Source organism: Musca vetustissima, unplaced genomic scaffold, assembly GCF_032173495.1.
Source record: "Musca vetustissima isolate MV318-11 ecotype Yass unplaced genomic scaffold, APGP_CSIRO_Mvet_v1 utg597, whole genome shotgun sequence".
Classification (NCBI taxonomy): Eukaryota; Metazoa; Arthropoda; class Insecta; order Diptera; family Muscidae; genus Musca; species Musca vetustissima.
The window spans coordinates 87,116-148,063 of NW_026879685.1; the positions used below are offsets into that span (position 1 = coordinate 87,116).

Sequence of the window (60,948 nt, forward strand, 5' to 3'; positions counted from 1 at the left end):
TCCTTTCCACACTGGAATCATTTACCAGCAGCAGTAGCTACTGTGGCATATACACACACACGCGCGTATTTTATTGGGAACCCAACAATGAACGAACAAACGAACAAACGAACGAACGAAAAAAAAATCCAAGTGTGCCAATATTCCCGTTATGGTGGGGCCATAAACCTCAATGGTGACAAGGAATGAAAAATTAAAATATAACTAACTAGACACGAATCTATTTTGTGGAGCTTTCAGGCAAAAATTGTTTCCACGTTTTTTTTTTACTTTTTCTTCAATATTTGTATGCAGACCAAGCAAATTTTATTTTAAATATTCTACAGTTTTTTTCAATCTTTTTTCACACCTTTATTGTATATCACTTTTTTATGGTAAACTGTAAACTTTTTTCTTTTTTTGTTTCATCTACAACTTCACTAAATATACAAATGAATTATTTTACACAAATATATTTCATTCATTTTTTTCTTAACTGGTCACAATTACTTGCTTTTCTTTTTTAATTTTCATCTATGTGTGTTTCTTTTTTTTTCTAATTAGAAAAAAATTATTTTAGTTGAATGCGAAAAAACCCCAAAAGTGGGTCATCTTCGGTCGTTCGGTTCGGTCTACTTGTATTTTTCATCTACACTAGCCAGCACACACAGCAATCGATTTTTGCTGTATATGCCTTACATTTTGTGAAGCAGACAGCGTTCTGGTCGTTCTTTCGCTCTTCCTCGCACTCTCTCTCTCTCACGCTGTCAGGCTCTTAGTGTGTCACTGTTAATGTAACTTTTATTGCTAACGGTACAATTTGGCAACTGAAAAGAGAGCGACGTTGTTACTCTTAAATGTGTCAATGGAACAGTTCCGTTGGGTATTTCACATCCGTTTTGTTTCACACACATGTGTGAAAAGTGTTGCCTACCTTAAGGCGTTCAATTGTAAAGTAATTATATGTCAATTTTGTTTGCTAATGGCAAACAGTGGGAAATGATATGTGTGGCTCTGATATGTATAGTTATTTATGAATATTTTTAGAAGAAATTCAATCACAGTTAAAGGGGTGTGTTTTTTAGATATTTTATGAAACTTTTAAGGTATAAGTTAAAAGTTTTCAAGAACTATCACAGCTACACGCATGATTTTCTTAGGCTTGTATTTTTCAAATATTGTTTCCAAGACTATATACATATTTATACAACAAAATTCGTTCAACGACATTATTATTATTTATTTATGTATTATTATTATTATTTTTATTTTTTTTTTTTTTTTTGAAGCTTAATCGAAGTTATAACTTTGGAATTTTTTTACTATATGTTTAAGAAAATTTTAAACCACGATTTAATGAAGTAAATGTGGGAATTTGTGAGTAACATATGTAAAGTCTCTTGGAATCATAAGTGCAAAGAACTGGTAGCGCTATTTGCGTGGATTTTAAGTCTTTTTTTAATGACTATAGGAACTACAAGCATATATTTTAAAGCCTATTTTTGAAAATTATAGGAGTTGTAAACATGGATTTTTTTAAATAATATTTATTTTACGGACTTGAGGACAGAGCTATGAGCGCGATTCTTATAAATAATATATTTTTAACAATCTTGGTCCCTCTTTCATCTCAATTGTTGACACTGACCTCCCCGCGGTGTCACCTGGGCACAGTGGGAAAAAATGCAGATCTAGCGCGTAGAAAATCAAAGTAGATGTTTTATTGTATGTTTATCGATATTTTGGATAAGAATAGATTTAGATGGACAATTTTAATTAATTTATGAAAAAATATTCAGTGCATGAGTTTAAAATCAACGTTTGGAGCAGCTTACTTAAATCCCTAATTTTCATACTCACACCCAGTACTCTTGAACCTTAGGATGGACATTTTGAACTTGTTTTTTTCTTATCTGCTATGCTCTGATCTATTTCAAGTCATATTTGATGAATTATATAAAAAAAAAATTCACAAATTTTTAATTTTATTTGAACAAAACCTTAAAAAAGCTTCCTACACAAAATTGGCATTTTTTCAAAAAATTGCCATAAATCCGAGAGTCGCAGGAAGTCGCAGGAAAAAATTTAGTATGATGTTCTAGACAGACACACAAGAAAAATAAAACAAAAATCAAAGCTGAACTCGACCCCCCTATTTTAATTGAAGGAATTAAAAAAAACGGACCTTACATATATTTAGCCCAAAACACCTAAATTAAAATAACTTATGGGTTATATAACTATACAATTTAATTAAATACCAATACTATATATCAAAAATGGACAAAATTTTATAATAATATATTCACAGATTGAACACGACCATCGCAATTTTATAGCTAAAAAATGCCATTTTTAACATTGGAAAAATATTCTATTTTAAATGTACCGTTATTCCGTTCTAGCTTATTAATTCGTATTATTTTATACGGACTTAAGTACTCTCAACACTCTACTTTAAAACTGCATTAATGTTATAAGGTTTCCTTCAACTTCATTTTTTGATTTTCTGCGCGCTAGATCGGTATTATTTCCCACTGTGCTGGGGTAGCTACTTCCATCATCCGTTGAAATAGTGAGAAAAAATACATGAATTTGGCTGCGGATTTATGGTTAATAGGAGCATAAAAGACCTCGTCTCCAGATACACTCCAGTAGATGAGCGACTTGCTATAATCCGCATAAAAGTGAAGTTCTTCTACATCAGTCTTATTTGCGCCCAAACTCCGGCGGAAGACAAAGATGGACAGACCAAAGACATTTTTACGAGCGCCTAGAAACTGCATATGGCCGCTGCCCTGGCCATGACATTAAAATTCTGCTAGGAGATTTTAATGCAAAAATCAGAAGAGAAAATATTTTTGGTATATTGGTCGAAATGAGGTTGATTGACTTCGCCGCAGCAAAAAACATGGTAGTTAGCAGCACCAGGTTCAAGCATCTCGATATACACAAGGACACCTGGATTTCTCCTGATCAATCAACGAGAAATCAAATTGATCATGTTGTGATAGACGAAAGGCATTCATCCAGTGTATTAGACGCACTCGTCTTAATGTAGCAGCAAAGGTGCGATCTAACGTAACACGGAAACTCGACGTCGAAAAGCTGCAAACACAACAGGTAGCAAAAGCCTACTCAACTCAAATTACCAGCCTGCTTGACGAAAGCACTTCTGTCCCGATAATAGTGTAGAAGCACAATGGCATAGAATTGCCCACTCCCTACAAACTGCAGCAAAAGCAACACTTGGGTACCAAAACCCACCATCAAGAAATCCTTGGTACGATCAGTAGTGTCGTAATGCTACCGATTGAAAAACGCAGCGTATAGGGCAACCCTGCAGACAGTAGCAACACGCAGTGCGATGGAGAATTATCGGAAGAAAAGGAGAGAGCAGAAACGTATTTTCAAAAAAAAAAAAAAAAAATACGAGAGAACAAGAAAAACGTGAATGTGAGCAAATCGAGATGTACAGGTGTCAGAATGAAGTCCGGAAATTTTTCCAACGAGTAAAACAAGGAAACCTGGTGACAGATACAGACAGCGTGTTGAGGATCTGAAAGGAGAATTTTGAAAAGCTTGGTATCAAATAGTGGCGGTGAAGAAGATACCCCAGAACCAATAGGAGATGACGGTATAGAATATATAACATCTAGCCAAGATGAGGTCAGAGTAGCAATCAATCGTCTGAAGAACAATAAAGGAGCAGGAGCCGATGGGTTACCAGCCGAAGACTGGTGGGCAGATGCTAGTCAGGAGCACCAGCTGATTAGTACAATTTGGCTAGAGGAATGCATGCTCAATGATATCCGGTGTCCCGTGCACAAAAAAGGAGACAAGACGATATGTGCCACCTACAGAGGAATTTGTCTTCTTCCCATCGCATATAAAATGTTATCCAGTGTGCTGTATGAACGACTGAAGCCAATGGTCAAGTCGGGAAGGACCTATCGGAGCCCTTCAATACCGAACGGGGATTTAGACAAGGTGACAGTTTGTCTTGTGATCTTTTTAACATCCTGCTGGAAAAGGTCATAGGAGACGCAAAGGTGAACAGAAATGACACTCTGTATTCCAAACAGCATATAATGGGTCGAACATTGCGAGTGGTAACAGCCACAAAACAAAAACATTTGTCTTTATTCGAAAATCTGTCAAATTCTATCTTGTAATATTTCTCATGGTTGACAACATTGCACGTCAAATTTAAGTTGAAGCCATGGCACAATAAAGTCGATTTTGCTCAGCTCATGACTTGATTAACTGTCAAAATGCGTAATTTATACTTGAATACGATATGCAATGTTATCAACCATGTGAAATACGCACTTTGACAGTTAATCAAGAAATCAGCTGCTCTAAATGGACTACATATTCATTGTGTCATGGTTGAAACTATGCACTTTGACAGTTAATCGAATAGTCAGCTGCACTAAATGGAGTACCTAGTTTTATTTGTGGGAATCAAGATCTATTAATAAGGTCATCCAGCTAGCGAAAGTTAGCTGTTTTTCTCTAAGTCTAATGTCAACATTTTGGACTTTCTTTACGTTTTCGTAATGGAAGTCAATTCAGATTTTGAGAGCAAACTTGAGAGGCAGCTGATATCCAGCTGGCCTCCCTGGATGACCTTACTTATAGGCCTTCGTGGGAATTAAAAAGAATGCATTGATTGACTTGGCTCCGCAAATCGATTCGGAAATTATCAAGGGAACTGTCCTAATAATTTTGATAGTAACTTCTTGATCAAAAGAATTCCGACGACGCGTATAGCAAAATTAAGCAAAAAATCTCTGATCAATCAGGACCTTCTAGGGAGTCAAAGATAGAATGATGAAAAAGGAGTATCTAAGTCGGCTAGAAGGAGGGCCCGTAAGAAGACTGGCCATAACACAAGCTTTTCCACTTCCAAAATCCCAAAGACAGCACAACACATATATCAATAACCACCCAAAAAGGCGAACACGAAGCAGAAAGTTCTCGTGACAGCATCTGCTTCTATGGCGATTGCAACTCTGAGGAACAAACATTCAAAGGTTCCAGATATCGCAACCGAAGTTGAGCAACACTGCTGCTTAAACAGGGGCTCTCGAGCGAAGAAGAATTATATCGGTCCACGGTTTGGGGCATCCCCCATATAACGGTACTTACAAATTTTCTGTATTTTAAAGATTTCTGAAACTTTTTTTATCGAATTAGTCAGAATTTAGTATTTTGGGTTCTAATTGGGTACAAAATCTCCTTATGTAAAATTATAAATATAGATCTACTTTTTCGGTTGGCCCCATATAACGGTACCCCCAAAATTTCGGTATTGTGGAGCATAGGCACATTTTTCACTCGAAATTGTTATAATTTGGTATGTTGGATTCCCATTTGGAACGAAATCTCCCTACTAAAATTTATTAATATTGGTTTACTTTTCGGGGTAGCCCCCATATAACGGTACCCCCAAATATCTGGATCTTGTGGATTTTGAGCAAATTTTTCAATCGAATTGGCTGTAATTTGGTATGTTCTAATTGGGTACCAATTCTTCCCATCGAAAATTCTCAATATTGATTCAATTTTTTTGATAGCCCCATATTACTGTACCCAAATAGTTTCGGTAATTTGGGGTTCTTGGTAGTGTTTAATATTTTTTTTCAAAGCACCACCTTATCATAATTCTACACATTAATAATTTCAGAGTTTCAGCTCTATTCCTGCATCTAGTAATAATAAGGCACTAAATTTAGTAACATTTCTTATTTTTCGTACACACAAATATAATAGAGATCAACTTTTGAGTATGATTCAAATATCAAGATTCAAAATACCAATAGCAGCTTTTTTATTACATTTCGTACAAATTTAGTTGGATTTTCGGCAAAAACGTTGTTGGTACGCTCTATTAGGGACACACAATCCCAATTATCAGATAAACGGAAATATAAAATAAAACACACACGAACATATTGGTTATAAATAGATATTTATTTGTCTTTATCAATTTTGTTATGCACTTTTCTTTTAGTTAGTCGTTAACATAAAAACAAAATAATGAAATACATATTTTATGTATAATTCTACATGTAAATGTATATAATAATAATTGAGTTAATAGTTTTTGTTTTATTTTGTTTAATACAGTTTATTCATTCTTTCTATAGGGATTTTTTCATGTCTTAGTCAATGTAATGGGAAATTTCTATTCAATTTGGAATTGGGATTTTTATTAATTTAATTTAGTTTTAAAAAAAGAAATAAAATTTAGATTCAATTAATAGATCAAACAACAAAAAAACAAAAATAATTCATATTTATGTACATTTGTTTGTGGTTTGGATTTATGTTTTTCTTGTGTTGCAACATTTCAAAAAATATTAAATTTTGATAGTTTGTCGTTTCAAAAAAAAATGCCTAAAACTACATAAACAATTTTCATCAATAAACACAAAGATATCGCTTTCTAAACTGTTTTCTATATAAATAAAAAAATATTTTGTGTTATTTTGTTGGCTTTATTGCAAAAATAAAATGTGTTTTCTTCGCTGGTTTAAAAATATATATTTGCCATAAATTCTGCTTCTAATGCTGCAGCAGTTGCCTCTCAAAATGTTTTCTGCAATTTAAACTAAGTCCTTGTTCTTTTCGGTATTTATATTACTTTTGTTGTTTTTTTTTTTTGGTTTTAGGAGAAGAGTATGTGTGTTAGTTTGGAAAATATGTTCATTTTAATAATTTTAATAATACAGTTTGCTTTTCATTCTTCGTTTTTTTTTCAATAATAAAATAGTTAATTTATAATAAAAAAATTAATAATTATATAAAAAAATGCCACTAAGTTTAGCACAAAATTGTTCTACTCGCATTTACTTTTAACCGTTAGCATTATTTGATTTGTTTGTCGTATTAAATACAGGGCACTTATGAATACTGCATTGGGTCTGAAATAGAAAAGAAGAGAAAAATGTTTGCATTATAGATTGTTTACAACAAATTCAATAGGTTTGATAAATTTGTCTGATTCGATTATTATCCATTAGAATAGTAATTTAAAAAGTGCCATTAAAAATTAAGTTTATAACCTTCATAGTCCTTAGTGTTTTGAAAGTCCTTCAGCGTTAAATGTTCTAAGAGTCATATACAAATTGGATTAAACGCACTCGGTACAAACAATATTTGGCCTGTTCCATTACTTTTTTAATAGTAAAGCTAGTTAAAGGGAAAAACTTCACTTAATGCCGACATTATGGGACCGATGACTATATATGTCGATAGTCAGGCGGCCCTTAAGGCGCACTATAAACTCAAAACCAGTTCATGATTGCAAGTCCGCTCTGAATGATATACGACAGATAGTTAGCTTATGTTGGGTTCCAGGACATCGTGGCAGTTAAAAAGGATGATCAAAATGGACATTAGTCTCCGAGTGGACGGTTGTTACTACCAACCGTACATCCCTAATGCCATGTTCTGACAGGCATTCGAACAACGTAGTTCGCTCTCAGAATTACGTACATGAATTGACCCGTTCATACAACACTATTCTTAATTCATGTCATCAGTGTTTTTATTTCAAACTTTTTGTTTCTTGTTTTACACCAAAATTCTAACATATTTGCATGAAACGCATATGGATCTAAATAGAAAAAATAATTCTCTTTCTCCTGACTATAATATCAACCCCTATCTCTTTACTTTTAATTCATGTTTTTGTTTGGGTTTCCCCACTTTTGTTTTTCGTTTTGTACGCTAATTAGAACCAAGGGGATAAAAATGCATATTGCATTATGTAGACAACAAAATGTGCATCCTTCTGCATATATAAAAACTAGAATTTTTGTTACTTTTCATTCATCATTTTCAATTTTACTGACAAAGTTTGAAAAATTGAAAATTTTTTTCATGCTGTCAAAATTAATTTATTTTCGATAAATTCTCTCAATTGTTAGAGATGGGACAAAATTCTTGGTGATTCGGAGAGTGATTCGAATTGAACAACGTACAAAAGTCGGTGTTCGCTCAGACAATTTTGTATGGGGAACTAAGTAATTACTTCATAATTAAGGGTCGAACAACGAATGAGAGAGCGAACAACGCTCGTCTGTACATGGCATAACGTAACCTAATGTGTGTGTTAAATTTCAAATTTCTGGATCTATCTTAGATATATGGACATTATATTCCGAAGAATATTTCAAGGTGTTGCAAATGGTATGACAAATTTAATAGACAGTCACCAATATGGTGGAGGGTATAATTATGCAGTCGTTTCTTGTTGTTGTAACAACAAAAACAATGTTTACACCCCACCAGAACAAATACTTAAAATAACACGCAAGTACCCATGCTTCAAATCCTTATAACATCACCATCAGCTTGGTCTTCTTGTCATTTACTGCCAGTCCCACTTTGGCAGATTCCTTCTCAATTCGTTCAAATGTGCCTGTTACCGCTCGCAAGTAACAGATTTTTGAGGTACAGTGTCATTTCTTTTCACTTTTGCGTCTCGGATGACCTTTCCCAGCAGGATTTTAAACACTTCACACGAGGAACTGTCACCTTTTCCGAATCCTCGTTCGGTATTGAAGGGCTCCGAGAGGTCCTTTCCGACTTTAACTGCTGACATTGTGCCAGTTAAAGTTATCCTGCACAGCCGTATTAATTTCGCAGAAGTGCAAAACGCAGACATGGCTTTAAATACCTCTGTGCGGATTGGGCTGTCGAATGCGGCTTTGTAATTGACGAAAAGGTGGAATGTGTCGATGTATTTTTTGTGTGTCTTTTCCAGGATTTGTCGCAGTGTGAAAATCTGGTCTATAGGGGATTTGCATTTGCCGCATTGGATACTGAGATTTCAATCGTTGGGAATGCATTCCTCTATCCAAATTGTACTAATCAGTTGGTGCATACCCCTGATCAGCGTCAGACCACCGTATTGAATAGTTCGGTAGGTAATCCAACGGCGCCTCCTGCTTTAATATTCTTCAGCCGACTAAATGCTATTGTGACCTCATCTTGGCTAGGTGGTATACAATCTATACTGTTATATCTTATTGGTTCTGGGGAATCTTCTTCACCAGAACCATTACTACCCTCCTGATAGTACCATAGGTTTCTTGATGGTGATCTTTGGTACCCAATTGTTGCTTTTGCTGCAGTTTGCTTCTGTATTATTATCGGGACAAGGAGTGCTTTCGGCTAGCAGGTGGGTAAGTTGTGCGGTGTAGGCTTCTGCGAACAAGGTAATGGTCCGAATCAATATTCGCTCCTCGGATCGATCTGAAGCATGGGTACTTGCGCAAACAGATGAGGCAGCTCTTGGAGTGTTTAGAGAGAAAAAATCTCCGAAAGGTGTATGGGCCGATCTGCGAATGAAACTCATGGTTCATTACCATCCATTCTCGGACATCGACATAGTCAGACTATCGAGCTGCAGCTTTGACTATGCCATTTGGTGATAATGGATGAAAATACCCCAGTAAAAAAGGCATATAAAAGCGAGCCAACTGAGGGTTCACGCAAAAGGGGAAGGCCATGAATCCAATTGAAAGATCAAGTGGAAGACAACATTTCGAAATATGGTCATATTGGAAGAGCTGCGCACAAGACCGACGCGCCTGGGAAGCTTTTTAAGCTCGACTTATGGAACAAATGTTCTATTTTTAACTTGAACACTTTAGTACAAATTTCATGAATGTGTCTTTCAACAAATACTCTTAAATAATACATCCATGGCTTTGATAAACCAACAAAATATAAATTGAATCCACCGTTGGCATTACAATCAACGATAGTAATAACTAAAAATAAAAATACTAATTAAATATCAATCAAATATGTTCCATGACTCACAATAAGTATTTGAAGTATTTTATCTATTTTTTATGTTCGTTTGCTTATCTCCCTCGAGTATTTCCCAAATCATCAACACGTGATAAGATTATACCCTCTACTATGCATATTTAATGTCATTACACATTTTAGAAACACAAACATACAATTAAAATAAATAAAAAAACAAAACAATTTTACTTACTGTCCTTCTTTAAAATATTCTTTGAGTGTTGTACTGAACTTTTTCGAATATTTTACAAATTCCTTTTTTCGCTGTTCGACAGCTTGTTTGCCAGTAACACCGGGTATAAAATTTCCTATTTCATTAACAACATCCAATAGTTTTTTAATGGCGCTGGCGATTTCTCTGAAAAATTAGAAAAAAATTGAAGATATTTTAATATGAAAGAAATTAAATATAAAATTGTCTATTTATTCTGAAAAAAGAACAAATTAATTTGACATTTCGGCACGAGAAATAGTAGATTAATAACTTAATACCATGGATAATTTTTAGCTATTTTATAAAAATAAATTTAAAGTCTCCCCTTTGTGAGAGATTGTTTTGGGGACAATAGATGACACATTGAATAATGGAGGCAAATAAAACGATATAGAGTTGAAGCGTGTCTTCATTGTCCAATGAAGTTATTTTCGATATATCGGACATTCGCTATATAACAACGCACGTAACCTATCTCTTGAAGAGGTCATCACACTTGACCAACATACATATAACAACCACCTTGCGAATTGGTGTTTAATTCTTAAATATTGTTGTTCAATATTAATGCAATAACTTCTTCCAATAATTTATCTCAAAAAATTTGCGTATTTTCATTAAATACTAAAATAACAATTCTTATTAGAAAATCCTGTATCAAAAAAAATCTCCCGCGTTCTCATCAGTTTCTTAAAGGAACAAATTGCAATTATTGGCATTTTGCCTTAGTGATATTATTGGAAAAATGTATCATAAATTGTAGTCTTTGGCCAGAGGCTTTAAGATTTGACAACGAAATCAAACGGTCCTTTTAAAATAAAATGATCTACAAAATAGTAGGTCTTTCGGGACATTTGAAGGCGTATATTGATATGGATGCTCTTCTACTAGACATATGCCTAAATTGCTGACTGAAACCCGATACACACGGGTAAATTAAGTCCATTTGTTTCCAATTATGGCAGTCATAATTTATAAGTTAAGCAATGCATTTTGTAACCCATCCTCAAGTTTCCCGTTTCGTAACATACCTCCATGGCACTACCGCAAATGTGCTATATAATATTCCCACTTACTTTATAGTCTCTAAGAATGTTTTTCGATCCTGAATTTCATCGGGTATACGACTCAGGATCACTTTAAGTGCCACTGATTTGCGATTTAATTCCTGGAATGGTTCCTCTGTACGCGTCAAACGATATTCGTTCACTGAAAAAAAAACCCAATTACCATAATTGGAAAACATTGCTGGAGTTAATTTCAAAACATTATACTTACAATCTGTTTCTGGTAGATTACCCTGCAGCCGTAGTACACATTCATTTAGATTTACATTCAGTTCAGCCCTACGGACTATGGACATTATAAAATCATAACAAAATCCGGGATTATTTTGTTCTGTTTTCAGAATCGATGATCGCAATGACTGGGCTGCTCCCACATCACGTCGTTCCAACTGCAACGGAACAAAACAAAAACACACATACACATTCATACATATATACGCCGTACACAAATTATGCAAATTAGATCGATTGAATATTTGGGAAACCCTACTGTTGGCACGGTTGTCAATCTGTTTTGTGGCTGCACTTTCATTGACTCGACGACGACAATCCAACTCACCTGTGCCAATATAGGTCTCAATATTACGGGCAAAACAAGTGCTGGTGTTGGCATTTCACCCATATTGTTGTTGTTGCTATTGGTGTTATGGTTGAGATATGATTTATTTGGTATTTGCATAGAATTTTCGAACAAAAATTAAAAAGGGAAATTGAATTGATTTCAAACACGGAAGAACGATCAAAGAAAAAAATATTTTCACACAGAAATAAAAAACCATACAAAAACACGTATCAGTTCAAGGTGAGTAAGACGTGTATAAGAAGAAGCATATGTTTGACAGTGTTCACATATCAAGGTGAGTGACACAATGAGGTGTGTTTAGTTGGCATTGGATTAAACAGGGTGATTCCAAATTGAAGAGTATTTCATTTTCATGAAAACCGGATATGAATTTACTTGTAAAACAAGAAACAAAAATTACTAGAATATTTAATGGAATTTCCCATTTTTATAAAATTTCAAGAAATAAAACAACTTGTAAAATATTCAGCATATTCAGAGTTGTCTTCTTTTTATGTTTCTCAACTAATTATAGCATATTATAGGAGTCTCAATGAAGCTCCCGATATTTATGATATATCTTAATTCCGATTATAGTAAAACTACGGGAAGCAGAGCTGAATACTACCGGTCACGTCCAAAGATCCACATTATACTGTTACAGTAAAATCGAGGCAGCAAAACTTTTATAACAGGACGTTGCAAATTGTAGAAAGCCCAATAACATTCATTGGGAGGCTGCAAATCTTAATATGCAGTCCCGGACAGGCAGCGGGTTTTTTACGGGGTAAGTCTCGGAGGAAATGGCAAAGTACCTCTGATTCCAAGGCAAGATTGATGCCGCTAAATAACCTGTTATTAGGTCACCGCCATCCTAAATTGACCTTCCTAATGATGGGGTTTTAGGCGACCTCATGCCCAGGGTTTGTAGTCGGGGTAACGACTGCACGTACGAACGGGGCCTTGGACCCTACACAAGTTGCCCAGACTTCGTTGCCAAGTCCCTGCCACGGTATAAGCCTATACCATGGTCGACCTTATATTCTATGGAATACTCAGTAAACCCTCCTCCGACTTATAAAAACAAAAATGAACGCTATAATTAGCTTGATATTGGTGTGGCTGCCTTGGCACATTCAGTCATGAATCTAAAATCGCAGTTTCAAGAACAATTTATTCTTCCAAAATCACATCGACCACTTCAAGTGTATTAACTCACTCCCAACCCCATTATATTTGGTGACATAAACGAGCCTGGAGAGACATACAGACTTTCTCCCCGCCTCCTTTCACCAAGAAAGTATCCTGACCTATCACTGAGTATCCCGACGATATCACTGTAACGGCAATTCGAATGACTCCTCTAAATAAAGGATAATAATTAAAGGCGATTGAAGACGATATAAACCTCGGGGGAGATTGAAGCTCCAATTCCGATTCCGATCAGTGGATGCTAGATCAACGCAAGCAACCACCAAGTCTGTAAATGTAAAAGAAATCTTCTATAAAAAGATATGCTATAGATCAACCGGTTCATCGAGGCGGATAGGAATTCGATAACCGACAAGGATTCCTTCAGATTCAGAGGAACTTCAAAATTAAACAGAAGTTCTCACGGAGGGACTCCTTAATCGAAAGAATTCCGATGTCGAGTGTGAAGGTGGCTCTAGTTAATCGTACAACGGAGAAGACAACTATGATTGATTTCTTATCAATAAGGACCTTATAGAGGGTCTCTGAATTATGACAACATATTCAAGGGCGGTATGCAGGATTGGGGCCGTATTGAGGGGATTTTGAGTCTCACAATTAACCTATGTCAAAAAATTCAAAATAAATTGAAATATATTAAAATTTAATAGAAATGAAAATTATGTTTTTAACACGTTCGTCTGGAAGTTACTTTGTTATGGATGAAACAAACATTTGATGGTATTCCCTACTGGATTTTGGGAAGAAATCATTACCTTTCATTCATTTTTCGCGTTTTTAGTTTTGTGTTGAAAAAATGTCAAATAAACACAAACACTTGTTGCGTATATTTATTTTATTTTTGGCAGAAGAAGCCACACGTGCATAGTTGATTTTTTGTTATTCACCTCAAGCTGCCATACCTTGTATTATTGTACCATGGTGTCACCTTTTTTATTTTACCGACAAATATCAGTAACATTAAAAAAACCTATTTTTCATGTAAAAATTAAAATCTATTTCAACTTCCTGATATCTGTCACTAGACCTTAATGACTACTTTATTTTGGTCGTTAAATTACCGAAAATTTTCGTTAATTAACGAAATTATAAGCAAGTGATTTTTTTTGTCGATAAATGACAATCGACGTTAACTTTGTCGTTAAGCAGTTATAGCACTACAGATTCTTGAATAGAGCAATTTGCATAGATTCTGAAGATTTTATAAGGCATAAAATAATTAATCGGGTTGAAATGTCGATTTTTTTTTTCTTGACAAAACTCGATGCTATAATAAAGTCGATTAATAGATTAGTTAAAATTCGACTTACATATCACTATATAATTTGTGCAAATTTGGGATGGCAAAAAATAGCAACAAGTACTAAAATGCTGCTTGTGAAAATAGTACCTTTATTATTGTTTAAATATTTTTATTACATATATAGATGTTTTTACCGTTTATTTATATATAAGTAGTTTATATATTATTGTATTAAAAATAAAAACTGATATTAAATTAAAAAAGAACTTTAAAAAGTACGAATCTTCGTAATTTTCCATCCCTGTTGCAAATGCCAGAAAGAGTACATGGTGGCAATCGTTGATTTTTGTTGGTTTTATACCTTCTTCTTTTTGTAAACACAAATTGTCAGAATTGAAATGAATTTACTGGGGTCTGTGAACGGTTAGCTTGTGCAAATAAATAAAAAAAAAACAACAACAGCGGCAGTACGACGCGAAACAGGAAAGCTCAGTTTTTATGAGATTTGTTTGCAATTTAAACAAAACAAGATTGCAAAAAATAGTTTGTTTTTATTTTGCCGAAGCTTTCAATGTTAATGATCGTTGTCATCGAAAAGGCATAGTCGGACAGACAGGCAGAAGGAAGGAAGAAGGCCAAAGAAGACTTTTTCTTGTTCTTAAATTTAATTAGCTTAGCGGAGAAAAACAACAAAATAAATGTTTAACACCACGATTGCGGATTGAAAAAAAAACCAAAAACTGAAAACTTCAATACTAAAATGTTAAAGGTATTGCTTGCATGAATTTGCATTTGCAGCTTTTGTTATATGTGCTAACTTTTTGTTGTTGTTCTTTTTTCATTGTGCCCTCGTCGTCGTTGCCGTCGTTTGTATGGTGCACATGTGTGCGTGTGTGTGATTTGTTGCTCTGTTTGGCGGCGTCTAGGGTAAAGGACAGCGTTCCTTTGAGGAAGTATGGCCAGACATGCGAATAATTGTTCTCAAACTGCTAAAGCAGGAGACGGTTTCACAAGTCGAATGGCAAGACTTATTCTATGGCGTCCACTTGGTGTGTCTGTGGGATGAGAAAGGTGCTGCGAAAATTTACGATTGCCTACGTAACGATGTTGTGGAATTTATAGCCCATGCCCAGCTTAAGGTCCAATCGCAGAGGGGTGAACATGCTCTGCTCACCACCTACATCATAGAGTGGCGTAAATTCTTTACTCAATCCAGTTACCTGCCTCTACCGTTTCGCCAGTTGGAACATTGGTTTCAATCCAAAACATCCACTTCGTCGTCCGGTTGTTCAGCTTCAACATCCGCCTCAAGTTCCTCCACGTCTGCAGCATCGACTTCGGCAGCAGCAGCTGCGGCCGGCACTTCCTCCGCAGCAGCGTCCTCATCGTCGACGTCGTCAAGCACCAAAAAGAATCCCACCGAAGACAGCATAGTGCGTAAGCTAATGCTAGACTCCTGGAATGAGCACATATTCAAGGACATCAAGGACCGCTTACAAGAATCGGCCATGAAGATAGTTCACGCCGAACGTAATGGCGATGCCTACGATGCCCAGTTGGTAATTGGCGTTCGAGAAAGCTACGTCAATCTGTGCTCAAATCCCAAAGATAAATTGCAAATCTATAGAGAAAATTTTGAAGCGGCTTATTTGAAAGCCACAACTGCCTTTTATCGCCTCAAAGCCACCGAACAACAGCAGGCCAATGGAGTGTTGGCATTCATGAAATATGCCGATGCGAAATTGCGCGAAGAGGAGGCTCGAGCTAAACGGTATTTGGAACCTAGTAGTTATGCAGTTTTGGCCCAGACCTGCGTTAAAGTTTTGGTGGGCGACCACATGAATACCATCATTGCCGAGTGTGCTCCCTTGATTAAGGAATACGAAACCGACCGTTTGAATTTAATGTTCCGTCTACTAGATCGTGTTCCAAATGGCGTAGATCCTATGCTACGAGATTTAGAAAATCACATAGTTTCAGCTGGTCTGGCTGATATGCTGTCGGCTTCGGAAATTATTACACAAGATTCGGAGAAATATGTTGAACGTCTGCTGGAATTGTTTAAGAAATTTAGTGCCCTCGTTAAGAATGCCTTCAACGATGATCCACGTTTCCTAACGGCACGCGATAAGGCATTCAAGACGGTGGTAAACGATACGAGTGTCTTTAAATTGGAATTGCCAACTGGTATACAGAATCGCGGTGTCAAATATACAGCACCGGAAAGTAAATGTCCCGAATTGTTGGCCAACTATTGTGACATGTTGTTGCGTCGAACACCGCTGAGTAAACGTTTGACAAGTGAACAAATTGATGCACGTCTCAGGGATGTCTTGTTGGTATTGAAATATGTTAATAATAAGGATGTATTTATGCGTTATCACAAGGTTCATCTAACAAGAAGGTAAGGCAAATGAAAAACATATATATATTTTTGTAGATTATATTCAGAGATTTAAAATACTCATATGTATATATGTATGTACTTTGAGCTTTTGTTTGACATTGGGGCATAGACTTTTTTAATTCTGGAGATGTTATTATTTTTGTCTGAATCATTTGAATATTATTACCAAAGTCTGATGATACTGATAAACTGATGTAAAGAAAAACCTGTATTTATGAATATTATTATTGATTTTGGTACTTAAGGGTCATTATTGCATAAGGGTCATTGGCATATTTCTCTTTTTTTGATATGACATTATTTCGTTTTGTTTCATGGGCTATAAATAAGGTCTACCTGGTGGCGGTCTTAGAATTCCATACTTTGTAGGGTAGAAACCCCCGGAGACAACCCCAAAACACGGAACAAATGAATTAGGTTAGGTTAGGGATGTACGGTTTTTGTGACAACCGTCCACTCGGAGACTATGTCCATTGTGATCATCCTTTATGTAAATATACTTGTAATGAAAAGAAAAGAGATAGTGGAAGAGTAGGGAGAGAAGATAGTGAGAAAAAGGGTCGGGAGGGAGAGTCAAATTTTTGACAAAGCCTAGAATTTGGTTAGGGTCTATTTTGGAGAAGAAGATTAAATTATCAATTTCGTAACTTCCAAACTGTTTATGCCTTCTGCTGATCAGCGATGGACATTTACAGAGGATGTGCTCAATTGTTTCCAGTTCTTCTTCGTCCTCACATAGACGACAATAATCCTCTCCACTGGAGTCCCACTTAGAAGTGAGAGATCTAATTTTGCAGTGACCAGTTATAATCCCCACAACGATTTTGATCTCCCTCTTATTGTGTTTCAGCAGCGAAGACGTTCTTTTACGAGAGAATTCAGGCCAGATAGATTTTGAGATTCTGCAAGCAGGTTCCCTTAGCCATCTATTACCGACTACCTCGCAATGGAACGCACGGATTCTGCCAATGAAATAGCTGATGGGAGGTTTCACAGATCTCTCAATCAGAAGATTGGACGACTGTGAACCCCCTCGAGCAAGCACGTCGGCTATCTCATTCCCTTCAATGTCACTATGTCCTGGAACCCAGCATAAACCAACTATCTGTCGTATATCATTCAAAGCGGTCTTACAATCATGAACTGCTTTCGAGTTTATAGTATGCGACTTCCCCGCATTCAGGGCCACCTGACTATCGACATATATAGTCACCGGTCCCGTGATGTCGGCATTAAGTGTTTTTACTATCTCAGCCGCTTTTGTGATTGCAAGAATCTCTGCTTGAAAACGCTACAGTTATTGTTGAGTTTATATGAGTTGTAAATTCCTAATTCCCTACAGTAAACGCCTGCGCCGGTGCCTTCCTCCATCTTAGTCTGTAAAGATTGACAGACCTCGCAGAGGTAAGGAGCCACTAGTCCAGGAAATTCAACTTTGATGTCATTAAAGTCCCTATGAGGAGGAATATAGTCACTGATATGACTATCCCCCCTGTTGACAGATTTCCTCACGGAAATCTCTCCTAGGAATGAGTTGATATTTCTGCTTTCCGGCATTCAATTAATCTATTCCGTAAGGAGTGAGAGCAGAATGGATGGCCTCCAGCTTCACATTGTTGAAAGCTCCCTCGATATCGAGGAATGCTGCCAACGTGTAACCAGAGGACTCTATATTCTTCTCGATGCATCCAACCACCTCATGCAGGGGTGTGTCCTCTGATCTGCCTTTGATGTAAGCATGCTGGGATTAAGTTTACTATGGTCAATGGTATTTCTAATTTCTGAGTCTAGTAACATTTCTAAAGTCTTGAATAGAAAGGAAGAAAGGCTAATCGGTCTATAGTCTTTTGGTAACGTATGTTGCGTGTCTGCGTCTTTTGGTAACGTATGTTGCGTGTCTGCGTGTTGCAGCATGGCCGGTATTATACCATCTGGGCCAGGAGATATATAGAGTTGAAAACTGTTTATCGCCCATATCAGTTTCGGGTGTCTTATAGTATCTTCTATCAACTTCTCCTCCTCCCTCGTCCAAACTGTAGGCTGATGCACACACTGCGCATACTCCCTATAGTCCTTACAACCAGGAAATTGGGTTGATGATAGAAGAGTCAAGAGTCTCACTACCAGAGTTTGTCCAAGTTCCATCACTTCGCTTAATACTCCCTATGGATTTTGGATCCTTATATAGTACTCTGCGGAATCTGGCCGCTTCGTTGACTCCAATTGACTCATTTTAGCAGATCAAAGACTCACGTTTAGCCTTCTTGATTTCGCCCTTGTACCTATTGAATTGCCTTTTATAAACATCCCAATCTGCACTGAGCTTTTTCTTACTAGCTCTATTATAAGCTTTCCTTGCAGGCAAAAGACAACTCTATTCAAAATTTTGGCGATCTATCTCAATTCGTTTAGAGGCTAGAGTGATTACAACTGCCAGATGGATATGGCTAAATCGCCAGAGCATTTTACAATTATCAAGAATATATATATACTTTATAGAGTCGGAAATGAATATATCGATGAGTTACAAACGGAAAAACAAAATGAATATAACCTCCATACTATGGTGGAGGGTATAAAAACTGATAGTTCAAGAAGGATCGCTAAAGCCTCAAACAGATGTCTCTGCCTGCTCCAGATACTTTTGTGTTCGGTAAACCAAATGGCTTCCCTGTCCACCATCCAGATGTAGTAAGACAAATGAAATTACTATCAATTTCGTGTTAGAAATGCATTTAACCATTGGCGGATTTAAATATGCCCAAAATTATACGACCTTCAACCCTTTATAAGGCTGCCCAAAATGTGTGAACCACCGCGTTTATTTTTTTTGGTGCCTCTTTATATATGTTTTAATAATATATGTTTTAATAATAATAAAAACCCGTTATATTCTCGTAGACTAATATTGGGTACTAGTGCAGACAGTGAAAAAGAAGAAGATATTGTTGAATGGTTACGTGAAGTTGGTATGCCTGCTGACTATGTAAATCGTTTGGCCCGTATGTTCCAAGATATTAAAGTAAGTCGTAAACATTCATATCACAACGAAATGTATTTTGAAATAACCCAAATTTCATCAATTTCAGGTTAGTGAAGACTTAAATACACAATTTCGAAATTCCACTGGTCGTCACGATGCCATTAATATAAAAATTTTAAATGCTGGTGCTTGGGCTCGTTGCTCGGAACGTGTATCAGTTAGTTTACCACTTGAACTGGAAGACTATATACCCGATGTTGAGGAGTTTTATAAGAAAAAACATTCCGGCCGTAAATTGCAATGGTATCATCACATGAGCAATGGCACAATAACATTTGTTAATAATTTCGGTCGTTACGATTTGGATGTGACGACCTTTCAAATGGCCGTACTCTTTGCTTGGAATCAGAGACAACATGATAAAATATCATATGAAAATTTAAGATTAGCCACTGAATTGCCAGGTATGATGACATAAAACTTGTGGCAAATAATATAATAAATTGCATGATTTGTTTATTTTTTCTGCATTCTAATCTAGATCCCGAGCTGAGGCGTACTTTATGGTCATTGGTTGCCTTTCCCAAATTGAAAAAGCAAATTCTGTTAATGGAGCCAAATTGTCCATCACCTAAAGATTTCACAGAGAATACCTTGTTTTATGTTAATCAAGAATTTGCTGTTGTTAAGAATGGCAAATCACAACGTAGGGGCAAGGTAAAATTTGAAAAAATAAATAATGTTATTATTCGTTGTTGTAATGTGGATGTGTGTTTTCCGTTTCGTTTTTTATAGCTGAATTTAATTGGCCGTTTACAGTTGAGTACTGAACGTTCAATACAAGAAGACAATCAATCTATTGTTCAGCTGCGTATTTTACGTGTACAGGAAGCCATTATAAAAATTATGAAAATGCGTAAACGGATGAATAATGCCACACTGCAGGTAAGTTACAAAACTGTAATAATGTGTTTTTGATAAAAGGGGTAATTGAAAACTTGGTAGAAAATATTCCTTGGATGTGATTGATTAAAGACATACCAACTTATATAGATCAAGTTTGAATGGACGGTTGAATAAATGACGGACTTTGAAAGCGGGAAGATCACCAATTTATGATTTTAAAAAATATCCATTTTCTATTAGAATTAGAAACAGTGCTATAACCGGACTGGAATAGACCAGGTATGCCTAGATCTCATAGTCCGAAACTATAGGAGAATGTTGCTGTACCACCCGTTTGCTAACGATAATGGAATATTGTCGTTGATGCCATACACCATCCAGCCAATTACACAGTAGTATGGTAGTTTTCTAATCGAAATTTGACAATTCGTTGCAATTGAGTGCAGATTGCAGAATGTTTGCAAAATAATTAATTGAGAAACCGATTGTTCCGGAATTTTGGTTGTTATTAATGTAGTTCTGTCCTTAGGAATTCTGCCTAGACGACAGTAGTCAAATCCGCTATCGTGTCCATTTGGAAGGATGATATTTGAATGATTCCAACATCTACTACCAGTAGATGTTATGAAATCCTCTGTTCTAGTAGTATAGTGTATCTGACAACGGTCAGAAAGCTCTGCAGTCATGGATTGCAATCGGATTTATAGTTCCTTGTCGTAAGCAGACTGGACGATATGTGCCAACTGTAGAGGAATAAGTTCCATTCCCATCGCATATAAAGTGCTATCCAGCATGCTGTGTGAACGACTGAAGCCAATGTTCAATGACATTATTGGACCATACCAATGCGGCTTCCGACCTGGCAAATCCATCATTGACCAGATTTTCACTGCGCTAAATCCTGTAAAAGACCCACGAAAAATATATCGAAACATTCCACCTATTCGTCGACTACAAAGCCGCATTCGACAGCCCAATCCGCTCAGAGGTGTTTAAAGCCATGCTTGAGTTGGGCATTACTGCATATTTAATACGGCTATGCAGTATAATTTTAAGTGACACAAGGTCAGAAGTTGAAGCCGGAAAGGACATTTCTGAGTCCTTCAATACCGAATGAGGATTCAGACAAGATGACAGTTTATAGTGTGACCTGTTTAACATCCTGCTGGACATGGTCATACGAGATGCAAATGTGTCATATGTTAGTCGCCTATGCCGAAGACATCGACATAATGGATCGAACATTGCGAGCGGTAACAGCCACCTTTGAACAAATTGAGAAGGATTCTGTCAAAGTGGGTCTGGCAGTAAATGACGAGAAGACCAAGCTGATGGTATCAACGCGCAAGACGTCCAGTAGGCTCGGACAAACTGTGGAACCTGAGAACTACAGCTTCGAGTGAATGATTTTATATACCTCTGTACCGTCATAAGCAAAACTAAAAACATCAGCTTTGAAATCCGGAGAAGAATAATGTTGGCCAACAGATGCAACAATGGTCTAAGTAAGCAGTTAGAAACCAGGCCACCTCCCGCCAGACCAAACTCACACTGTACATGACGCTGATACTACCCGTCCTGCTATATGGGTACTTGCGCAAGCAGATGATGGGAGTGTTTGAGACATAAATTCTCCGAAAGATCTATGGGCCGATCGACGCAGACCGGACATCTATTCTCGGACATCGGCATTGTCAGACGTATCGAGTTGCAGCGACTATGTTGGCTAGGTCATGTTTTGATGAGGATGCTCCAGCACAAAAAAGGCATATAAAAGCGAGCCAACTGATGTCTTAGGCAGAAGAGAAAGGCCACGAATTAGATGGAAAGATCAAGTGGAAGAGAAAATTTTGGCAAATGGTCTTTCAAAGTGGAAAGCTGCGCGAAAAGACACTGAGAGGTAGTTTTCTACCCATTCAGAAATCTCTGGTTTTTAATACCCGGAATGGCACGACGTTAGCATGTTCGAAGTGTAAAATAAACGACGTTCTTATTCCTCAATACCACATTCCACTTCGGAACTAAAGTAGATTGGAAATTCAGAATCGGATTTAGTGCTTCCTGTGAGTTGATAATGTTAGCTAAAATTCTGAAGAGTGATTCACACTTTATACACTTCCTGGTTTACATAAAAGCTTCGTTCTTTCAAGTCCTTGTGACTAAATACGTTACAGTGGAACAGGATTGAAAAGCATCAGAAACACTGATTGTCCCGCACAGCCAGACAGACACCATTACTCAATGTATACAGCATTACTTTTTGTGGCATTCAAAATAGTATGTGCACTTTTTTAATATAAAAATTTCTTTGTTTATTTTTCCTTTCAGGCCGAATTAATTGATATTTTAAAAAATATGTTTTTACCATCAAAGAAAATGATCAAAGAGCAATTGGAATGGCTTATCGAACACAAGTATATGCGACGTGATGATGATGATATCAATACTTTTATATATATGGCTTAAGTTTTATATACACATGGTTTGTTTATTTTTTACACTAACACATACATACATAAAGTATATGCTAACTAAATTATATATATAATTATACATACATACAGATAGGAAGAAAAAAGGGAATATTTTATTAGTTATGCTCGAAAAAAAAAGAAAACACATTTTGATTTGCTTCAAAACCACAGAATTCTACATGCAGAGAAAAAAAAACACGAACCTCTAACACAACAAGCAAATTAAAGCAGGAAAATAGGCAACAGTAAACAAGAAGAAAACAAAAACTAGTTCTTATGAAGAAATTAACACAAATTAACACAACACAACAAAAAAGTCTTGTTGTATATATTGTTGCAAACATCTAAGTATATAGAACAAGACTATAAATTTATATTGTGAGTGTGTTTAAGTAAATATTGCAATTTTTTAATATTTGTTTTTCCAAATTTTGCATCACATAGTGGTATTGGATTTTTTTTAACATTTTTGCTATTCATCCATTGACTGGAGTGTAAAACCAAATGTATCCATTATCATATTTCGTGCAAGATTTAATTAATTTGTTCTATTACAAATATTCCAATGGCGGACATGTCTATTCTTTATGATATTATGGTGAATATGATTGTATGGTGGACCAGTTTTCCTTACCGAAATTGTTCTGTATTTTAATATACACTATTGGCTTCAATCCTACAGAATTCTATTTGCAGAAATGCTAATACAATTGGATTTCTGTTAAGAAAAGTGGCAACATGAATACAGGGTAATATTCCTGCAATGCTTGAGTATATAAATCTATATTATAAATGTGAAAAATTATTTGTTGAAGCCCAAATTGCGATATATTTCAGATCTCTTCCTTTTTTTCTCTTCTTGCCAATTTTATTTGTATTTCAATAGTAATGTAAATTTATTCCAAATTATAATTATTTTAATTCGCATAGATACCTTGGTACCATATAGAATTATACTTTTTATATTTGTCCATTGTCCGGATTGTTGCATACAAACAAGAATGAATAATTTTTTTTATAATAAGAAAATTCAAATGAAAACTTCTTATTATAAATTTTTGTTTATAAGAAATTTTATTGTTTTAATATCAGTTTAATATCCTATTCCGCTTAAAGTATCCCCTTAATTGGATTATATAGATGATCTAATTTTGGTGCTGTTTTAAAGTACATACACAAGTAAATTCTATCGAAAAATAAATAAATTTGTAATTTTTTTTTTATATTTCAAAATCAATTCCATCTTCAATAATATTGAGGGAACACTGTTTTGTTTCCATTGATTTTTTTCTTTTAAATTGTTATATATATTTTTTGTTCTATATCATTCCTTTTAAAATTTACAAAAGATAAATATTTTTTTTCAATTTCTTTAAAATTAATATTGTGGAAAAGATCATCGACTTAATATTTATACACATGTTATGGCTTTTTTTCTACAAAAACAACCCTCTTCTGAAAACATTCAAAGGAAAAATGTTACAGTCAAACCAAACCCCTGTTCTGTCAATATGCATTTTGAATATATTGTCATATGTTTGTAATATACAGAAGATACAACCATGGTTTATTTTGAGAATACACTCTAAATCACTCTCGGATAAAAGGACTCGAGAAAAATACATATGTGGTATGTCCTATCAATTGTAATCTCATTTGGAGCTTATAATTCCTTATGTAAGTTTAGGGTTTTGAATCCAGATTCCTCTAGCCATCTGCTTCCAGACAGATCACTTTAAAGATCGGTCGACTCTGAGCCCCAATCATGCCCTTCAAACCATGTCAGTATGTTCCGGAACTTCTTTGCCGTCTTGGCTAATTTTTAACGTACCAATGTTTTTATGGCGTGATTATTTTTTCTTGACAGACAAACCAAATTAGAATCCTTTTCGTCCATAAACAAAATTAAATCCAGACATTTTTTTTAAGTTTTAAAAAATGTAGCTTATAAGAGCTAAACATAGAACTTTGGACATACAAAAAATTCATTCTTGCGTAACGTATGCCAATTTGGTTAAAGACCGCTTAGATATACGATAAGCTCTCATATGTAACTTCGTTCGATTTTTTTAAACGAAAGCAAAGTCTGTCTGATTAATATTAAATTTTGCACCGGCCGATTTAAATTTTGATCCGATTTCATACAGTGAGTTAATAAAAAATACGTCTCTTCAATGGATAAGATAAAAGTGGTCAGGTTGTGCCTCTAGTCTGGTGTGTAAAATTTGGTTTAAATCATAATTGAATGTAGGACCCCTATACAATTACTTACATATTTGTATTTTATAAATCCGAAAAGTCATTAAAGTGTCGTAGGCTCCATTCCTAGTGGGTTAGTTTTCCCAAAAAAAAAAAATTTTTTGACGCGGTCAAAAAATGGAAAGTTTTTCTCAGCATTTTCTTATGGAAATATGATCTGCAGCAATTTACATGAAATAAAAGATTCTATGTGATTTTAAAAACTTTATTGATTTCAAATAAACAAAGTATATTTTTAAATACCAGGGTTATGATAGTAACTATCTGAAATAGGTAGTTCGATCTGAATGTTAGATGAACATGCTGTATATTACAATAGGAATACAAATCTAAAAAATGATTGCCATTACAAATGTCATATGGAATTTGTATTCGCCATTAATTGTCATATTTCAAAAACACACTCCAAAATCCCACACAATTTCTTATACATATTTGTGCTATAAAATAATCTCGTTTGAAAATTTTTATGGAATCTCTGTGATGTTTTTTTATATTGAAAGTTATTCACAATAACAAAACATGAAACATAAAATAGGTGTACTTTTTCTAGCAATTCTCTCAAGGCAATTCTTGTTTATAATATGGCCAGTATATTTTTCAATTACATTGGTTTTTTTGTATAACATTGTGAAAATCGCAAGAAAATATTAAAATCCATTGTCTTTTATGTGTTTTAAACTTAGATTGTCGACGCCGCCATCAGTTGTCTTTTTTATTTAATTATACACAAACTTTTTTGTTTCTATTTTTTAATTTTGTTTTTAGTTGTTTTATTGTTAAACATTTTTTCATTTTATCGTATACTATAAAGTTTTCTTGTATTTTTTTAGTGCGTTAATATTATATTTTTCCCATTTTATGTAAAAACAAGTTATATGAAATAATCAAGTTTCCATATTTTAATATTAGAATAATAATTGTAAGTTGTATGTATATTATTTCTATTTAATTTTAAGATTAATTATTATTATTCTTTTTTAAATTATATATTTCTTTTTGAAAAATTGCTTATGTTTTTTTATACTTTCTCCACGTAAAGAATTTTACATTTTAGTTTTGCATCGTGTTCAGGATTAAGTATAGATTTTCAAGGCAGTATTTATTAAAAAAAAAAAAATATATATATATATATATATATATATATAAGGCAGCTGCTGTTTGGTTAAAATAACTACACTTAATTTTCTAAATAATAAAAATATATTCAACTTATTTAAATTCAATTTAAACTTGGATCTAATTGGTGATTAATTTATTATTGACGATTCGAAGAACTACATGGATATATACTTTGTAAATCTTTGAAAAAAAAAAACGTTATTCATGCTTAAAACATTCTTATAAAACAACAACCTTTACTAAATTGGCTCATGTTATTAAAAATAATTTTGGAATGTTATTAAATTATTTATATTTAAATCTCAATTGTGTGCATACAAAAAGCTGAAAGTCTGTCTAAAATTTTTGAATTAAAAATTACAATAAAAACAAAGTTTTGTTCTTATTATGCTATGGAATCGAAAGCAAATACAAAACCTAACTTCATCTAGAAAATAAGTAATTCATTTGCATTAACATTAAATGAAACAACAAAAATGGAATGTTCGAGTTTAATAATAAAACAAATAATTATAATGAACAATTTTAGCAGTTTTACTTATAGTTTATTATAGTAGCTAAAAGGTCGCCAAACCTGGATTATTTTTTTGCAATCCAATTCTAAACTAAAAGGCAACTGATGAACAGAGTTTTGTAAAATTCTCGATTTTAATTTTTCAAGAGAACTGATTAACCTATCTGATGCTTTAGTGGTGTACGAAACTTACATACTAGGACCAACCAAAATTCATTCCCCAAAGTTTAGAGTTGAAGTACATATCGGAACTTCTGATAGAATGAAGAACTTAAAATTCATCATCCTCGATGGTTGAATCCTTTATGTATGAAGGATTATAGCCGGAATTAAATTTGTAAGCCAATTAACAAGTCATCCTTCATACATCTATATACTCACAGAGAAACGTGTAAAAATTTTAAAATAGATTGGGTTATTAAATGCCCGCCATCGCAAAAGAGAAGAATTTTCGAATTTTCACTTGATGCTGACACAATAAATCGGCTATATCTTAGAGTTCCCCATTTTTATAAAATTTTGTAGGAACGTGTTCAATTTCCTGGATAACACAATTTGATGAAAATTGGAACAATTGTTGAAAATGCAGTTTACAAAGCATAAATGCAAACAATTGGTGTTTCCTGGTGAAGTTTTACTAACATTTTCCCAGCAAAAATATTACAACAGTATGAACCGCACACTTCTTTAAGTAATGAAAGTTCACAGATAAAACATTTTTCGAGAATGATTAAAATCTGTTTTATAAGGACCAACCAAAATTCATTCACCATAGTATGGTGGATATATTAAAATCATTCCGTAATTTGGTAGATTGGATTGACATTGGGTACCAAATCTCCCTACCAAAAATTATTAAAATAGGTCCACTTTTGGCTGTAAATTCTATTTTGAACCGTTTTCAGCCGCATTGGCTGTAAATTCTAAATATCATCTGCCATGCTTCAGATCCAGAATGTATAGAGTGTCAGATCCAGCGTCTTATAGAGTGTGAGTTTGGTCTGGCGCGACTTACTTAACTGGCTTGTTACAGAACAGTTGTTCCCCAAGCCGAGCTTAAAAAAGATTTCCAAGCGTGTCAGTCTTGTGCGAATCTCTCCAACTTGAAATACCATCTTCCTTGATGTTGTCTTCTACAAGATTTTTCCATCTAAGTCGATGCCTTCCCCTTCCGTGTGAACCACCAGTAAGCTCGCTTTTATATGCCTTTTGAGCTGGGGTATTCTCATTCATTCGCACAACATGGCCTAGCCGATGTCCGCGTATAGATTGCAAAGCTCGTGGTTCATACGACACCGATATTCACCGTCGACGCAGATCGGTTCGTAGATCTTTTGGAGAAATTTTCTCCCAAACACCCCAAGACCGTCTCATCTGCTTGCGTAAGTACCCTTGAAAGTAGCTACCCCTGGAGAAAACGCGGGGAGGTCAGTGTCCACAATGGTAATGAAAGAGGGGCCAAGATAAGCCTGGGCTTTGCCATGTTAAAGACAATTAGAGCCGTTGTTTGGTATCTATCGAGCCCTACGTCACCCCTCATTTCAATATGCTAATGCTAAAATTTCGTATCAAACGAATAAACCTTGGGAGTTTTCTGTCCCAATTACCTAAAATCGGACGGAAATATATATGAGGGCTATATCCAACTCTGAACCGATATGAACCAAAGTTTGTATTTTTCATTATTTAGTAAAACATACGGCACGTACAATGTTTCATTAAGATATTGAACTTACAAGACCTGGAAACACTATGCACAGTGGAAACACTGGGTAATTGAATTAGCGGGTGAACTTATATTGCATATTGTCATGTCTCATCGTGAGATAGAGGAATTTTTGCATGAACACCTGGCGGTAAAAACAATGTGTTTTCGTTAGATCCCTCATAAATAAACAACCGCTCCAAAAAAGGCTCGAATGTCGATACGTTTATAAGATCGTTACAGGTGGATGGATTTGTGAAATAAACCGTATGTGTGTGTGCGTTTTTTTTTTTTTAAGACGAGCCTAATGCAACGAAAATTGTTCGTGGAAAATTTGATTAGATGCAAATGGTAGCATGTGAATAAAGTCTTCGGAGAAATTCGAAAAAAGAACAAGTGAACGTTTGAAGCTAAAGCCCAAGCCTGAAGTTTGTTCGTGCTATTATACCATATTGGGATATATAAATTAATTTTCAAATTTTAGTATGTCTCACATATTCCTAGTATACCTATGTATATAAGAAAATTTTGTAATATTGTTCTTGTAATATTGTTTTGCTCAAAATTATATTAATTCTCGTATAACAGTTAACTTCTTCATCAGTTATCATAGACTGTTATCGGAATTTTAATTTTGAAATGATTCCAAAATGTTGAAAACAATTGTATTTGCTGCCTATTTACTTCATTGGTAATCATTAAACGTGTACGTATTTTATGTGATTAATAACAATATGCCTAATCGCTAAACATTAAAAATTTCCATTCTTTTATTAATTAAAAAAACTATCGGCACATGTTTGAAATTTAAATTGCAAATTTTGATATATGCAAAAAGCCAAATGTAAAATAAATTTGTTTTGCTTTATTTTGGATTATATGGAATATTATATAGAAACATCCGATATGAGAAATATTAAAGTCAGCAGTGACAGGGACCTTTGATATAATTTCTAGTAAGGTCAACAAATATTCCTTTTGGAAATCTGCATTAAAAAAAAGAAAACGGAAAAATGTGACGCGTTTTTAATACAATATAATAGAATACACATCCTTAGAATGGCTAAAAATTTAAGATACATATATTATGATTTTTATTTATTTATTTTGGACTAAAAAATATATTATTTTAATTTTTTGAAAATTAAAACAGTAAACATTTCAAATGTAACACAGCACGTTTCATCCCATCTAACTTCATAGTCAAACAATATAGTATTTTGTTATGACAATAAGTATTTATTACATTTTTGCTAAATCATTCTAGTGGACCAATCCGTTCCGCTAAAAACATTGTCAAACAATATTAACAACAAAAATGTAAACATTTTGTTTTTTTTTTTATTTGTCATATATACTTATCTCCATATAAAAATTCTGCTGAATCATTTCATAGGTATGTATGTTGTTATATACCCATACAATTAGAATATAAATTTGGGAGTATGCAATCAGAGTTTATTCTGGTATCAGTTAATAATTCTGATTGGGAGAGAATTATGTCAGACAAGTAGTAGGTTTTATTTTATCTAATTTGCAATCAAGAGTGTATCACTGGGTAGGATATGCATATAAATTCCATGCTTCTAAAAGTTTATTCAAATTACTCCTAACAAAGTGAATACATTTGAAAAAAAAAAATCCAAACAAAAATTTGGGAATACAAAAGTAACAACACAGTGCGCTATCCAAAATTTATCCCGACACAAAATCCAATATACGTTATTATAGGTTCGATTTGGTACGTTGTGCACTAATTCGTTCAACATATAACATTTTGATGAAATCGGATGAAACTATATATGGGAGCCAGAACGTACGCCCCCTTCATGAATTTTTTTCACAGTAACTTTATGTTTGCAACAGCTACATTTTGTACTACCGGCGACCTGTACTTTGTTTACAATTTAACATGGACAGATGGACAGGTGGACGGACATGCATAAATCGACTTAAAAAGTCATTCTATGCGTATTCTTAAAAGGAACCATATGTCTACCTCGTTTCCTTTTGCCTGTTAAAACATATGCACAAAGACATAATACTCTATACCACAGTGTGGTGAAGGGTATGACAATGGGGTTATATGGGGACTACCCCTAAACGGGGAAAATATTAATAATTTTGGGAGGGAGATTTGTTAGCATATACGACTACAGAATACCAAATTACATTCGGTTGAAAAACGCGCTCAAGAATCCCAAAAACCGAAAATTGGTGGTTACCCTTATATGGGGTCTAGAGATTTGCTACCCAATCAGAACTCAAAATACTAAATTACAGCGAGTTCGGAAGAAAAATACGCTAAAAAATTCCAACAAATTAAAAATTTAGGGTTCCTTTTTTTCTATTTTTTAGTGGAGAAATTTGGTGGGGGTAACGTTATATGGCGGCTACCAGAAAAATCGGACCTATATTTATAATTTTAAGTGGAGATATTTGGTACCAAATAGTAACCCAATGTACGATAAAACTTACTACGATAAAACTTTTTTCCTTTATGGTATCGAAAAAAAATAGTAAAAACTCGTAGATTCTGTCAGTACGGGAACAGACCAAAAATAATATACACCCCTAATAGAACGTTTACATTGTACCGGATTTCGTTAACCTAGTAGTTGTAATGTAAATGTCGTTTAATATTATATTTTCTTTTTTAGTTAAAATACCTAAAGATATTCTAAACCAATCAACAAAAGATTTTAAATATTTTCCACAGTCAAATTCTAGAACAAAATTCTTTTAATTATCAACAAATTTATTTCAGAAATAATGGGCATGACCTATAGGGTATATGGGCATTAAAGAAGACCAGTTCAAAGTGGCTAGTCATGCTGTCGATATACTAACAAAAGAAATAAACATCAAATAGAAATGAAGCCAAACTTAAATAAAAAAATAAGAATTTTTGACAAAACAGCTGTTCGCCCAATTCGCTTCACAAACTGATAAATATGTATGTATGTGGACAGCTACCAATATTTTTTGTATTAATAAATACAACACGATTATAATTTTATTCAGTTGCTCTCAAGACTTCATAACGTGTACAACATAATTCTCCGCGGAATCATATCAAAATGGTCAAACTTATTTTATACGGTGTCGATCTTAGCCCTCCAGTTCGTGCCTGTTTGCTTACACTGAAAGCCTTGAATTTACCCTATGAATATAAAGTGGTCGATTTATTGGCCAAGGAACATTTAAGCGCCGATTTCTTAAAGAAGAATCCCCTACACACAGTTCCCGTTCTCGAAGAGGATGGTCAATACATTTGCGATTCGCATGCCATTATTTCATATTTAGTTGATAAATATGGCAAAGATGATTCCCTTTATCCCAAGGATTTGCTAAAACGTGCCTTTGTCGATCAACGTATGTACTTCGAAGCTAGCATCTTGTTCCAAAGAGGTTTGCGCAACATCACCGTTCCATTGTTGGTCAGAAATGAAACTAAAGTCTACAAACAACAAATTGATGATATTTTGGAAAGTTACGAATTCCTTGAAGCATTCCTTAAGGAAAACAAATATATCGCTGGCGATCATTTGACCATTGCCGATTTCAGTGTTGTTACATCGGTTACCTCATTGGTGGCTTTTGCTGAAATCGATGCCAGTAAATTCCCCAAATTGTCAGCTTGGTTGAAGACCCTCGAGGCATTGCCATATTACAAAGAAGCCAATGAAGTTGGAGCTAAGCAGTTAGTTTCGATTATTAAGTCAAAGAACTTCACCATTGTTCCTTAAGAATTGTATCGAATATGTAATTTTAGTGAATAACAAATAATTAAAGAAAAAAATATAACGGTTATTTTGTGTTTATTTATATTGAGAGTATTTGTGGTTTATTCTAAGTGTTTTTTAAGAGACGACCACCGACTTATTTATCACCAATGGAAAATTTCCAATAATACAGATAAGTTCGAAACTATCTACACAATATTTTTTCTTGTATTCATGTTTTTACAGATCGAAACCGCAGATTTTTTGGAATGAAATATTTTTTAAACTAAACAAATTATTTAAATATATATTTTTTATTTTAATATATGGTAAGGCTGAAGGATAATATTAACGGTTTTATTTTTATCCAACATTTCAATGACGATCAAGGCATACTTTAAAACAGTTTACTACCCAATTCCCTATGAAAAATATTGGAATACATTTTTCAAATATTATAGTGTTTTGTTTTTCTTTTATTTTGCAGCGTTATTTGTTCGCAGGGCCAGGTCTATGTCATATTACAAGTTATATATTAAACTCTGAGAACCCAAAATGACAAATTACAGCAACTTCAATTGGAAAATAAAGCTAGGAACTTTAAAATATTCAATATCGTTGAAAAAATTTTCTTACAGGATTTTTTATAAACTCATATTGTAGGCTACAATGCGCCTGATAGAAGTAATAGTTCTTTCAAACATAAATGAAATTTGAAGATGGGAAATATCGGTCCACTGTTTCTGGAACCTTCCCCAAAAAATTATCAATGTTTTGGTGAAATTTTGATCTAAACTTTGCAGAGCCTAACATTTTAACCAAGAGACTCCATATTCATACCAGAATTTGTTATACCCTTCACCACACTGTGGTACAGGGTATTATGTCTTTGTGCAGGTAAAAGGAAACGAGAATGTGCATAGAATCACTTTTTGAGTCGATTTATGTATGTCCGTCGGTCTGTCCATGTTAAATTGTAAACAAAGTACAGGTCGCATTTTTGATTCGAATTGGATGAAATTTGGCACAGCTCATCTATTTAGCACAAGGTCGAACCCTATTGAAATTGGGAAAAATCGGTTCAGATTTAGATATAGCTCCCATATATATTTTCTTCCTATTTAAGGTAAATGGTGCTCCAAAGTGCCTATATATCTTCCGATGTGCACGAAATTTGACATAGCGTACTGAACTAAGTCTAGAACGATGTCTGTTAAATTTCGTGAAAATCGGTTCAGATCTAGATATGGCTTCCATATATATGTTCGTCCGTTTTTAGGTAAATGTGCACCATAGTCCCTTTATATCCTTCGATTTGCACGAAATTTGGCATAACGTACTGAATTGAGTCTAGAATGATGACTGGTAAGTTTGATTGATTTGATTAAGATTTCGATATAGCTCCCATATATATTTTCGTCCGATTTTATGTCAAAGTCCCTATATATCTTTCTATTTGCACGAAATTTGGCATAACGTACTGAATGAAGTCAAGAGTGATGTGTGTTAAATTTCGTGAAAATCGGTTCAGATTTAGATATAGCTTCCATATATATTTTCGTTCGATTTTATGTAAATGGTGCACCAAAGTCCCTATGTATCAATCGATTCGCATAGCGTACTCAATTGAGTCTGGAATGAAATCAGGGAAATCGGTTCAGATTTCGATATAGCTCCCACATATACATATATATTCGACCGAATATATATCCTATATTCGACCGAATATATATCCTATATTCGACCGAATATATATCCAAACTCCTAATGTTTGTCCGATTAACACGAAATTTTGCACAACGTATCAAATTGAGACTTGTTTTGTTGAAACTGGCACAGATGCAGCCATAGCTTCCATATGTATTTCGAACGGGTGTCTGATTGAAATAAAATTTTTAACAGTGCGGCGTACCAAATAGCGTGTTTCAATTTTGCTATAAATCATTTTCCATAAATTTGTCCCCTAGTACGCAGACGGCTCTAAGTCTGCCCGAATAAAATTCAATTTAGCATAGGTTGCAGTAATACATGAATATGTTCCTTTGAGGGAGCATTGACATGCAATTGTAAGGATACATATGTACAACATACCCGAAGTGGTGGAGGGTATCATATAGTCGGCCCTGTCCGACTTTACCCAAATGAATACACACATATGGGTATTTACCCTATTTTCGGGGTATTTATCCACTGCCCATCTCTACTTATTATCTCCGGTACTTTTACCATAACCTCTTCGAATTTTGAAAAATTATAAATTGATTAAAAAATTCCAACTCGACACGAGACAGTGATATCATAGAACTCCGCAAACCAAAATAGTATCCATAAGTCAGGACAAGTGGCAACACCGACTGATATTTAGAGTAAGTTTGGAAAGGTCTAAGAGGAAATGAAATATACCAAAAATTAGATGTGATAGGAAATATAAAGTACCGGCGGGACCTTGAATGTGAAAAATGACTGGAATTCAATTCGGTAGAAAAAAAAAACTGATAGGATCAAATATCAAAACATGGACCTACAAATCCCAATACTTTTTTTTATACTCTAAAACACGAAATGGCTAATTATTGACATTGGTTGCATCTAGCACCATAAAAAGTATTTAAATTGAGCGGCCGAGTATTCACAGTCCCCATGTAAGAACATGGTCCTCTTTTAAATATTATCTACATAGAAATCGCTAAATTAGCAACAATTAATCTTCATAGAGATAGAAGGCAGGCAAATAGTTTTTTTATTATCAATTAATTTACTCAGTACTTTTCAACAGTTCATTGTGTTCACTACGGAATTCTAGGCGGAACGGCAAAACTTATCAATTTCCACTATGACAAAACTTGTTTTATATGGCGTCGATCTAAGTCCACCGGTACGTGCATGTTTGCTTACGTTGAAAGCTTTGAATTTACCCTACGAATATAGAGTAGTCAATTTACTAGCGAAAGAACATCTCTCGGAAGATTTCTTGAAAAAGAATCCTCAACATACTGTACCCCTATTGGAAGAAAATGGTCACATTATTTCCGATTCACATGCCATTATTTCATATTTATGTGATAAATATGCCAAAGATGATGCTCTATACCCGAAGGATTTGTTGAAAAGAGCTGTCGTTGAACAACGGATGTATTTCGAAGCTGGTGTATTGTTTCAAGGTGGTCTACGCAATATTACAATCCCTCTGTTATTTAGAAATCAAACTCAGATTCCTAAACATCAAATTGATGCTATTGTAGAGAGTTACGGGTTTTTGGAATCATTTCTTAAGGACAATAAGTACATGGCTGGCGATCATCTAACAATTGCTGATTTTAGTATCGTGACAGCGGTTACTTCGTTGGTGGCTTTTGTTGAAATCGACCCAACTAAATTCCCCAAATTAAGTGGCTGGTTGAAGACTATGGAATCATTGCCTTACTATGAAGAAGCTAATGGTGTGGGAGCTAAACAATTGGTTGCAGTAATCAAATCGAAAAATTGTACAGTGGTTCCTTAAATTAATTTATTTATTCAGGAAAGAAAAATGAGAAAACAAATATAGTTGTTGCTGAAAATTTGTGTTGTTTGAAAGTTTTTTATTAAATATGGGATACATAATTATAAACTGTACTATTGACAGATCCTACATTAAAAGCTAGACAACAAAATAATTGAACCTTATAAATTTGGTCATTTTTGAAGTGTTTAAAAGGCGTAGATTTGTTGGCTGTTCTATAAAAAATGGATATTTTAAATAATATTTGTGGTTCTATGTTTTTACATTAGCTTGATATTTTTTTAATACATTTGGACTTACCACTAGTTCCGACTTTCGTCCATCCTGTGGTAGCCTTTCCAATTCCATCTTTATCAGCTACTGAAGCCCTCTAATGAACCCTGAAGGTTCTTGTGAAGACTTGTCAATAGGACCGACTTTCATCTTCTTAAGACAGCCTTTATTCTGCTGAATTCCTTCTGACTGATAACATTGAGGTCATACGTATCGTTGGCACTTAACAAATTGTACATAAATACACCTTTCTATCCATCGCTTCTTATGACTTGACACTTATGGGTGCAGGAGCCGCCAGTGAGGGTTCCACAGTTACTTTAAATCACTCACTTTTAACTTATATCCCTTCAGTAGCCGTTCGTTTCAAAAGAGATGGTCTGTCGACGTATCTACGACGGGTTCCTCTTCGTTGGAGCCTACTCCCTCAACTAAAATTTTTGACGTTCTCTGTCTATTCGAGTGTAGAGAACTTATGTTAGAGACATTAGCATAGTCCTCCTCATCTGACATTAAGGGTATCATCCCATATGTCAACTGGGATGCTCTACTGGTTTAGACGGAAGCTGCCGTATTCCTCAGCCGTATTCATTTATGTTGCCCGAGATTTGCTCAATGTTGGCGCCCGTTGCGACATGTGTGAACATATGATCATTGATTTGTGAGAAGAGTCAGTGTCCGAATCCTAATTAATATTCCGGGTATTTGCGCTTCTGACATTTGAGACTGAGGGTGCAAAGTCAACCACAGCAACATCAGTCGAAGAATTTGTTTTGGTCTTTGGGGGGTTTAAAAAGGTTGGCGGGCATTACAACAATGACAGTAACGATACTCATTGCGGAATATAAATGTCTATGAGATTTCTATTCAGTTATTCTCAGCTATTCGTAGCGTTCACTTCTGTTAACGGAATTCTAAAGTAGAACTGCATAATCAAATAATCGCCAAATAAAGATGGGTAAACTTGTTTTATACGGCCTAGATCCAAGTCCACCGGTACGTGCTTGTCTGCTTACATTGAAAGCGCTGAATTTACCCTATGAATATAAAGTAGTAAATTTACTGGCTAAAGAACATTTATCCGAGGAATACTTGAAAAAGAATCCTCAACATACGGTGCCCACACTTGAAGACGATGGACACTTCCTATGGGATTCACATGCCATTATGGTGTATTTAGTTAGTAAATATGCCAAAGATGATACATTGTATCCCAAAGATTTACTAAAGCAGGCTGTGGTAAATCAACGCATGTTCTTCGAAGCTGGTGTTTTATTCCAAGGTGGTTTACGCAACATTACCGCACCACTATTCTTTAGAAATCAAACCCAGATTCCGCAACATCAAATTGATGCCATTGTAGAGAGTTATGGTTTTTTGGAATCATTTCTTAAGGACAACAAATTCATGGCGGGAGATCATCTAACAATTGCGGATTTTAGTATTGTGACATCGGTTACTTCATTGGTGGCCTTCGCTGAAATTGATCCATCGAAGTTTCCCAAATTATGTGCTTGGTTGAAGAGTATGCAGTCATTGCCGTTCTATGAAGTAGCTAATGGTGCGGGTGCCAAGCAATTGGTGGCCATGGTTAAATCTAAAAATTTTACAATTGTGCCTTAATTGAATGGAATTATTAAACATTTGCAAAGCATTAGAGAAAAAGTTTGTTAACAAGAGAGTAAATATAATAGATATGTTGGATTTTGTAATTAATTGGGAAAAAGTGTTTTCTCGATAACTGAGTGGTGCTATTTTCTTTCCCATTTTTAAATGTGCATTTCCTCTAAAAAATGGCTCAATTTAACATTCCATTAAATAGTTTTTTTTTATTTTTGTAAAATTCCATAAATAAATTATCTACCTACGCTACTGGTTTTAATTGTTGTCTTAAATTCCATCGATTATTTCAATACTAATGAATGTTGAACGCTATCATTAATAAAAAAACAAATAAATATTTTATATGTATGTATATGATTCTGAATTGAAATAAAAACAACAAATCGAGTGAACAGATGGCAACTGAATTATCATTGTCAATAATATTGATTTTTTTATTTACTTAAAAAATTAATAAAACAAATCGAAATGCACAAAGGTTAGATTAACGGAATATGAAATTTGTAATTGGAAGGCCTTGAGATGAGAGAATTTGCAGGAGGGGAACAAAAAAAACGCAAGAAAAATGGTACATGCTTGCAAACAATTTGGAGGGAGTTTTCGTCCAATAGTTAAAATATGAAAATCCGACTATTAAATCGTGGCACGATTAATTATAAACCACATTATTTTACTAAATTATACAAATCTAAGTGTACTTATATAAGGTGTAAGCATGGCCCTTGGACTTTGGGTGTAAGTGACAATCAGTCTGTTTTTATACCCTTCACCACACTGTGGTACAGGGTGTTTTGTCTTTGGAATCGAGATAGACCAATGGTTCCTTTTGAGAATATGCATTGCATCAATTTCTGAGTCGATTTATGCATGTCCGTCCGTCCGTCTGTTGATGTTAAATTGTAAACAAAGTACAGGTCGCATTTTTGATTCGCTCATTCATTCATTTAACACAAGGACGAACCCTTTTGAAATTGGGAAAAATCGATTCAAAATCGGTATATTTTCGTCCGATTTATTATAAAAGTTCCATATATCTTTCAATTTACACGAAATTGGGTATAACCTACTGAATTAAGTCTAAAATGATGGGTGCTAAGTTTCGTGAAAATCGGTTCAGATATATATATACATATATATATATATAGCTCCCATATAAAGTTTCGCCCGATTTTAGGTAAATGGTGCACCAAAGTCCCTGAAAATCTTTTGAAAATCGGTTCAGATTTAGATATAGTTCCCATATGTAAATCTTATGTAAATGGTGCACTAAAATCTCTATATATCTTTCGATTTGGACGAAATTTGGCTTAGTGTACTGAATTGAGTCTATAATAATATGTGCTAAGTTTCGTGAAAATCGGTTCAGATTTATATATAGCTCCCATATATAGTTTCGCCCGATTTTAGGTAAATTATGTACCAAAGTCCCTGCAAATCTTTGGATTTGCACGAATTTTGGCATAGCTACTAAATTAAGTCTAGAATGATGTGTGATAAGTTTCGTGAAAATCGGTTCCGATTTACATACACCTCCTATATATATTTTCGTCCGATTTTAAGTAAATGGTGCACTAAAGATCCATAGCTAGGCCGATTGACACAACGTACTGCAGTTAATTGGTCTGTTCCCGTACTACAAGAATCTACTATTATTTACTACGATAACACTTTTTTCCTTTATGATATCGAAGAAAATAGTAAAATCTAGTAGATTCTTGCAGTACGGGAACAGACCAAATATAAATTCATTTCTGGCAAGATTCCTTGAAATCGGTTCAGATATAGATATAGCATAGCTTCCATATATAATTTCGACCTATTCATGTTAATTGTACACTAAGTAATCAATGGATGTCTGATTGAGATTAAATTTTAAATCGTACCGTATACCAAATAAAATGTGTCATGTTTGCTTTAAATGTGTAGTGATTGATGTTAGTTCGATCAATTTCATGTCAATGTTCCTTCAAAAAGGCGACGTCTGTTAGGATACATATGTGGTCTGTTGCCGTACTGCATAAATCTACTATATTTTACTATTTTTTTTTCGATATCATAAAGGAAAAAAGTGTTATCGTAGTAAAAAATTGTACATTCTTGTAGTACGGGAACAGACCAATGTATAACCCAAAGTGGTGAAGGGTATCATATAATCGGCCCAGTCAGACTTTACTACTTTCTTTACTGGTTTTACTTTTGTAAAATAAATTGTCATAATATATTAGTGTTTTCACTTGAATAATATTTTCAATAATATTTAGGAGAAAAATTCCCCGGAAGATCTATGGGCCGATCTGCGTCAATGGCGAATATCGCCGTCGAATGAACCATGAGCTATACCATCTATTCTCGGACATTGATATAGTCAGACGGATCGAGCTGCAGCGATTACGTTGGCTAGGCCATCTTGTGAGAATGGATAAAGATGCCACAGCTCAAAAGGATGGTTCACGCAGAAGGAAAAGGCCACGAATCCAATGGAAAGATGTAGTAGAAGACAACATTTCGGAAAATGGTCTTTCAAATTGGATGTGATGCGCACAAGACCGACGCCTGGAAATATTTTTTAAGCTCAGCTTATGGAACAACCGTTCTGTCATAAGCCAGCTAAGTAAGTAAGTAAGGGTTCAATTTTGGTTGAGGATCATATTATAAATTCCTTTAATATCCGATATATGGGATAATGTGTGGTACAATTATATGGGGATTATCCTAAACAGTGAGCCAAAACAGAATCTTTTTTGTAGCATTATTTTCTACCTAAATCTCAACCAATTGTGGCACCGTTATATGAAGGCTATACCAAAACATGGACCGATATATACCATTTAGTACAAAATGAAAAATTCGCTGTTGCAAACACAAATTTACTGTGAAAAAAATTCATTTCATTCATTCATTTACGCCCCCTGCGTACGTCCATGGGTCACTAATACTTAGCTCAAGCGAGATAGGTCTGTACTGGACAGAATGGTGCAATATAAATGCTAATTCGCCACCTCTCGTACGATCCTTCCTTATGACGTTGTATCCATCACAACTCTGAAGACTTCAAATGTTTTTCAGCTTCGTTTTCTAGATCGCCGTGACCATAAACATCTTCGACGCATAAAATCCACGATTTCGTTGACTTTCCGTCGAAGTCCTTTATAGTTGAATTGGAGAAATGGGACATTGTCAGGAGTTGTGACAGCAATGTGTGGTGTTAGTGGCTGCACCCAGATAAGACTGAAACAACTCTTAAAAGGTACACATTCTCCGCATCCGTTGCATCTCACCGAAATAGATCTATGGTGGATTGTGACAAACGGAGCAGAACCGAGGTCCGAGGATTGTCTTAATCTCGGCAAAAAAGAATCCGGAGCAAACATTCCGGGTAATGTAGCTGCCAAGATGAAAAAATACACTGACATGTCGAAAGTTGTATAATAAAACAATTGTTTATTAGGTTGAATATTTTAATGCGATTGCACAAGCAAAATTTCTTAAGGTAGAACATTACATACCCTCGGCAATATGGATACATTTATTTGCAATGAAGTTTCCAACCCACTTGGAAGTGTACTTTATTGCAGCGATTGTTGTGTAATGTATAGTTAAAACTTCTGATGTAATGAGAACATATTTTGTAACCCTCTGGGTTCAAAATATTCAGCCACTTTTAATGGATCATGTGCTGTGTATTCAAAATTCGTTAAATCGGCCGAGACCTTTATATCGCTGTAAATTGACAGTTTTTTAGGCTCTAAGAAAATTAAATCCCAAAATACCGAAAATATGGGGCGGTACCGAAAATGACGGATACCTATGTCAAAACATTGACCCATATTCAATGACTATTTTAATATAACCTCCACCTCATTGTGGGTGGTATAGGAATTCTAAAATCCTAAGGAGTTTTCAATTTAATTTAAAAAATAACATTTAAAATACCCCATCGTGAACCATCGATGTCTACAAAAACAAACTTAAAATACCTTCCATACTAAAAGCATGGTATTTTTTTATTGTAGTATTAATCCCGTCTAAGGTAATGAAGAGAGGGGTGTAGTTCATGCTTAAGAAATTTATGATTGTACGTTTCGCATGAAATTTCAGAACAGAATTCCTTCTAGTATTTTGTTATTATCTTCCCCATTTGTGATTCCCAATATCTCTAATATCAATTGATTTTGACACTTACGTTATTACAAATAACATATCGAAAATTAGCAAACAGTTTGCCCACACGGCTAGTTTTAACTAGTCATTGTGTAAATAAAAGTAACAGCTAATCATTGCTGTTGACTGGAAATGTTTATCACTTTTTTATTTTATTTAGTTGTTGTCAACTTTTCACAGCGAACACTACGCGTAACAAAACTGAAACTTTTCTTCACTAAAGATGGGAAAACTTATTCTGTACGGCATAAATCCAAGTCCACCTGTACGCGCTTGTTTGCTGACCTTGAAAGCCTTGAATTTATCCTATGAGTATAAAATAATAAATATTCTAGCTAAGGAACAATTATCGGAAGATTATATGAAAAAGAATCCTCAGCATACGGTACCCACACTCGATGACGATGGACATTTCATTTGGGATTCACATGCCATTATTGCGTATTTAGTTGGTAAATATGCCACAGGTGATGCATTGTATCCAAAGGATTTACTGAAACGAGCAGTTGTGGATCAACGCATGTATTTCGAAGCGAGTGTCCTGTTTCAACGAACTTTATGTAACATTACATTTCCAATGCTATTTCAAAATCTGACACAGATTCCTCGAAGTAAAATCGATTCGATTTTTGATAGTTATGGTTTTTTGGAATCATTTCTGAAGGGCCGCAAATACATGGCTGGAAATCATCTAACAATTGCTGATTTAAGTATTGTGACATCGGTAACATCATTGCAGATATTTGCTAAAATCGATCGATCTAAATTTCCAAAATTGTGTGATTGGTTGAAAACGATGCAGTCATTGCCATACTACGAAGAAGCTAATGGTGTGGGTTTAAAGGAATTGGTGAAAATGCTTGAAGCGAAAAATTTCACAATTGTAGATTAGTTAAATTAGAAGTTGAAATCGGTGTCAATTATACGAAACATAATTAAAAATAGTAATTATTTGGTAGATTTACCTTAAGATTCTAATGTGCAGTATTTTATTCAAAAATCTCTTTATTGCTAAATAAACAAATTAAGTAAAAATATATAACGAGTACAAATTCACAACTTGTTTGCTTGTATATTTAGTAAACATTTTCAATTGTGGGCACTGACCACCCCGCGGTGTTACCAGGGGTAGCTACTTTCACCAGTAAGGAAGGAACATTGACATGATCTTTATCTATAAGTAAACCGACTAACATCAATCCCAACACATGTCATTCTGCAAACCTATCCTAATTTTAAATAGATTTAAAGCAAATTTTACACACGCTATTTGGTATGCTTCACTGTTTAAAATGTAATATCAATCCGGTACCCAGTTATTATTTGGTGTACAATAAACACGAATATGTCGAAATTATGTATGAAAGCTGAGCTATATATAAATCTGAACCGATTTCAAGGCAACTTGCCAGAGATTAATTTATATTAATTTCAGTACGTTGTGTCAATCGGCCTAGCTTTGGGTCTTATGTGCATCATTTAAATCTGAACCGATTTCAAGAAAACTTGATACACGAAAGGTTTTAGTAACTTCAGTACATTGTACATTGTGTGGCAGACGGCCGAACGAACGGACGAAAATATATTAATGCACGAAGTCAAAGTGTTCAAAACAGATTTTCACGAAATTTAACACACATCGTTCCGGTCTCACTTCAGTACGCTATGCAAAATTTCGTGCAAATCGAAGGATATATAGGGACTTTGGTGCACTATTTACCTAAAATCGGACGAAAATATATATGGGAGCTATATCTAAATCTGAACAGATTTTCACGAAATTTAACACGAATCGTTTTAGATTTAATTCAGTACGATATGCAGAAATTCGTGCAAATCGAAGGATATATAGGGACTTTGGTGCACTATTTACTTAAAATCGGACGAAAATATATATGGAAGCTATATCTAACTGTGAACAGATTTTCACAAAACTTAACACACGTTATTCTACACCGAATTCAATACACTGTGGCAAATTTCATGCAAATCGAAAGATATATAGGGATTTTGGTGCCCCATTTACCTAAAATCGGACGAAAATATATATGGGAGCTATATCTAAATCTGAACCGATTTTCTCGGAACTTCGCACACATCATTCTACACTCAATTCAGTTCGCTATACCAAATTTCATGCAAATCGAATGATATATAGGGACATTGGTGCACCATTTACCGTAAATCGGACGAAAATATATATGGGAGCTATAACTAAATCTGAACCGATTTTCTAAATTTCAATAGGGTTCGTCCTTGGGCCAATCAAGTGACCTGTCCCAAATTTCATCCAAATCGGATCATAAATGCGACCTGTACTTAGTTAACAAAAATACATGGGCGGACGGACAGACGGACATGCATACATCGACTCAGAAAGTTATACTATGTATATTCTCAAAAGGAACCATGGATCTATCTCGATTATTTTTGCCTGTTACAAACATATGCACAAAGACATAATACCCTGTACCACAGTGTGGTGAAGGGTATAAAAATCTACGAAAAAGAAAACCTAATTCCCTAATGGTGACGACACCCGCAAACGTATAAAGGACCATGATCTGCGAATCTGCACTTGGAATGTGTACAACGAATAGGCGCAGTTTTCGCTTTAGCGGAGGTACTCAAAAAGTACAAAGCCGATATAATTGCCTCACAGGAAATGCGATGTAAAGGGAATGGCGTAAGATAATCAGATGATTACGCCCTGTACTAAAGCTAGCATGAAATGAGTCATGAATTTAGCTGCTGATTTATGGTTAACAGGAGAATAAAAGTCCTCTTCTCCAGATTCACTCCACAAAATCGAAGTTCTTCTATACCAGTCTTAGTTGCCCCATGGTATAATAATTACAAGGTAGGGCACAGCTACCAACTGATTACAATTTTTTCTCAAGGTGGCTTGTTCCATCAAATCAAAATACACATTTTGTGTATGTATGTGTATTGTGTTGAATACAATGTCAAATAAATTAAAAATAAATTTAAATATATTCAAATTTAATTGAAATGAAAATGATGTTTTTAACACGTTCGTCTGGAAGTAATTACTTTGATATGGATGAAACAAACATTTAATGGTATTCCCTACTGGATTATGGGAAGAAATCATAACCTTTCATTAATTTTTCGCGTTTTTAGTTTTGTATTGAAAAAAATGTCAAATAAACACAAACACTTGTATATATATTTTATTTTTGGCCGAAGTGGCCACACGTGCATAGTTGCTTTTTTGTTATTCACCTCAAGCTGCCCTACCTTGTATTATTGTACCATGGTTGCCCCCATGCTCCGGCGGAAAACGAAGATGAACAGACATATTTTACGAGCGCTTAGAAACAGCATATGACCGCTGCCCGGTCATGACATTGCTAGGAGATATTAATGCAAAAATTTGAAGGGGAAAATATTTTTAGTCCCACCGTCGGAAAATTCAACATCCATGAAGAAACGCCATGAAGTTGATTGACTTCGCGGCAACAAAAAACGTGGTAGTTAGCAGCACCAGATTCAAGCATCGCGATATACACAAGGCCACCTGGATTTCTCTTGATCAAACAACGAATTGATTATGTTGTGATTTTAGACGTTCGGTCGATACGAGGAGCGAATGTCGATTCGGACCATTACCTTATGGCAGCCAAGGTTCGCAGTCGCCTTAAGGTAGCAGCAAAAGTGCGATCTAATGTAAGACGGAAACTCGACGTCGAAAAGCTGCAAACACAACAGATAGCAGAAGCCTACTCCGGTCAACCTACCCACTCCTTGTCCCGATAATAATATAGAAGCACAATGGCAAAGAATTGACCATTCCCTACAAAAAGCAACACTTGGGTACCAAAGACCATCATCAAGAAACCCATGGTACGACAAGGTGTGTCGTAATGCTACTGATGTGAAAAACGCGGCATACAGGACAACCCTGCAGACAGTAGCAACACGTAATGCGAAGGAAGGAAAGGAGAGAGAACAGACGCGTTTTCATAAAAAAGAAGAGAGAACAAGAAAATCGACAGCGTGAGCAAATCGAGATGTACAGGAGTCAGAATATAGTTCGAATAAAGTTACCAACGAGTAAAACACCAAATCGACAACTTCGGGGCGGTCACATCCTCCTGTAGGGATGAGGAAGGAATCCTGGTGACAGATACAGGCAGCGTGATGAGGATCTGGAAGGAGCATTTCGTATTTTTGTATACCACCTAGCTAAGATGAGGTCAGAATAGCATTTAGTCGTCTTAAGAATAATAAAACAGCAGGTGCCGATGGATTACGAACCCAACTATTCAAGGACGATATCAGACGCGGATTTGAACGAATTGAGAAGGAGTCGGCCAAAGAGGGACTGATAGTAAATGGCAAAAAGACAAAGCTAATGATATCAACGCGCAAAACGTCCAGTAGACTCGCACCAACTCTGGAACTTGAAAATTACAGCTTCGAGATAGTTAAAGATTTTATATACCTTGGTATCGTCAATAATTAAAACTAATGACATCAGTTTTGAAATTCGGAGAAGGGTAGTGTGGTGCAACAGATGCTACTATGGTCTATGCAATCAGTTTAGAAAAAAGGCCAACTCCGGCTGGACCTAACTCACACTCTACAAGATGCAGATAGTACCCGTGCTGTTATATGGATCTGAAGCATGAGTACTTCCGCAAGCATATGAGACAGCTCTTGGAGTGTTAGAGAGATCTATGGGCCGATATCTGTTCTTGGATATCGACATAGTCAGACGTATCGAGCTGCAGATACTACGTTGGCTATCATGTGGTAAGAATGGAAGGGAATGCCCCAGCACAATAAGAATATAAAAGCGAGCCAACTGATGGTTAACGCTGAATCCGATGGAAAGATCAAGTGGAAGACAGCATTTTGAAACATGGTATTTTAAATTTGAAGAGCTGCGATCAAGATCGACGCACCGACGCAATCTTTTTTAAGCTCGGCTTATGTAACAAATGTTCTGTCGCAGGCTAGCTAAGTAAGTAAAGTAACAATTATTAAAAATATTCTAAATTCCAGTAACAGAGAGCGAAATGGGAGAATTACTTTACCAGTTCAGTATAAATTTCTCCAAGTATACAGGTAATCGATAATTGGTAGGGAGATTTGCTACCCAATGAGAACACAATGTACCAAATTCGCGCAGGATTACCACTATATGGGAGCTATCTTACAACGTGGACCAATTTTGGTAGAAAGATTTGCTAGCCAATGATAATTCAAAGTACTAAATTATAGTCTATTTCTCCACCTTATGGTGGAGAATATAAAAATACAATTCAAGATACACTGTTTTTAACTTCGGTGGCACTGATATATCAGGAGCATTCAGTAGAACAGAATATATATAAAAAATCAACCCTCAAGAGAACAAAAAACTTACTGCAAGAAACTCGCTAACATCATATGACATCAACACTAATGTGCCATATTCGGAAACTTTCAATCCACCAGTTAGTGGTAATAAGATATGGAAAAAGAACTGTATAATTTGTGCCAAAAATTACTTTAATCAGCAGGATGACTCTAGGAAAGCACACTGGTGATGTATGCTTTACATAAAAACGCACTCGAAAAAACGAAACCTATGCCAATGATAACAAAGAAGAATTTTGTTTATTCTTTTGTGTTTTAATATTTAAAAAAATCCATAAAGTAAAAAGTTATTTTAGCAGTTATTTTATACAAAATATATAAATAACACTGTCATTATTAGATCTTAAATTATGGGATTTCCATTAAAACTTACAAATCGTCAATAAATACAAATGGCAACATCATTATGCATCAATAGAAAATAAATCAAGGACTCAAACATATTATTATAAATATATATAAATACATGTAAAAGTTTATACAAATATCTTAAGTTACTATAGGCCAAATATAATTTTACAAATCAAAAATAAATAGGACACTCATAAATCTAGCATGAATTTTAATTATATACAAAGAAAACAAACAAATTAAAACAGACAAGTCTTTACACGTTAACAACAAAAAAAGCTAAAGTTACATACTAACTTTTCGAATTACAAAAGAATCGCGATGTTGGAAGCCTTAATGAGGCAATTTTCACTTAATCTCTCTGCTCTCTTTTTCCGTATGCCTTAGCAAAGTTTTATTACTTTATCGCCTATTAATAACTTATGTTACTCTTAATTGATTACTTCTTTTTTTTTTTGAAATATATAGACTATTTTCTTCTTCGATTCTTTTTATAACCCTTGCCATACCAACCGGCCTGGGTACGGGCCAGTTTACGTGGAAATGTGTTATTCAAATGCATTTGTCGTTTGGCTGTTTCGGCAGCTGCTATATGGGCCAGGGATATATTCTCATCGTAATCGTCCTCATCATCCTCGTCGGTGTACGAACAACAATCGCAGAGTACAAAACGACCATTGCGTGCCCTCTTCTTGTGTTTGCGTTCGTTCAGATGGAATTTCTTATAGAATTGGCATTCGAATTCGGCATACTGATCAAAACAGAAATCACAACGGGCCGCTGAACGATTCATGGCAAAATTGGGCACAATTTGAAAATCCCAAATATTGAGATCATCGGGCGGTGGGAAAACTATACTATGAAGTCCAGAGTAGGCATAACGGGCATCATACCACAAGGGTAATTTCCGTATTAGACAAGGTCTTCTTGGAGGTGTTGATGTGTTGCTGGTGGTGGTGGTGGTGATATTACCCAATTTCTTGGGTGATGACAACGACATGTTTCTCAAAATATCCATTTGTGACTCGATATGTTCCTCGACTTCTTCGTCTTCTGGTGGTTTTTCGTCTGCTGAAAGAGTTTCCTCATCTAAATCGGCTGCCATATTTTGAACTTGTACTATTCGGGGATTTTGTATCAATTTCGGTGTGGGTGATTTTTGTATTGGAGCCAAGGGTGGAGGTTCCTTTGCACTAATTGTTGTGGGTATTTTATTATTGCCACTATTTTTCAAACCATTAAATGGCTGGGATTCCAAACCAGTATCCGTTTTGAATTGCACCTGTATACATTTTGGTAATTTCTTTAAAATATGCAATGGGAAATTATTTTGCTGTGATGACGCGGTGGTCGGTACTTCCACACTTTTGATTGGAGATATTCTCTCAATTGTGTTCGAATTGTTGGGGATTTTAAGGCCATTATTCAATTTATTTACACCACCACCACCATTATCGGCTGTTTGTACCAATGCCAATTTGGGTTCATCAGTCAGGATGGAATTTTTAATGCCCATTTGATTGCCAAGTTTTTCCAAAAACTCTTCAGTACTGTTTGTCAATTCGGTGGCCTGTTTAATTAACATTTGTTCACTTTTATGCAGCTCAGCAATTTCAGCCAGCACCTCACTATTTGGTTCTAACTTCAATGGCGAATTGATCAAGGTATGAGAGTTATTTGACTCGGTTTTTATTTCTCTTTTCGGACTGTGAAGATTTGTATGCGTCAAGGCAGTTGGATTATTTTTTGAGCAATTCACAGGATGACCCTCGGTTTTTATTTCTACAGAGAACCCCTTACTTCTCAGACCATTAAGTAAATCCGGTTCAATTTTGGGCACCAACGGAGGGCTCACCGCCGAATTCTTTGCGTTGGAGATTGTATCACTTCCTCTTAACTCCACACATAGACCATTCGGTTTTGTCGTTTCATTTTCAACTTTCACCAAACCATTGAGTTTTTCTTCAGTCTTTATATCAGATTTTGTGGTAGCAATAATTTGAGTATTGTTGTTCATTGCAATTTTCGACACAATATCTTCCAATTTTACCAATTTGGCAGAAGAAGAATTTTCTGTTTCATTTTGGGGTTGTGTTGTACTTTCGGTTTTAAAAACGTTTGTCCCCCCCAGGGGTGCCGAGGATTCATTCGAATACTGTTTAGTTGCCAGAATGCCAGAGAAATTATTTGTACATCCTTTTGTCAGGGTCAATTCTGATTTCTTGCCATCCTCTTCCGCTTTAGTCTCCGATTTCACATTTGCTGCGGGGGAATCTAATTTTAGTTCTTGTTTGATTTTATTTTTCAGCTCTAAATTGGTTTTAATTCTCGAACCCATTTGTTTAAGCGGTGTACGTATTCGTGGACCTTTACCAATACGATACTCTGCGGCAGTACCCGTTCCAGAGCTATCATCACAACTCATTGCAGAATCTTGTGTTTCTTCAGCTGCCGTCGTTGCTGAACTAGACTGTGTTTCCTCTTTCTCATCGTCATCTGGCGTTTGCTTTAACAAGGGTTGAGTGAGCGTATGCAATTCTTCCGGCATGAGCAGTGTGGCATGAGCAAATATGGGATCCTTTTCTTTACTATAGACTGGTACGGGGATCTTCAAGTGATTCATTAACAGTTCCATAACACGATCACATTTACCATTGATTTTCACCTGTGCCAAACTATCTTTCGGTGTCCACTGCAGATTTACAATACAAATCTTCGCTCTTTGCCGAGGTGGCTTATCCATTTGCCATAACCACGTGTATTTCTTGAGGACTTTTAAGCTAGACCCTAAACATAGAATAACGTCGGCTTTTTCAGCGTGTTGACAGGCACCTGCCCAATTGAGGGGCCATCGCAAATTACCACGTTCCCCGAAATGCACAATTGTATCGCACAGAGGTTCAGAGCACTTGTGACAAAGACGATTGGTTTTGTGGCAGTAACGGGCAGTCATTTCGGTTGTATCAAATAGCCTCCAATAGACAGAATTGGGTTTACAATGTTTACACACTTCGATATACATGTTCCCGTGAATTTCGGATAGTGATGATTTCGGCAGTCCTGATCTCAAATGTAAACCATCACAATTTTGTGATACAACATAGCGAAGAATACCTCGTCTATGCAGTTCGTAAAGGGCCATGTGGGTGTATGTGGGATTAGCTGCCGATAAGTCATGTTCTCCAATATCTTCACCCTTCTTCAAAAGCGTCCAAATGCCTTTACTGCCTCTGTAGTCGGGTATTAATGCTGCCGTACTTATTCCGGCACCTGTGTAGCATACCAAATGTTTGGCTTGCAATATAATACTGGCCAACTCCTCAATTTTGCCTTCAATAACTTCGATATCATCTTCTTTTTCAATGACTCGCTCTTTGTAAATTTCAACACGTTCTCTGCGTTTTTTAACCTGTTTAACAATTTCCGGATGTTTTTCGAGCAAACGTCGTTCTTCTGCCGTGTGAGTTGATTCGCATTTTTTGTATATGGAATAAATCTGTAAAAACAAAACAAAGTGAAAATAATTTTAGAATTTTTGTTAACACCAAAATATTAGGGAATAAATAGGATGATACGAATTGTATGTATAAAGATCAAAGATCCCATCTAAACAATCGAAAGGGTACGTAAACAGAAATCCAATACAAAAGGATTACAGAACAGTTCAAATGTAGGTCATTGACAGACATTTAGTTTCAGATGAAATAAGCACGAATCTAGTTATTGAAAAAAAAATTATAAAGAACAGACCAGGAAAAGATTGTTTACATTGACGACTTTCTGCGACATAGATATTCATGAGGCATTCTAAACACTCTGCGCAATGGAAATATCTTCAATTCTGTCAGAGTGCCGTCCTGAGGACTGCAACAGGGTATCTCCTCATGACTCCAATAGACCAATTACATGAGGAGATGAAGATCCTTTCCTTGCGTCGATGCAATTTCTGCTTGGTTGTTGTAGCCATCCAAACCATATCCTTATGGATAGGTATCCACCACATAGGCATGTCAGGAAGGGAGCCTCTAGATCAACAGACCTATCAAGCAGGATTGAGTTGTATTCACACGGATGAAGTAGAGAAAGCAATTAAATAATATAGAGTAAATACAGTCCTCGGAGATCACCCGCCTCCGATAGCAGCAGCTATCACGACAAGATTGGTTTTCGCAATCAAGGCTGTTAAAGTGAAGTTACTACTGGGTTGTGATAAAGACTGATCCCGACAGATGTATCAGTGAAAATAAATATTGCAGTTTTGGCGTCAATTCATTGAACATCCATTACAGCAGGATCAAGCGAGCAGTTATCCGGATATCCAAGAATCTTAAAGTAGACCAGATAAATCCGATCCTAATTGAAAATCCCTCTGCCCGATTTCACTTCTTTCGCCAATAGCCAAGATTTTCCGTCCCTGAAACAGCATTTCAAATCCTACTTCCTAATTAACAATATTTGCCCCACTCATCTAACCCCATCTTCACTTTGGACACATCCGATACTGGTCGCAGCCTTTTTGAACCTGGAGTTAGAAGCAGAGCCAGATTAAAGAGGAAACACACAGCTGCTACAACAACAATATGTAATTGTGTTTTCATGATGTTACAACACAAAATATGTTTCGGAATGAATACTTGTGCTCCATGCTCTAGATTTGTTTACCGGAAATATTACCAGGTTCAAGGCTTCATTAATCTTATCATATCTTAAATTCCTTGTTTGTCCTTCAGTGTATGGGCTCATGATCGGAACTATGGTATAGTCTCGATAATTCACTTTCTACCTATAGAAAACAGAAATTATTCGCAATCAAAAGACCTTAAAAACACTTAAACCTAAATTAGCTTCCTTAAATTCAAATTTTCCACAATTTTTACCTGGCGAATATACCTATAAATTTCATAAAGTAATTCTTTTACTGAAACCAAAAATTAGAAATATTCCCTGTTGCGCTTTAGTTTTCGGGAAATCGAATATATGTGATACATTCACTCAATCTAAATATAACTTGTGTCCCGATATAGTGTTAATCTAAATATAGATAGTGTTATAAATCCCGACCTATGACTCTTATCAGTAGTACGTACAGTGTCAGCATTCACAAATTCTCACAATTTTCTCTCAAAAAATAAATCAGATCTAATTCGAATCTATACCATCACTTAAACGATTTTCAATCAAAAGATTGTTTTTTTTAATCTGTGCGAAAGGATATGTAAAACAAAATAATTATGAACCATACGAAACGACAATGTTGCAAAGCTTTGGCAACTGTGTAACAACATTTACTTATATCATGTGCACAAACACACCCACCCCAAATATTGCCACTACCACCACCACCATCCCAGGCAACAACAATCATAACAGCAACTAATACTGCCACAAGAACAACAAAAAGGAATATTCTTCTCACACACAGAAAGTACAGTGTACACCACATACGCATACACAGAGCACTGAAGCACCCATCACCCAAATCATGTCTATGACACTTGGACAAATGAATGAATGAATTCGGTTCCAATCGAAATCATTAAATATAAAATAAGTTAAAAATAGAACATATCCGCCGATGCAAAGAATTAAAACAAGAAAATTATTTACTTTACGAATTGTATCCTTTCGACGTCTCTTCTCGTTATCTGTTTTGGCCGGATTCAATTTGGCTCGTGTTATATACGTTTGCAGTGCTTCCTTGGCTGATTTTTCTTTTGTGGGAATTTCAATGTCCTGTGATGATGATTCCATATCTTCAATATCCATCTCGGGAGGATTTTGGTGATTGTCTCTCATTTCGCCTGCAGAATAATTCGCAGCTGCCGCCACTGTTTTTGGTACTGGCTGCGGCGTGTAAGAAACTGTCAATTCCCTCCTCCTTCCTTCCTTACACACACACACACTTTTTTTGTCTATTTCACAGAGGGTATCAACTTGTCTGACCGCTAATCACTGCGTACCAAACTTTTTTTTATAGTTTATTATTTACTTTGTCGTCGTTGTTGTTGTTGTTTGTTTGCTTCTGCTGGACTAATAAGAAACCCCTCACCCTGCCGTTGCTGGCGATCGATGACGTTTGGTTAAATATAGAGAGACGACAAGCGAGAAGCTGCGCTTTTTTTTCACACACATTTCATTTATAATTTTGGTTGGTGTTGCTTCACTTCTTCCGCGTATCTGGTGTTGATTGCCTTACTTATATAAATTCATGTTTTGTTTTTCCATTATCTTCGTGCAGCGCGAGTTATTTTGATGTTTTATTTTGATCATTAAGTTTATTAATTATTCTATTTTGTTGACTTTTTCCACAAAACGATTAGCAAGAATTTTAACACAAAATAAACAAACAAAAACATTTTTTCCCCACTACACTATGAAGTCGATGACTTCCGCTGCGATAACGTGATGTCAAAGATATCGACTCGTCCAATCGAAATACACAGATATCGGATTCATTGAAAAATGATAACACGATGCCATTATCGAAGAGAAGAAACAGTTTTACCGACCGACAGAAAACAATTCGTTTGTTTAGACCAGAATATCTGCACAACAAAATAAATCACAAGAGAGATTGCATATTTATTATTGCAGTACGGGAACAGACCAACACTTATTTTGATATTAGGACGAAAAATGACTAAATTTGACATAAAACGGCACATACATTAGAACTTTTTACAGGGTTAACCTACTTTATGAAGATTTATTTGACACATATGCAAAGGAATTGACAGTTGAAACCCACTGGGTTAACGAAATCCGGTTAAATGTAAACGTACTGTAAAATATTGCTGGAGAATGTATTGAAGTTAAATGTGAGAAACTACTCTCGTAAAAAATTTGCGGTTTGTTGGAATCGTCACCGAAACGCTTACAATATATGATTATCCTTTATGTTAGTTATATAAAGACCAAACGATCGAGGTGTAATGATCTTTTCTAATGAAATAAAAAAATACAAAATACTTTTTTGTGATAAACATTTTTGAGTTGTTATAGATTTTAGCTGATATCTTCGAGAACAATAGGTCTTTCGCAGCGACTCTTGCAGAAATAAGATCTAAACATGTACACAAACATATTCCATCACATATAATTCAATTTACATCTTTAGTATGCTGGCTTTTGACTTATATATTGGAATTTTGTCAAATTCGTATTGAGGCAAAATACTTATTACACTCACGTATATGGGCAATATTGCCAATTTTTTAATATTCACATATAGAGAAAAATGAAAAAGTTATCGAGGTTTTAATTTTGGGCATGAGAAAAAAATCTTAAAATTACGCCGTTTGATGACATACACACACCTACGTAATGACATACACACACCTAAAAATTAATTTAAAAATTGGTCTGTTCCCGTACTGCAAGAATCTACTAGATTTTACTATTTTCTTCGATATCATAAAGGAAAATTCGTTATTATATAAATTATGAGATTATTGCAGTACGGGAAAAGACCAAATATCTACATAATCTAAACACCATGATGAATCAAATTATATCAAAATCACAGAAGTCCGTGTAGCGGTTTGTAAATCACAGCGACAACAAAACAAGATATTGAGGAAAAATATTTGTTTTTGATTCGAAAAAATAATGTAATCATATTTATTTATTTTTTTTTAATTTTATACGAGAAATTTCAGAAGTATATAAGTATACGCCTTGCGGATTATATCAAGACCCATCCGATAAATCTTGGGGTTCTATAAATAGGAATAAATCTTAAAATAAAATAATAGTATGAAATATACATTTTAAATTGCGTCTAAATCGCGTAATTCTAAAAATCATTTGATGCTCATGTGGTTTCCAGGAAGTACTGAAGTTTATCTTCCAATCCATATATATTTTGCGAAATTTCATTTGACGGCTAAGATGTACTACATGTTGCATTGAAGTACCCAAAAACTCGTAAAACGCGAATAATTTCCGAAAACTCCATATGCCATTAACGCGCATCCGATTTCGGTGTGTTAGAGTACACACCGAAATCGGAATACATCGATCTATTTCAATGTGGTCCATGAAGAACTACATACACAAAATATATATCAAATTACTCAGATTCGCGACTACAATAATCTTATAATCGATTTTTTGAAATTCCTGTTTGCGTATTAAAGCTAGAAGATTCAAAAAACAATCAAAATCGAGCTTCAAAATGTCAGCATCATTTAACGGTAGATGCAGTTAAAATTTTGAAAAATTATGCATAAGGGCCGTAGTCCCCATTTTGTTGTCTTCCAGTTTTACTTTGACACGAAGACCGTGAAATGAGTGGCTTAATCATAAATCGATAGAGAATATATTAAAACTGGTTCGCCTCAACCTGTTTTTACACATTTTTTTTTACATTGGAGGTCAATATCATGAACAATTTGCAGCGACAGATCCATTAACCCAAAACTATTCACTTTTTTCATATACTTAAGTAATTCCCGAGTTATAAAGGGGTGAACCTCCGCTTCAGCTATGTTAAAAAATGATCAATATTGCCCATATATATTTTTAAATCCCAATAGTTTAAAAAATACAAATTTTGGTTTGACCTTGAAAAATATATTGTAGAAAATACTCGTCGTGATTAGTCTTTGAAAAAAAAACTTTTTTTATCCAGTCCTTGAATGGGTGTTAAAAAATATATATATTTTTAATTCTGTCCCTGAAATAATATTTTTTTTTCAAATCTACGCCTCTATGGCCATTGATAAATATTAAAAGCCCGTCTTTACGAGACCAGTATGTTATTTGAAATGTTTTTTTTTCTTTTTTTTATAGAAGAACAGTAGGCTATATAGCAAAAGAGAATAAGGTCATCACGTATAATATAGTCTTCAAGTAGTTCTGTTATCCCGTTACTCCTCTTGGGATCATAATACTTCCATATTTTACCAATTTACTTTATTCCTTCTGTTAGTTAATTGATGTTTTTATTCTAGCTAAGTAAATGATTGTAGTCTGTCTTTGGTTATAGGTCTGCCATCTATCATTGCCTTGAAACAACGCCACCTTAAATTTTGTACTGTGGTTGGATTCTTTGCTTATTAAGTGTTGCAATTGTCCCCTGGGTGACGATATATATGCTGGTATATCAATTCTGTATTATCCTAATGTGTTGAGCTGATGCCGAGGTTGGTTATTAGAATGGCAGTGGGTTTCGGATACAGTAAACCACTATATTATTTGAAAGAAGATCACGAAATACAAAGTCGTGATCATCCAGTTATTCCGCTATACTGTTACTCCTCTTTTGATCATAGGATTTCCATACTTCGACAACTTACTCCATCAGCCCTTCTGTTGGTTTAGTTCATAATTTTTTTTTTTAATCCAGCTAAGTAAATGTAGCTTGGGCTTCGGTCTTGTGCGCGTCTCATCCAATTCGAAAGACCATGCTCCGAAATGTTGTATTCCACTTAGCCGTGCTAATTTGGCATACCATTGGCTTCAGTCGTTCACATAGCACGCTAGATAGCACTTTATATGCGATGGGAACGAGACTTATTCGTGTATAGTTAGCACATATCGTCTTGTCTCCTTTTTTGTGGAACACAGGATGCAGAGGTTTCAATGATTGGGCATGCATTTCTATAGCCAAATTGTACTAATACGCTGGTACATGCTCCTGACCAGCATCTGACCACCGGTCTTGAATAGTTCAGCTGGTAACCCATCGGCGCTACGTGTTCCTACTGTCTGCAGGGTTGTCATATTTTTGCCATTGTGCTTCTATATTATTATCTGGACAAGAAGTGTTTTCGTCAAGCAAGTGGGTAATTTGAGCGGAGTAGGCTTCTGCTATCTGTTGTTTTTGCAGCTTTTCGCCGTCGAGTTTTCGTGTTACATTAGATCGCACCTTCGCTACTACATAAAGAGGAGTGCGAACTTTAGCTGCCGCATGGTAATGATCCGAATCGATATTCGCTCGCTAAAATCTCCTAGGAGAAATTTAATGTCATGGCCAGAACTGTGGTCATATGCTGTTTCAGGGCCCTCATATATATATATATGATTTCAAGCAAGGAAAAATTTTTAGAATCGTAACATAATTTTATATTTAAAATAATATTTGAAAATTACGATCAATATTCTAATTTTATATGTTCTAATATACCCGATTTTCATACCAAAAATTGCACGTGATATCACAATTAAATTTTAATGGTGGGCATTTGAAAATATATTCTCAACAGATTAGTCTCAAAATGAAGTATCCAACGGATTTAAATAATTGATCTAGATTGTCTCTTATTCTATTATTTGAATACTTGATATTTCAATGTACATATGAATCAATCCAGTTCAAATAATTTTTAACGCGCGTATAAAATGAGGGCACATCTGGCGTCGCACAACCGCTAACACCGGTCGACGTAATGCCCACAATAATGTGCATGCATGGGTATTGTGGATGCTGTACTAACAATGGTCCTCCTGAATCACCTTGACAAGTATCTTTCATTTCTTTGGATCCGGCACATAAAAGAGAATCGCGTAAGCTTGGCGGCAATGATTCCAAACCTTCGGAACGTTGGACTAAACTAGCACATTTCTCGTGTGAGTATGGTTGCAATGCAACTTTTTTTAAATGTGAAGATGGTTCACCAGCAAATGCAACATGTCCCCATCCAATGGCTATAAATGAACTTTGTTGTTCTTCGATTAAACGCAATGGTGGTAAACATGCCGGATGTTTATATGCATTGAATTTTATATTTGATGTTAATTGTATCAAGCCAATATCATTGTATGGTTCATTCATGCGATATTCGGGATGCTCTATAATTCGCAGAATATAATAATCTTCGGGTTGAGCATCGTCTGTATTTGAATTGAAATCTAATTCACCCAAACGTACAAGATTCACCTTGCCGCTGAAAAAAATATATATTTAACAATAAACAGGGAACCGAAATATTTTTCGACTTACAGTGGCGAATGGAAACAATGAGCGGCAGTCAGAATATAATTGCTACTAATAATTGTTCCACCACAAAGCCAATTGATATTCGTCAATGACTCAGCACTTCCCAAGCGTGCAGCAAATGGAAATTCCTTGGGCTGGGCATTTTCACCGCCCACAATAAATCCTGTTGCTGTCTTGCAATGATCCTCAATAAAAGGTACACCTTGAGCGTCGGGATGAAAGTAACTTATTGTCGTTTCCTCTTCGTACAATAACTTTTTATATTCCAAACAACCTTTAAGGGAATCAAAAGACGATTAATGATTTTTTTAAACAAATATATACTCTTGTGTACTAACGTTTTTCATGTTGATCTTGTCCAACAACAACAAGGCTATTGTATAATGTCACCAAAACACAAAAAAATTGCAAAACATTCACAACGTGTTTGCCAAGAAAGTGCATTATTTTGTTTTATAAACAAATAAGAATATTTTTACATTCGGAGAATTGTTTATACTGCTTCGGAGGCAGTTGATTCTACAATGATTTCAGCATTTGAATTTATTCAAAAATCTGGTTCTAAACTCTAACTTTGCTCATATGGTTAATTAGCAATAATTCGACGAATTATGACGTCTTCATTTATTTAGGCAAGCTGCATATTATAAAAGAGTGTAACGAAATGTAATTTTGTACTTTCAAATGAGAAAGTGCAATAAAATTATAAGGTGCTACATATAAATTAGTTTCTGTACTTAAAAAAAACACTCAAATGTATAAAGGGAAAATCGACAAAAATTTTGATATCTTTTTAGAATATTATAGTGGTTTTAGAAGAGAGCAAGAACGTTACACAGACACAATGATCCGACTTTTAGTAAAAACATAGACTAATGAAGAAGAAAAGTTCCCAATTGGCATCAGCAAATGAACTGCTTCCGTCTCAGGAAAGTTAATTACATGTCTTGAAACCAACTAAATGCTATGAGAGGAAAAGCTATGTAATTAATTATAAAACTATGGAATCTCAACAAGATAGTGTATGCACTTGCACCTGTCATACATCGGAAAAAGCTTCATTTCAATTAACAATCAGTTATTGGAAAATAACAAAAAATTGACAATAGAAATAGAGAGGCTGACCTGTTTGGATGTTGAAAAAAAAAACATTCACGAAGCTATAGTAAAAAAACACGAAAATGTGGTAGAGGTGCTCCAACAAAAAATAAATGAGATGACTACGGCTCTTAAGACAATCCACCGCAATTCAACATACCTAAAGGATGTGGAAGGTAAAGCATCAGCTCATTTGTCTAAAATGATATGTAATTCCGTAATGCAGTACAGTATTACCGAAAAAAATATTGCCCAGTCGCTATACCTAACTTCCAGAAAGAGCTTTGGAGAACGCGTTCTCAAGAAAAAATCAATGTGGCTTTCAAGAAAATTGTCACTGGCGAATAGCGAATAGCAAATTCAAAAAACGGAAACTTGACATACCGATCAAGAATAACAAAATAATTAAAACTGTTAAAATAAATTTGGCAATATTTATATATACATAAATTTTAATTATAATAATTTATAATTTAATTATAAATTTTAATTATAATTATATATATATATATATATATATATATATTTTTTCATTTCCATGTACTACATTTAATAAATCTAGTAAACTTAAAATTCTCATTACATTGCATAAATGTTGAATTTATCCTCATAGAGGAGTTTACCCGGAACAAAATTATAATGTACACGCCGTTTTATAGATATAATGTTATCTGTGCCAGAACACTTATTACCTATTACGGAACAATGCAGTATAGTTTGGTAAGTTTTACTACAGCTTTACTAAATCAAATATTAGTGTAAATTGTTTTCTTCTAACAGTATTGCAATAGCTTAACTAAAAACTACGGTCTAAGGACAATCCGATCTACACTTCGGAACGACCAACTCTGCCAGGGATAAAATAAATTTTTTCCGACAGGAAATAAATTTTGAGTAATCATTGACATGATTAAAGGTACTTTCCATATTTACATACAATCGCATAATATATGTTTATTTTACATTTATATTACAATCATTTTTATAGTTATTATTTGTTTAATGCTAAAGCATTTTTGTAGCATATTGATGCCAACATGGAAATGCATATGGATACCAATCATGGATAGGGCATTTAGTGGCGACATGGAAGTGCCACAATGGATTTATATCCAAATTTCGTCTTGATTTGCCCATCATCATTTTGAAAAAGTATGTAAGTATATTAACATTCTTATTGTCATATTAATACATATGTATTTACAGTTTCCGCGGCTCTCCTCACTATTTTAGTGAGTGCATGATGGGAAAACGGAAATTCATATGGATACCAATCATGGATTGGACACTATGTGGTGGCGACATGGAAGTGCCACAATGGATTTATAGTACGTTTACATTTAACCGGATTTCTTTAACCGAGTGGGTTTCAATTGTCAATTCTTTTCCATATATGCCAAATAA

At 35.0% G+C, this 60,948-nt stretch overlaps 8 protein-coding genes across 8 annotated transcripts; 5 read left to right on the forward strand and 3 right to left on the reverse strand.

The window, feature by feature from the left end:
- Window positions 1-6,768: 6,768 nt before the first annotated feature.
- Window positions 6,769-11,899, reverse strand: LOC133324738 (programmed cell death protein 10). Its single transcript, XM_061533577.1, has 5 exons — window positions 11,654-11,899; window positions 11,306-11,483; window positions 11,104-11,236; window positions 10,007-10,171; window positions 6,769-6,911 (listed from the first exon to the last, which is right to left on the reverse strand). The coding sequence occupies exons 1-5, from the start codon at window positions 11,771-11,773 to the stop codon at window positions 6,827-6,829; spliced, it is 681 nt and encodes a 226-aa protein (XP_061389561.1). The 5' UTR covers window positions 11,774-11,899; the 3' UTR covers window positions 6,769-6,826.
- A 2,972-nt stretch (window positions 11,900-14,871) lies between these two features.
- LOC133324744 (cullin-5) lies at window positions 14,872-22,877 on the forward strand. Its single transcript, XM_061533583.1, has 7 exons — window positions 14,872-14,880; window positions 15,038-16,515; window positions 19,420-19,540; window positions 19,608-19,965; window positions 20,043-20,218; window positions 20,297-20,446; window positions 22,736-22,877. Exons 1-7 carry the CDS (start codon window positions 14,872-14,874, stop codon window positions 22,871-22,873), a joined length of 2,430 nt encoding a protein of 809 aa, XP_061389567.1. The 3' UTR covers window positions 22,874-22,877.
- Window positions 22,878-31,561: 8,684 nt separating this feature from the next.
- LOC133324745 (glutathione S-transferase 1-like) lies at window positions 31,562-32,230 on the forward strand. The gene has a single exon (XM_061533584.1). It carries the CDS (start codon window positions 31,562-31,564, stop codon window positions 32,228-32,230), a length of 669 nt encoding a protein of 222 aa, XP_061389568.1.
- A 2,809-nt stretch (window positions 32,231-35,039) lies between these two features.
- On the forward strand, window positions 35,040-35,708 carry LOC133324742 (glutathione S-transferase 1-like). The gene has a single exon (XM_061533582.1). The coding sequence runs from the start codon at window positions 35,040-35,042 to the stop codon at window positions 35,706-35,708; it is 669 nt and encodes a 222-aa protein (XP_061389566.1).
- A 1,226-nt stretch (window positions 35,709-36,934) lies between these two features.
- LOC133324741 (glutathione S-transferase 1-like) lies at window positions 36,935-37,604 on the forward strand. The gene has a single exon (XM_061533581.1). It carries the CDS (start codon window positions 36,936-36,938, stop codon window positions 37,602-37,604), a length of 669 nt encoding a protein of 222 aa, XP_061389565.1. The 5' UTR covers window position 36,935.
- A 4,384-nt stretch (window positions 37,605-41,988) lies between these two features.
- LOC133324732 (glutathione S-transferase 1-like) lies at window positions 41,989-42,657 on the forward strand. Its single transcript, XM_061533571.1, has one exon. It carries the CDS (start codon window positions 41,989-41,991, stop codon window positions 42,655-42,657), a length of 669 nt encoding a protein of 222 aa, XP_061389555.1.
- A 5,314-nt stretch (window positions 42,658-47,971) lies between these two features.
- Window positions 47,972-53,317, reverse strand: LOC133324734 (NAD-dependent protein deacetylase Sirt7). Its single transcript, XM_061533572.1, has 2 exons — window positions 53,112-53,317; window positions 47,972-51,000 (listed from the first exon to the last, which is right to left on the reverse strand). The coding sequence occupies exons 1-2, from the start codon at window positions 53,298-53,300 to the stop codon at window positions 47,974-47,976; spliced, it is 3,216 nt and encodes a 1,071-aa protein (XP_061389556.1). The 5' UTR covers window positions 53,301-53,317; the 3' UTR covers window positions 47,972-47,973.
- A 4,478-nt stretch (window positions 53,318-57,795) lies between these two features.
- On the reverse strand, window positions 57,796-58,793 carry LOC133324735 (serine protease snake-like). Its single transcript, XM_061533573.1, has 3 exons — window positions 58,781-58,793; window positions 58,450-58,720; window positions 57,796-58,393 (listed from the first exon to the last, which is right to left on the reverse strand). Exons 1-3 carry the CDS (start codon window positions 58,791-58,793, stop codon window positions 57,796-57,798), a joined length of 882 nt encoding a protein of 293 aa, XP_061389557.1.
- Window positions 58,794-60,948: the final 2,155 nt, after the last annotated feature.

Bases quoted from the DNA above. Each gene is read 5' to 3' on its own strand.
- LOC133324738 (XM_061533577.1), bottom strand. From the start codon at position 11,773: ATGCAAATACCAAATAAATCATATCTCAACCATAACACCAATAGCAAC. The intron at 11,484-11,653 runs GTGAGTTGGATT...GTTCCGTTGCAG, and splicing joins TGAGACCTATATTGGCACAG to TTGGAACGACGTGATGTGGG. The intron at 6,912-10,006 runs GTAAGTAAAATT...TTTCTATTTCAG, and splicing joins GAATATTTTAAAGAAGGACA to ACCCAATGCAGTATTCATAA.
- LOC133324744 (XM_061533583.1), top strand. The intron at 16,516-19,419 runs GTAAGGCAAATG...ATATTCTCGTAG, and splicing joins AAGGTTCATCTAACAAGAAG to ACTAATATTGGGTACTAGTG. The intron at 20,219-20,296 runs GTAAAATTTGAA...CGTTTTTTATAG, and splicing joins AATCACAACGTAGGGGCAAG to CTGAATTTAATTGGCCGTTT.
- LOC133324745 (XM_061533584.1), top strand. From the start codon at position 31,562: ATGGTCAAACTTATTTTATACGGTGTCGATCTTAGCCCTCCAGTTCGT.
- LOC133324742 (XM_061533582.1), top strand. From the start codon at position 35,040: ATGACAAAACTTGTTTTATATGGCGTCGATCTAAGTCCACCGGTACGT.
- LOC133324741 (XM_061533581.1), top strand. From the start codon at position 36,936: ATGGGTAAACTTGTTTTATACGGCCTAGATCCAAGTCCACCGGTACGT.
- LOC133324732 (XM_061533571.1), top strand. From the start codon at position 41,989: ATGGGAAAACTTATTCTGTACGGCATAAATCCAAGTCCACCTGTACGC.
- LOC133324734 (XM_061533572.1), bottom strand. From the start codon at position 53,300: ATGAGAGACAATCACCAAAATCCTCCCGAGATGGATATTGAAGATATG. The intron at 51,001-53,111 runs GTAAATAATTTT...TTGTTTTTACAG, and splicing joins GAAAGGATACAATTCGTAAA to ATTTATTCCATATACAAAAA.
- LOC133324735 (XM_061533573.1), bottom strand. The intron at 58,394-58,449 runs GTAAGTCGAAAA...TATTTTTTTCAG, and splicing joins CATTGTTTCCATTCGCCACT to CGGCAAGGTGAATCTTGTAC.